The 72,089-nt window shown below is 34.8% G+C and overlaps 2 protein-coding genes across 2 annotated transcripts; both read right to left on the bottom strand.

Annotated features, from left to right (window-relative positions):
- Positions 1–30,501: 30,501 nt before the first annotated feature.
- LOC122600975 (probable serine/threonine protein kinase IREH1) lies at positions 30,502–43,784 on the bottom strand. The gene is made up of 18 exons (XM_043773757.1): positions 42,998–43,784; positions 41,350–41,417; positions 41,077–41,259; positions 39,300–40,628; positions 37,175–37,347; positions 35,956–36,202; positions 35,725–35,817; positions 35,257–35,397; positions 35,089–35,181; positions 34,397–34,598; positions 34,150–34,235; positions 33,858–33,946; positions 33,326–33,377; positions 33,189–33,245; positions 32,651–32,821; positions 32,465–32,542; positions 31,012–31,187; positions 30,502–30,924 (listed from the first exon to the last, which is right to left on the bottom strand). The coding sequence occupies exons 1-17, from the start codon at positions 43,632–43,634 to the stop codon at positions 31,104–31,106; spliced, it is 3,783 nt and encodes a 1,260-aa protein (XP_043629692.1). The 5' UTR covers positions 43,635–43,784; the 3' UTR covers positions 30,502–30,924; positions 31,012–31,103.
- Positions 43,785–47,265: 3,481 nt separating this feature from the next.
- On the bottom strand, positions 47,266–59,501 carry LOC122584844 (DNA topoisomerase 2-binding protein 1). Its single transcript, XM_043756909.1, has 18 exons — positions 59,122–59,501; positions 58,930–58,972; positions 58,215–58,336; positions 56,603–56,710; positions 56,169–56,313; positions 55,979–56,070; positions 55,442–55,535; positions 54,828–55,308; positions 53,842–53,984; positions 53,542–53,644; positions 53,297–53,414; positions 50,893–51,060; positions 49,460–49,750; positions 48,598–48,993; positions 48,465–48,518; positions 48,081–48,172; positions 47,915–48,005; positions 47,266–47,681 (listed from the first exon to the last, which is right to left on the bottom strand). Exons 1-18 carry the CDS (start codon positions 59,311–59,313, stop codon positions 47,586–47,588), a joined length of 2,829 nt encoding a protein of 942 aa, XP_043612844.1. The 5' UTR covers positions 59,314–59,501; the 3' UTR covers positions 47,266–47,585.
- Between the last annotated feature and the right edge of the window lie 12,588 nt (positions 59,502–72,089).

Raw genomic sequence — 72,089 nt, 5'->3', positions numbered from 1 at the left:
TTGGCTATCCACTAGTTTAAAGAGTATGCCTCGTTAAAACCTTACTAGGGAAAACCCAATGGGACAAAAACCTAGTGAAGGAAAAAGAGTACATAGTTCTTTCGATACGCTTGAGGATGCTGCCTCATTAAAAACCTTGCCAGGAAAACCCAATGGGACAAAACCATGGCCAAGGGAAAAAGAGTGCAGCGCGTATCTTCTCCCCCTGATGATCACATCACTTAAGCTTGAGTCAGTAATATCACGAACAAGCTTCCTTGGATATACAACTTCAGTAGTTAAAAACATTCATGCTGCATTATCTTTATATTGATCTGTCAATTCACTTGTAATATATGATAACATCGAATGTCAACACTTACAATACATATCCGTTTGTAATCGATCATCCTGCATAATCAAAACAAACTAAAGCTACTTTGATAGGTTAGTCTAATGTAAAATTATACATTTGATATCTTGAGGGTAAAAGCATATGTTTACCCATTTAATGCATTCTCAGCAAATTATAATATATCAGTGTGTACATTACTAATACCTTAATGTTACTCAAATATGGTATTTTAAACCAAGAACTTTATCTCCATTCTTGTAGAAGAAAAGTGTTCATTATCTATATCAAATGACCATATATACAAACCATTTAAGTACAATCCATGAAAATATATCTTTCTCAAGAATGTTTTCATACATCATATATCACCCTTAGTAACTATTTCATTGCTAAGATTTACATTTTAGAAAATTGTCTTTTCATAATCTTTCAAATATAAAAATTTCATAGAGATCTTTTATATTCACATATATTCAAGCTTTTATATCAATGATATCCTTAGGCAAATATAATAACATAATAGCATGAAGCTGAATATTAACCGAAGCGACTTTACCAAATGCACATTGTTATGTTGAAATATAACACTGCCCCTAATAATCACATTATTTGAACCATTGTCATTGGCACAAACCAATATCAAAACCATCCTTTGATTTAGCCGTAATTAGTGCATTGATATAATATACCTTTATTTTATTCTCGTGTTCAAAATATTATTATTTTGCATGTCGTTCATATATCACATTTAAGGATTAAACATATATCATACATCTCATTTAAATTTATCACATTACCTAAGTTAGGCCCAACCAACTTCATATTGAATGATGTATTATTTCATGTATCATTATTGACAAATACTAGTACTTCAATAACACTTATAAACCAACATTGTGATCATTATTTTGAACATTAAAGGGCATTTTCGGCATTAACTGACTTCATAAGCATGAGCGTCATTTATCCATACAAAATATATTATCTTATTAGCTTTCATGACGCACGATAACTTCATCCTTGAGATTTCTAATTTATAAACCAAGACAAACTTTGTCTTTAGTTTCGCATGTATATTTCTATCTATTTTATCACCAATGATATTCAAATCCAGATTTCTTTATAAAGTTTTATGGGAAAACATAATAACTTATATGTGGTACTTTTGATAAATATACTCTATGGTAATGGTTATCCATATGCCAGATATGATCAAATAATATTTACGATCTTTTAACACATCTTTTATGTTTTTCATATCACGAGACATGCGTCATGTATTTTATATGTCTCATGGAATCTCAATATCAAATGAGCCCTATTCATATATTCTTTAGACGCGAATCAAAATTTATCACATTGCCAGACTTTTAATTTATCAATAGTTGCTTCCACCATATATATATTTCTACACTTTCAAGTGTTTGGACTTCATATCCTAAACTACTAGCGTCTTTTCATCTTGGCCAATCATTTATATCATATCAATTAATGTGCATGCATGCTTTCAAGATCCTCACTATTAGTCATACACTTAACGCTATCATATTTAATCAAACTCGATGTCGTTTTTATTTATTTTCGATTCCACAAGTCTCCAGACATAGTCACAATTTATTGAGATCTCATTTGTTCCAGGTACCCGGGGTTTTATTTAAAACCTTTATGTCTAGTTACTCATCAATAATTATAATGAGGTCTTTCATACCTAGAATTTGACCATCTCAATTTCTTGCTCCTTTCTTTCGAGGATTTTTATTTGGAATCGACTTTTTTACCACTTTCAAATGTGCGTAGACTCATTACCGATAGGAGCATTAGCAGCTTTTTGGTCAGTTTACATTGCTGGCAGTTACTAAATCATGTGAATGAATTATCCCACAAATATATTTATATTCATTAATGTGCAGATCTTTGATAATTCATTTTTACTCATTTCAACAGCTGCTTTCCATTTTTTCCCCCTAATGTTGGGAACATCTCCCCCTAACGTTGAGAAAACTAAATCATATCAATGAGGAACATAAGCGATAAACAAATGTTCCAATGATGACTTTATTTAATACGTACACCTCTTTCATGTTTTAACTCATACCCAAAACAGCCATACTAGTGTCTAGTCTAATCAGACAGTTTCGAACTGAATCAAAGCATAAGCTTACACACTTCCAAGGCACGCTTATTTTTCCAACATTATTTCCAACATTTTTTTAAGTCTCATCTATGTGCGTTGTGGTGGAGCAATTTTAACAAAAACTGTACAACCAAATACTCTTATATGAGACATACTTGGTTTCTGATCATAAACCAAATTTAATGGGGAGGAAATACGATAAATAATTGGCATGATGCGAATTCATATTTTTACATGTTAAATAACATGGCCCCAAACTATTTTGCTCTCAAATGATCATTATAGAATTAATCATAATGACCAAATATGGAACATGCTCTCAATCTTATAAGATGAGCAATCAATCACGCAAACTTCACGTTGCGACTTTAATGACCCATTTAGACGATGCATCGATTTCAAACACTAAATGGTCTTTCGATGGAATCCCATTAAAACCCATTTAGACGATGTAATCTACATTCATCCCTTTAAAACCCATTCCATAATACTAAGGGATGCAATCCCTATTTTAGTTGGCAATAATACACTTCTTATTAGAGAGCAAATGCTTTAATATATCCGATAATCACTTTGAAAAACCTCTTCGTTCGCATCATTATTGATCCGTGATGGTCCATCCGGTCATGCCAATTAATTAAACAATCAATATTCATAAACCTTCGTCTAGACTCAATCAATACAAACCACATGTGTGATCACATCTCAAAACATTTGTTTCTCATTATAAATTTACATTAGTTATTCTAAACCTTCAAATAGTTTGATATACTCAAAATACAGTTCATAATAACGAATGATCAATATCGTAGGTCAGAAAGCTTCCTTTTAATACTATTGAAGTATTATATATATTTTCTCATTGATGAATTAAGGAAATTTCTCACCATAAGATAAAGAAAGCAACATTTACTTTATCAAATAGCAATGAATTTAAGACATCTCTCTCAATTTATCAAAATGTTTCAATAATGAAATCGCTATCCGTATTGCAAAGTATCCAAATATTTTGTTATATTTTTTCATTACATTCATACAAGAGTTTCTAAAACTGTTATACAAATAATTAAATCATAAAAGATTTTCACAACCATTATAACCGACAAGGTTATATGACAAATAAATCTTTCCACTATTTTAATTTATTCCCTTAACTTACTAAGATCAATATTGTATCAATAGTTGCGGTAATAACAACAATTAGCATAAAAACAAATATCACTTGCATATAACTAAATATAGGCTGTCAACAATATATCATCACTCTATGGACATATCATACGTCACACAAATTTGAACGTTGCCAATTAGCAATTAACATAGGAGGATTTTCATTAGTATTAATGTATAACTAACTCATATTAAATGATCATGGTTTGATCTCGAAGGGTTTCTTTTGACAAATGTTATACAGCTTCACAAAAGCATTCAAATAATTTGATATTTTAAATATAAAATTTAAGTTAGTCTATAGCGTTATTAGTGAGAAACATATTCGGTGTTTCCGAGTTGTGATAGATTTATGTTCAAAGACTTCCAGAAAATTATTCACGAACATATGTTATATATATACTGTAGATAATAATTCGAATACCAAGTTTAAATATAAAAATCTCTAAGTCATGGACTCATGGGCTTTCCATATCAATAATTGTTATGATCAAAATAAAATGGTAAAAGCAAAACTTATATCACAACTCACGAGATTACCATGAGTCATAAAAACAACAAATAAATAACTTAATAACACATAACTTAATTCATATGTGTATGTACTATTGTAAACCCATTAAAATTAATAGAAATAAGATACAAAATATTGTCTTTCATTGTATGCAAAAATTCTTACCCGTTTAAATTTATTATACATATCATATGTATGAAATCGAAACATGTCCATACAAGGTTTCTTGAGTCCTATAGTATTTACCAATATTATCATTGACCAATATCATGCTTTATCATATTTACTAAGATGGTAAACAAACCAAGATTAATTGTTTATTATTATTTTATTTTATATTTTTATTATTTTTTTTTATATAAAAAAAATCAGGAATATCTATCATAGGAAATCCAAATTAATATACATAACATTATAAATTTATATGCAGATATTTCTCTTCACAATAAGTCAATAAATTATGAAGCACATAAACAACAACTTTAAATAAATATACCTTTACCTTTATTAAGAGCCATCTCTTATCTTTTTGTTTTCCATCATCTCCATTCTATTTTTCAATATGTAACAATTACTACATATTATGTTTTAGATAAATGCAGGAATCAACCAAGAGATGTATTAAAATTTGGAAACGTTTTTAGAACCAGATATTGATATGAATAACCTTGAGAAACTCTCATACATGATATGTTACGCACAAACTTGAATTTACGTCATGATTATCGCTCCTGCCAAGAGTATCTTCTAGACTAAGACTACCAAGTATTACCATCATATAATAATAACTTGATAAAGAATAGATCGTATTAAAACTCATTATAACCAATACGACAATACCAGCTAATAATATATAAATTAAGATTAAGTTATTGCATCTGCCTACATAGTATCAAAACACATGGACCAAGTTAAATTTATGAACCCCGATAAAATAACAAAGTTTAAGAGGAAAAACAATAATATCAATCCTTCCCTTTTTCCAAAATAACCGAGCACATCTATAAATTTGTTTAGAGAAACACCGCATCTTCATTAATGTAATGGATGGATTTTAGATCGAATATTGAAATAAAACTGCAAATTTATTTAACGTAAAAGTCATTAAAAGTTATGTTGAACAGTCACCGTAGCAAATTGTAAAATCCGAATTAACAAAATAGGGGTGCTTTAAACAAACCTTTCATATAAAACTCCCATCAGATTTCATAGGAAAGGAAACTCAAATCAGATAGCCCAAATTTTAAAAAGCAAAAGATAATAAGATATATTATCATCGTATAATGATATAAAATATGATTAATGATATATGAAATTAAGTAAATTAATTAAATATATTACCTTCAACTATGTGAATCTCTTCTCGACCAACTCCATGCTAATGAGTATAAGAAAACCAGATTTTGATGATTGAGATCTAATGGAGTAATTGGTCGAAAATCAAATAACCATTCGTGTTGATAACGTGTTGTGAAACAACGACCTAGTAGCTAGCAAATGTATAATAACAATAGAGAATAGAAAGAATAAGGATAGAGAGAATAAGAGAACGCTTCTCATTCACATGATCATTCCACATACATGAGCCATTATATAGGCTTCATATTACTAATACAATTAATACATACATAATGATGAATATAAATATATCAGGAGTTGTAGAATGTGGATAGCCACATTAATGAATTCATAACAACAAAACAGTTGTTAGTTATAATTTTTTCAAATAATCAAAGATGTTTACGATGTGTTTCAATATCTTTTGAAGATACTAGAATATCATTGATATATAATATATAATAAAATCACCACAAGGGTTACAAATTTGCCTAAATGTCACACCCCAATCTCGCAGTGTGACTTCTTGAGATCACAACCACAATTTATAACAAACGACCTCTAAATGGGACGTTTTTATTTATAAAGCTTCTTTTATTCAATACAAAGTTATTACAATGAGTTCACAATTATAGCAAGAGATTTTCTAAACAAAGTAAATATGATACATGAAAATCTCCATATGTGCGAATGTGACCCTTAGAGTATGCTCATGTTGATGTACCTTAGTTTCCTGGTAATACATGCTAAAATACATCAACAATAATGTTGGTGAGTTCATAGGCTTACCATAAAAATTTATACGAGATTTTTAGTAGAAAAATAAAATAGATAATAGACTAATAGTTTTGCATGCTATGCCTTGAGTGCCGATGCCGTAACGTATTGTTACCCTTAAGTAGTGTTTCAGTCCAACACTAGTTCAAATATTATATGCCCGTTTCCCCAGCTGGCATGACTAGCCCGGGCAGGGGTGTCAACCTCGATAGTACTATCCATAATATTCATGCGATGGTTTGATGTCATGAGTGATTGTTACATAGCCATACAGAACTATTAAAGTACTTGTATCCGCAATTTGAGCAGTGTACTCTCATCCCAAATATAGTTTAAAAGGGATCTATGAACTCACCTTAACACCAGGAAGTATAGATAATTCAACCCTTCAGCTTCTTAATTCTATAATTTTTCAAGCGATTCCTCGTTAGAAAACTTAATATTGATTCCTTAAGAACATGCTTTTAGAACCGGAAGATGAGAAAGATTTGAGGGTCAGTTGGAATGAAGGGGAAATGGGAGCTATTTATAGGCCAAAGAAGGTGAGGGAAATGTGTTGAAGACGTAAACAAGAAGGAGAGCAGTCGTGATATTTTCTGCTCAGTTACACCTTGATATGTCGTATTTTATACCCATTTCCTACGGTTTATATAGTTAAGTTAGCATGTTTAATGAGTCGTTTTATATACATTTGTTGCGTTTATGGTATCTGTTAGTGTTTCAGGTTAGTAGCAGATACTTGAGCGTATTTTGGAAGAAAACGACATTCTTGGGGTGAAATAAGTGGTTACGGATGATTTCCGGGTCGTTTGGATGAAGTTTGGTAAAAGTCAACGAAAGTCAAATCTGGAGCTAGGAGAGCTGCGCAGCAGCTTAAAAGCTGCGCAGCAGCTACAAAACAGAAAGCTCAAGCTGCGCAGCAGCTTAAAAGCTGCGCAGCAGTTGTAGAACAGTGGACTCAAGCTGCGCAGCAGCTTAGTAAGCTGCGCAGCAGCTTGCCTAGTGAATTTCCAGCGAAGTCAATGAAAGTCAAACGGTCAACCGCGGTCAGAGGGGAGCTGCGCAGCAGCTTATAAGCTGCGCAGCAGTTTATGTCGACACCTGCACAACTATTTTTGGGAAACATATAAATAGCTTGTTTTTCACCCCAAAACCCTATGTTATGTTTTCCAGCCGTTTCAAGTACATTTTTAGGAGACTTTTGATCAGATTTCTCATTTTGGAAGATTGATATTACAATTGGATTATCCTCGTTATTTCCGTTCAATCCTTTGTACTAGGTAACGATGAATTCCTTCATTTTGTTTTGTTATTTGTATTTCAATATGAGTGGCTAATCACCTTTTCATTCATCTTGATGGAGTGAGACATTATGTGGGGATTGCACAATATTTATTAATTCAAGTGATTTGATTTAACATTTTGTCGTGAACTTAATCTATTAATTCTTTGTTATTCAATTATTGATTGCGGATAATTTGTGCTTGTTTCTTAGTGACGACTAGGATTTGGGTACAAGTTATTTTGATTGTTTTGCTAGAAGCAATTGGTTCTATGACGGGTACGGTAGGGGGCAGTGAATATTTGATAAGAATTGACGGATTGACGGTTGGGTACAATCGATTAGGCAAAATTGTTATCTGAAATGATCAAAACAATTGTTTAACTAGGGAAATTATAAAAAGGCGTCGTGGGGTACCGGTCTTAATAACGAACCTAGTTTATATAAGAGAGTCGAATAAGTAGTTAACTTAACGGGTACGGAGTTAACGATTAATTTGAGTCTCGGTCATTAAATCACTAAATTGAATTTGAACTTCATCAAATGTGCAATCCTAACATTCTGTTGAGCGAAATCAAGATGGGTGACTTTTAAATTTTGTTATAAACTATAAACTTTTTTTCGATTAATCCTGTGGGATTACTAATTTCCAACTGACTATTTGCATCGTGGCAATTCGGCCACGAAAACCCCCATTTTACTTGAATCATTGAACGTCTTTACAAATGCTTGTTTAAGTCCTTGCGAACGATCTCGGCTTACCAGTTATTCACTATACTGCATACGATCAGGTACACTGCCTGTGAGTGTGTAGTAATCAGAATTAATCGGTAAATCGTGTTATAAATTTAAAGCTAGATTTCGCACATCAAGTTTTTGGCGCCGCTGCCGGGGACTTAATTTAAGTAATTGTTAGTTTTGTGATTCGATCCTCCCTTGCAATTCAATTGTGAGGAAGTTAATTGTTTTTCATAGTTAGATTTTATTTTCTTTTTGTTTCAGTTTCATTTTGTTAGTTTCTGGTGCGGTTAACGTTTCCTTGTGGTGTTTGTGCAGATGCTTTGTAGTTGATGAACACAAGAACCTCTGGTAGACCTTTGCTTAGTCCTCAATCTAATCCAGGGAAAGCCAGACGACGCTTAATCAGATTAAACAACACGGAGCCTTCAAACACCGAAAACCGTGACCACCCGGACGTAGACTTGGATAAATATTACTCAAAGGAAGGCTCAACGTCCGGGGTGCACTTAAGTCCTAAATTCTCCGAAGGTAGTAGTTTGTTCAAAACTGGTGATAGTTCAAGGGAAGAAGATAATCAGGATAAAACTGAGCATCAGGATTTAACCGAGATTCTTAAAGAAAATCCTCAGCCAACTCAACCAGTCAGAGCCAGGAGAATGGGTGATAGAGAGCCGGAAAACCCCAATAACCGTCTTTACGGTGACCGTAGGAGAAATGTCCCCACAAATAGGGGCACCCCTATTCGCCTTCCAACCACCGGAGTAAACTTTTCTATTAAAGGAAGTCATTTGAAAAGTGTGGAGGAGGAGAAGTTCGATGGGGTGACGCATAATGATCCGTATGGGCATTTGGAAAGGTTCGAGAAGATTTGTAGGTTCTATCACTATGGCGCGAACCAAGATGACAATGTGAAGCTTGAGCTTTTTCCACTCACTTTATGTGGAGGAGCTAAAGCATGGTTAAAAGAGCAGCCAGATGATCTGTATACCACATGGGACGAGCTTCGTGTTGGGTTCATTGATGAGTTCTACTCTATAAGGACTCAGAGACAGTTGGAGAATAAGATCCGATCATTCACTCAAGATCCAGGGGAAGATGTAGTGGATGCCTGGAAACGATATAAGGAGATGATCAGGAATTGCCCAGGAAACAATTTGAACACGGAAGCAGTGGTTGAAATTTTCTATGATGGGTTATTAAAGAGAACTAGAAGGGAATTAGCCGGGGCATTTGGAGGTAGTTTGAACAATGTCACCCCAGCTGAAGGATACAAAATTTTAGATGATATGGCCAAAGAGTTCTCCGATCGTGATGAGGTTGTAAGTAAGAGAACTAGTGGAAAGACTGTAGCAAAGTTGGAGAGTAGTGAAGAATCAAGCTTGGTTGCTGAAGTCAAAGCCCTCACGAAGCAGATGAACGAGAGGTTTGACAACCAAGACGTGAGATTCAAAAGCATTGAAAGGGATGTCAAGGTGATTGCTGATGGGTGTGACTACTGTGGGGACATGCATTATTCAGAAGATTGTCCGGATAAGCCAGCTCAGGAAGTTAACTATGTCCAAAATCAGCAAGGGAACTTCAATCAGGGTACCGGTTACCAAAATCGGTCATCAGGTACTTCTTATCCTTCGTCCAATTTTAATGCTAATAATTCTGGTTTTGTTGGAAGCAGGTTTAGTAGGTTCAACAGTCAACAAAATGCGAATTCGGAATTGAGAGACATCATGAAAGATTTGGTAGGCGCTCAGAAAGCTACCAGTGAGAAGATGTCCTCTCAATGGGATGCTATGACTACTAGGTTGGATGGGTTGGCGAGTAAGCTTGAGCAAAGTTCGAAGAGTACTCAAGCAACGTTTCAGGATATTGAAGCTAGGTTGGAAAGGCTAGGAAACTCAAGCAGGCAGCCCGGTACCCTACCGAGCAACACTCAGCAGAACCCGAAACCTCAACAAAACAGCCAAGGATCTGGAGCTAAGTACAACCATCCGAATGCAAGAAATGAGCAAGTCAACGCAATCACGACGAGAGCAGGTAACTCTTATAACTCTGCAAATGTTTCACCTAATGTTGTTACTCCTCTCGTGCAGATTGAACCAGAAGTTGCAGTTGATGAAGAGATCGAGATGGAGCCAATCCCGGCCATTCCATCTAAGAAAGCCGAGAAACCTACTGATGAGGCACCTCCCGTGAAGCCTTACAAACCGAAGGTGCCTTATCCTCAACGGTTGAAGCAAGGGAAGATAAAGGCGAACTTCAAGAAGTTCGTTGATCTGATTCAGAATGTTAACATTACTGTTCCATTAGTTGATCTCCTTGCAGGTATGCCCAACTATGCAAAGTTTCTCAAAGATCTCATTTCGGATAGGAAGAAACTTCAAGAAGATAAGACGGCAGTCATGAGTGCCGAAGTTTCAGCAATAATAAAGAACGAGATACCTCCTAAGCTTGATGATCCAGGGAGTTTTCTTATTTCTTGTTCTTTTGGTCTTGAGTTATACAAGGCATTGGCCGATCTTGGGGCCAGCATAAATCTAATGCCTTATTCAGTTTATAAAAAGTTGTCTCTGGGTGCATTGACCCCAACCCGTATGAGCATTAGGCTCGCGGATAGATCTTTCCAATATCCCATGGGGATAGCGGAAAATTTGCAGATTAAGGTGGGTCATTTGATATTCCCGGTGGATTTTGTTATTTTGGAAATGGAGGCGGACATCAATGTGCCTCTAATTTTGGGCCGACCATTCCTCATGACCGCGGATGCCATCATCCGAGTCAAAGCTAAGGAAATTTCCTTAGGTGTCGGTAATGACCGGGTTATGTTTAATGTTGATAAAGCTCTTAGGCACCCTTACTCTTGTGATGAATCGTGTTTCAGGGTCGATGTGGTTGAAGAGAAAGATGCTTTGGAGAAGGAGCTTATGGACTACTTAGATATGGAAGATGGACAAGCAGTGTTAGCTTGTAGTGAAGAAGAGCATGAGTGGGTAGAAGAAATGATGCAGGAAATCATGGCTCTTGATGTTGATGAAACTCCACGGGAGGATGAACCTTTCGAAGAAATCAACAATGGTGAAAGTATCCGAGTTCCTACATCGGTTGAAAGTCCTCCCACCGATTTGGAACTTAAGCAACTTCCGGATCACTTGGAGTATGCATATTTGGAAGGTACGTCTCTTCTTCCGGTTGTTATCTCATCTTCTTTGATGGAGGATGAAAAATCTAGACTTATTACTGTGTTGAAGGCCCATAAAAAGGCCTTTGCATGGAAGATTTCCGACATCCCGGGTATAAGTCCAGAATTTTGTAAGCACACAATTAACTTTGTCGATGATGTTAAACCTGTTGTGCAAAGACAACGGAGATTGAATCCAAATATGAAGGATGTTGTTAAAAAAGAGGTTTTGAAATTGTTAGATGCGGGAATCATATTCCCCATTTCTGATAGTTCATGGGTAAGTCCGGTACACTGTGTACCGAAAAAGGGTGGGATGACTGTTGTTGTAAATGATAAAGATGAATTAATTCCCACAAGAACTGTTACGGGGTGGAGGGTATGCATCGATTATCGGAAATTGAATGAAGCGACCCGCAAAGATCATTTCCCTTTACCATTCATTGACCAAATGCTCGAACGGCTCGCCGGAAACGAGTATTTCTGTTTTTTAGACGGGTTTTCTGGGTATTTCCAAATACCCATAGACCCGAAAGACCAAGAAAAGACCACCTTTACTTGTCCCTATGGCACTTATGCCTATAGGAGGATGCCTTTCGGTCTTTGTAATGCACCCGGTACTTTCCAACGTTGCATGAATGCAATCTTTCAGGATATGCTAGAAACTTCCATGGAAGTCTTTATGGATGATTTTTCTGTGTTTGGTAGTTCATTTGAAAATTGTTTGAAGAGTCTTGACAAAATGTTGGAAAGGTGTGAGCGGGCACATTTGGTTTTGAATTGGGAGAAATGTCATTTCATGGTCAAGGAGGGTATTGTTTTGGGACATAAAGTTTCTAGAGAAGGGTTAGAGGTAGACAAAGCTAAAATTGATGTAATAAGCAAATTACCTCCACCTACAAATGTTAAGTCGGTTAGAAGCTTCCTTGGTCATGCCGGTTTTTACCGGAGGTTTATTAAAGATTTCTCCAAAATCACTAGACCCATGACTAAGTTGTTAGAGAAGGATGTCCCGTTTGTTTTTGATAAAGACTGTCTTGATGCATTCAACTTGCTTAAAGAAAGTTTGACCAATTCCCCCATTATGACTCCACCCGATTGGTCCTTACCATTCGAGTTGATGTGTGACGCTAGCGATTATGCCTTAGGGGCCGTTTTAGGCCAAAGGGGGGATAAGCACTTCCGCCCTATTTCGTATGCTAGCAAGACTTTGAACCCAGCTCAACAGAATTACACTGTCACTGAGAAAGAGTTGTTAGCTGTGGTGTATGCTTTTGATAAATTCCGTCCCTACTTGGTCCTTAACAAGACAATTGTCTACACTGACCACTCTGCCCTTAGGTACTTGTTCACGAAACAAGATGCTAAGCCTCGCTTGATTCGTTGGGTCTTGCTTTTGCAAGAATTCGACATTGAAATTAAAGACAAAAAGGGAGCAGAGAATGTGGCAGCTGACCATCTTAGTAGGCTCGAAAACCCTCACCGTGAGGAGTTACAAGAGCATGATATTAATGATGATTTTCCTGATGAGTTTTTGATGAAGATTGAAACAGGTCCTTGGTTCGCCGATATTGCTAACTATCTCAGTTCAGGTGTAATTCCGGAAGAAATGTCAAAGCAAGAACGGAGGAAACTTCATACCGAGGCCAAACATTACTTTTGGGAAAATCCTTTTTTGTTTAAAGTTTGTGCAGATGGGATGATCAGGAGATGTGTAGCCGATAATGAGACACGCCAGATTCTCGATGCTTGTCACCATGGGCCAACTGGGGGACACTATGGAGCATCCGTCACTGGTAAGAAAGTTTATGATGCTGGTTTCTTTTGGCCTACCGTGTTCAAGGAAGCACAAACCTTGGTAGAGGTTTGTGATGTGTGTCAACGGCAAGGTAATATTTCCAAACGAGATGAAATGCCGCAAAACTTTATTCAGGTATGTGAAGTTTTTGATGTTTGGGGCATAGACTTTATGGGACCTTTTCTCCCATCGAATAGGAATTTATATATCCTTGTTGCCGTTGATTATGTTTCAAAGTGGGCCGAGGCGAAAGCCTTGCCAACGAATGATGCACGTGTGGTCATTCATTTCTTGAAAAAGCTTTTCTGTAGGTTTGGTGTGCCTAAGGCCTTAATCAGTGACCGCGGAAGTCATTTCGCGAATCACCAACTCGCTAAGGTGCTTAAGAGGTACGGTGTAAATCACCGTTTTTCAACCTCATACCACCCGCAAACGAGTGGCCAAGTGGAAAACACGAATCGGGCACTAAAGAGAATTCTTGAGAAGACCGTAGGAGATAATCCGAAGTCTTGGTCCACCAAGCTTGATGATGCTCTATGGGCATTTAGGACCGCCTACAAGACACCAATTGGGACTACCCCATTTCGGTTGCTTTATGGCAAGACTTGTCATCTGCCTATCGAAATTGAGCATAAAGCCTTTTGGGCGCTCAAGAATTGTAACATGGACCTAGTCGAGGCTGGTGAGTTGAGATCTATGCAATTAAATGAACTAGATGAACTCAGGTTGTATGCTTATGATAACTCCTTGTTGTACAAGGAACGAACTAAAGTGTGGCATGACCGTAGGCTTAGAACGAAGGATTTTAAAGTAGGAGATAAGGTTTTGTTGTTCCTTTCTAAGTACAAGTTCAAGCAACCCAAGTTGACATCTAGGTGGACCGGCCCCTTTGTGATCAAACATGTCTATCCATCTGGTTATGTGGAATTGTTTAAATCGGATGGCACTTCTTTTATTGTCAATGGTCACAGGTTAAAGTTTTACCATGAGGAGGAAGAAATTGTGGGAGTCGTCGTTGACGAGCTTCCCTTTTTCGACATGAAGCAATGAAGAAGGACGTCGAGTCTAGCTAGCGACTCGTAAATAAATTAAGCGCTTCGCGGGAGGCAACCCGTGCTTCTCGTTCTCTTATTTGTGGTTATTTTGTTTATTTATCGTTGGTATTGTGTTTAATAAGAACTTACAGGTAGAGTCCGCTGACACTCCTTTCGGTAAGTCGTTTCAAGAATAAACGAAGGTAAGTGTGGGGGGTTCTTTGTCATCTGCTGTTCTTCTTTCCAAAGTTTTGTTAAGTTGTTCGACAGGTATGTTGTTGTCATACAACTTGTGTCGTTTTGAGAAAACCAGAAAATCTAAAAAAAAAAAAAAAAAAAAAAAAAAAAAAAAAAAAGAAAACTGCGCCGCAGTCCTCAAGCTGCGCCGCAGCTAAACCTTTCTGTTTGAAAACTGCGCCGCAGCCATCAAGCTGCGCCGCAGTTTAACCGTTCTGTTTGAAAACTGCGCAGCAGCTAGGAGAGCTGCGCCGCAGCCCGTCAGTCAAACACAGTCAATTTTTTTCTTTTTTTTAGTCAATAAATAAGATTGTGGGGATGTTTTTCTTCACACACATATTAATTCTCTGAGTTTCCTTTTTCTTTTCCCTCTCTCTCGATCGGCCATAGCCACCTCCCACCAACCTCCTACTTCAATTTCTTTTGTTCTTTTAATCTTGCAACATGACTAGAACAGGGAAGGTATGTTTTTGTTTCTCTCCTATTTTTAAAATTCTAAATCATTAAATCTATAATGTTCTGTGCATTATTAGTTTTATTAGATTCTTAAAAATAGCAAATTTACTGTTGAGAAGATTAAGAACAAAGAGTAATTAGTTGTACTTTGATGTTGAAACTTCATGGAGCTAGTTAATCTAGTTAGGGCTTGATTCAAAAGGTTGTTACTTTTAAGTGAAGATAAACCCTAAAATTTAAATTAGGATTTGAATGTGGAGAGGCTTTGTTGTTCTGGTGGAGAGGCTTTGTTGTTCACCTCAGCTGTTGCTTGCATCTAGTCGTTTCAGACTTCAAAACGGCCAAGCTGCGCCGCAGCTTAAAGCTGCGCCGCAACTCTCGAACAGAAACACGAAGCTGCGCAGCAGCTAAGAGCTGCGCCGCAGCTATCATCCAGAAACGCCAAGCTGCGCCGCAGCTAGTTTGGCTGCGCCGCAGCTGCTCTGTTTCATCACCTGACCTCATTTTACTTCATATACGTTTAAGTTATATTTGGGGTTGATTGTTTTGATGTTTTCTTGTTTGTGTAGGATGCCGCTACTTCTAGCCGCCCGGCCGAGGGGTTCTCGTGTTTCGCCCGCAACTGCAGCTCCCGCCACACCTACTGTTGAGCTTACCCCCGCGGCTGTCGCTATGGGCGTTCCAGCCCATCCGTGGCTTCGATTTCCACATCTAACTCCGGAGAACAAGAATAAATGTACCAATCGATTGGCTACCTTGTACAATAAGGACATTACTGAACCTAAGTTCATGGAAAGCAGTATGCTGAGAAGTTTAGACGTGAGGACTGAGATCAATAATTTCTTTACTCTTAAGCATGGGGGAACCGATTCTGATGGGAATCGAATCGATCGAGATTTTAGTATGTGGTTTGATATCTTTAGTATTAGGGAGAAAGTATATAAGGAATGGTGTTTGGAGTTCTATTCTACCATCTCTGTTGATGACATTGATTCCGTAAAGAGTGTGTTTGAAGGTGAGGTGATTCATTTTAGGTGTGGGGGTTTAAACAGGCATATGACCATCGCTGAATTTGGGGTGTGCACGGGGATGTATACTCAGGAAATGCTAGATGATCCTTTTTTCTGTAACCTTTTGAAGCATGCTGCTAGGACCACTACTGGGTTTCCTCAGGGATCGGGGGATTCGCGAGACTATTATACTCGCATCTCTGGCGGTAAGACTTGGAAATCAGTTTGTGGGGCAAACACGATTAAATCACCCCTGTTGAGATTGCTTCATAAGATGCTTGTTCACTTTTTTGTCCAGCGGACACACCACCCGGACAAACTGTATGTTGAGGATTTGTGGTTAATGAGGATTTTGCACGAGGGGAATCATGTGATGACAGCTTGTCCTCCGTATGTGCTTGCTAAGCACATGGGAACCAAGGGGGTGAAGGACTCGGGGTTGGTTTGTGGCCACTTTGTCACAAAAATTGTTCAACATTTTCAGCTGGAAGATGATCGGGCAAATGTAGGTTTTAATCTGAATTGGAAACTGATGAAAGCTTTTACCTTCACTGAACTGGCTCGTTTTGGTTTGCTTCGGCCGAGAAAGAACCGGAATGAGCGTTACCAATTGATTGCTTATGATGAAGGTGACCAGGGGGACGATGACGAGGATGATCAAGAGGCCAGTGATGATGATGAGGAGATGGCTGATGCACCTGAGCAGCAGCCCGAGGCTACGCGACGCCCTAAGCGTCGGGCCACCTCTTCTACTGCAGGAGCATCTTCTTCATTTGTAGCTCCGGAAGGCTCGTTCGATCTTTCTCCTTTACAGGGTCTAGTTAATCAGATGTTGACATCCCAGCAACAGTTCCAGAATGACATGGCTGGATTCCAGACAAGGATGGATGACTTTCGACATCAAGTGGGCGATGATTTGACCTATATTGGTTCTAGTTTGGGGAGAGTGGTTTATGACTCTCGACGTTATCAGCCTATGCTAGAAGCACAGTTCACCGGACAAGAGTATCATCCGCCTACAGTCATTCCAGCATATGATCCGCCGAGTATTTTTATTCCTCAGCAGCGGGTTGGTGGCGGTTTTTACTTTCCACCAGAACGCCAGTTCGAGATGCCTCCTCACCACGATCCTGGTGCTTTAGGGCCGGATATGCCGGTCCGTTTTGGTCATTATGCAGGTACCTACGCCGGGACGGATGCGGGCGAGACAGGCGCTGCGGAACCTTCTTTTGCTGAGCAAGTTGTTGGATCTTTATTTGATGTTGGTAACATTCCTGGTTACCGTCCGTACCCACCTCATCCACCCCAGTGAGCTACTTTTGCGCTGACGATGCTTGTAACCATGATCCGTTCAAGGTTTTGATATGTATATGCTGGCAGTAAGTTCAGCGCCATATGTGATTGGTATTTTTTGTTGCACACAAAACTCTCGCACCTTTCATTTTGTTATTCCGGTATGTGTTCTTATTCTTGCTTTGTCGCTTACCCTATTTTCCTGTTGTTTGACCGATCTGGACATTGAGGGCATTGTCCATCTTAAGTGTGGGGGGGTGGCAAATAGGTTTAAGCTACCGGGTATATAACGTTTGTTGTTTTGTCATTTTGATTTCTATCGGTTTTGTTGATATGTCCCTCTCGTAGGCCTTTGGATTTTATCTAGGGGTATGAGTTTCTATTTTGAACTCTTAACTGTGATGTGCATGTTTGAAACTGGTGCTATCAATTTGGCGGAATAATAGAAGTTAATATGATTTTAAACTTGACTTGAACTTGTCCTCGTGGTGAATTGCTTTTGACACTTAAGTTCATTATTTATTAAGCAATTTTACTACCAAATTTTCCTTGACAAAAGAAATGTTTAACTGGCGAAGTGTGTCTTGAACGGTTATTTGGCTATCCTTCGGGATTGATAACATTACTTGCATACTTATATACATCCAAAACACCAAATTGTGAGATTTCATCCTGTCACATATAGTTGTCAAGTAGCGGTTTTGGTTTGTTTGCCTCGTAAATACGTCCCTCTCTTAGGCTCTTGGATTTATTCAGGAGTAAGGGTATTCATTTTTTTGATGCCTTGCACTAGGATGTGCGTGTTTGAGGTATTTCTAAGCCATTTCCGGGTTCTCTTCTCGATAAGAGTGTGCTGGTGATGTGTTGATTCTAGAACTTGGCCTGGTGATCGTGACAAGTACATTGGAGAATGATTGGGCATTTAGGTTTGACCTTACTTTTTCTTTCTTTCGTTTCTTTTTCTTTTCTTTTGTATCTCTATAATCACCTATACAACCTTATACACTTACCTATACTTGCATATATACACATTTTCCTTTTTCTTTGAATCTTCAGATAATCTTATACACATATTCATTCCTTGTAATTTAGCTTTTCACCCTTGTCATGTAAACTTCACCTAATTACACTTTACTATACCGTTAGTCTAATCTGGGGGCCATTGATTGTCATGGTTGTTTGAATGGTTTGGGAGATTCTTATTGGGTTGATTTGTGGAATGTTCTTATCTTTGAGAATACAAAAACGGGTTAAGTTATTGAAGATTGTCTTGAATTGTTCAAATAAAGAAAGTGAAGAGTTATAGACATGTTAATTGTTGGAAGAAAGTATTTACTAGTAGAGTAAAAATTGGTTCAATATAATAAAATAAAATAAAAAAAGAGGAAGAACTTGGGCTACTAGTATGCTATTTATCAATCTCAAATGTCTAGAAAGTTTGTGTATCATTATCTATGGAAGATTTAGTTGATAATAAGTTGTTTGAGGTTGATACACCACTATGGTGTCAGGATTTGCGTGATACTTAAAGGTGTGTTCGCGGGATAGCATCTTATAGGTTGGTGGTGTGTTGGCAATCAATGGTTTGGGTTTGATTAGACTAATCTGTACATCTCCAACATATACCTTATACTTTTGTTTTCTTTTCATTTACTTGTAACCTATAACTTCCCATTTCCATTGTAAATACCCGTAAATATATAGCCTTAGTTCGAATATACAATCACCCTTTATGCCTATTTCGACAATGTACTTGATCCTTGCGCCTCAATGGTGAAGTGACGATCCGAGATCAAGCCTATGGAAAAAAGTATACATCACAACTGAGCTATGAGTGATTCTTCATATATTCAACCCCGAAAGTAAGTTATTGGAGTAGAATGATATTGGTAGGATCGTTTATTTCGTGTATGCTTAGTTGGTTATCGTGGCTTACGGATTGTTCAGGTATTGTCAAACATTTCGAGTTTTCATTTAAGATTAAAAACTGCTTCACCCGCCCTCTGTCAATTGACATGCTTGGTGTTGTTGCTTTTTGATTACTTGTCACTTGGTTGATAATGTGATTGTCAAGGAATGTTTCATTTAAAATTGGGATTTGCTTGAGGACAAGCAAAGCTTAAGTATGGGGGGATTTGATATGTCGTATTTTATACCCATTTCCTACGGTTTATATAGTTAAGTTAGCATGTTTAATGAGTCGTTTTATATACATTTGTTGCGTTTATGGTATCTGTTAGTGTTTCAGGTTAGTAGCAGATACTTGAGCGTATTTTGGAAGAAAACGACATTCTTGGGGTGAAATAAGTGGTTACGGATGATTTCCGGGTCGTTTGGATGAAGTTTGGTAAAAGTCAACGAAAGTCAAATCTGGAGCTAGGAGAGCTGCGCAGCAGCTTAAAAGCTGCGCAGCAGCTACAAAACAGAAAGCTCAAGCTGCGCAGCAGCTTAAAAGCTGCGCAGCAGTTGTAGAACAGTGGACTCAAGCTGCGCAGCAGCTTAGTAAGCTGCGCAGCAGCTTGCCTAGTGAATTTCCAGCGAAGTCAATGAAAGTCAAACGGTCAACCGCGGTCAGAGGGGAGCTGCGCAGCAGCTTATAAGCTGCGCAGCAGCTTATGTCGACACCTGCACAACTATTTTTGGGAAACATATAAATAGCTTGTTTTTCACCCCAAAACCCTATGTTATGTTTTCCAGCCGTTTCAAGTACATTTTTAGGAGACTTTTGATCAGATTTCTCATTTTGGAAGATTGATATTACAATTGGATTATCCTCGTTATTTCCGTTCAATCCTTTGTACTAGGTAACGATGAATTCCTTCATTTTGTTTTGTTATTTGTATTTCAATATGAGTGGCTAATCACCTTTTCATTCATCTTGATGGAGTGAGACATTATGTGGGGATTGCACAATATTTATTAATTCAAGTGATTTGATTTAACATTTTGTCGTGAACTTAATCTATTAATTCTTTGTTATTCAATTATTGATTGCGGATAATTTGTGCTTGTTTCTTAGTGACGACTAGGATTTGGGTACAAGTTATTTTGATTGTTTTGCTAGAAGCAATTGGTTCTATGACGGGTACGGTAGGGGGCAGTGAATATTTGATAAGAATTGACGGATTGACGGTTGGGTACAATCGATTAGGCAAAATTGTTATCTGAAATGATCAAAACAATTGTTTAACTAGGGAAATTATAAAAAGGCGTCGTGGGGTACCGGTCTTAATAACGAACCTAGTTTATATAAGAGAGTCGAATAAGTAGTTAACTTAACGGGTACGGAGTTAACGATTAATTTGAGTCTCGGTCATTAAATCACTAAATTGAATTTGAACTTCATCAAATGTGCAATCCTAACATTCTGTTGAGCGAAATCAAGATGGGTGACTTTTAAATTTTTGTTATAAACTATAAACTTTTTTTCGATTAATCCTGTGGGATTACTAATTTCCAACTGACTATTTGCATCGTGGCAATTCGGCCACGAAAACCCCCATTTTACTTGAATCATTGAACGTCTTTACAAATGCTTGTTTAAGTCCTTGCGAACGATCTCGGCTTACCAGTTATTCACTATACTGCATACGATCAGGTACACTGCCTGTGAGTGTGTAGTAATCAGAATTAATCGGTAAATCGTGTTATAAATTTAAAGCTAGATTTCGCACATCACACCTCAGGATGGTTATGTATTAGAGACATGGCTAAAGGGGGAGACGTTTATTTTCTTATGAAGATGATACTGATGATCATATATAGACGTGTTTAAATTCCGGTGAAGAAGAATGGCAACTCTAGTTGTAGGTTTCAAATATTTTCAAACATAGCTATATAGGGTGATGATAAGTAGGTGATTAAGCTACTTGGTGTTTCTATTTTTCCTGATGAAATCGAAGTGTACAAAGATAAAAGAAGGGTGCTTTTGTCCATCTACTTATGTCAACCTTTGTCATGCTTAATTAATTTCTAGTGTGTTTCAATTTATATAAAAGTTTATTAATTTGATGTTTCAAACATATTTATTTATAATCTTGATTTAGCATGTTGATCGAGTTTATTTTAGAGATAAAATTCCAAGTAGCTTAATTTTAAAATGTTACATTGTAATATACATTATACACTATATGCATTGAAATCATTTTTGATAAGATATAATATAACAAGTAAACTTTTATTCAATTTGAAAGCATATAATACATATATCTTAGCTCAAATAGACTAAGCTAATGATAATAGCATTGTATCTTATCTGAAGGTTGTTATAGTAGGTACCCGTTGAAAGGAATTTCGTCCCGAAATTCAGATAGAAACCTCTGGTGGTGAATTTGAGAATAGATGAGGGTACTTTTCTTTAAATTGGTCTTCACGTTCTCATGTGAACTCGGGACCCCTATGAGAGTTCCACCGAACTTTGACTAGCAGGATTCGGTTATATCTTAACCTTTTGACCTCTCGATCCATGACCTCAACGGGTTGCTCGATAAAACGAAGTTGATCATCAACTTGGATTTCTTCCAATGGAATGCTTGCATTTTCATCAGATAAACATTTCTTCACGTTAGAGACGTGAAAGACATCGTTAATTCCGCTCACTTCTTGAGGTAATTTTAAGCGATAAGCAACGGGACCAACTCGTTCGAGTATCTCAAATGGTCCCACGTACATGGGGCTTAACTTTCTCTGCTTCTCAAAGCGTGCAATGCCTTTCCATGGTGATACTTTTAGCATGACCTTATCACCAGTCTGGAACTCCAACGACTTCTAATATTTGCATAACTCTTTTGACAATCTTGGGCAGCTTTTAACAGGCGTTGGATTTGGGCAATCTTCTCAGTTGTTTCATGAATGATCTCTGGACCAGTGAGATGATTATCTTTAAGCTCAGTCCAGGATATCGGAGATCTACACTTTCTTCCATAGAGTGTTTTAAATGGAGCAACCTTAATGCTCGTATGGTAGCTGTTGTTATAAGAAAACTCTACTAAAGATAAGTGTTTATCCCATCCTTTGCCAAAATCAATAATACATTCTCTCAGCATATCTTCCAGAGTTTGGATAGTTCTTTCACTCTGATCAGAGATTGCCAGAATCTGGATGTAAATCTGTTGTCTCGGTCAGAGATGATAGATATAGGTACGCCGTGTCTAAAGACAATTTCCATTAAGTACACTTGACTCGACTTCTCTGTCTGGTCTGTTTCTTTAATTGGTAAGAAATGTGCAGATTTTGTGAGTCGGTCAACGATTACCCAAATCATATGGTAACCACTCAAGGTTCTTGGAAGTTTAGATATAAAATCCATAGTTATGTTTTCTCATTTCCATTGGGGAATTTTTGGCTGCTGCAGCAATCCCGACGGTTTTTGGTACTCGGCCTTAACCTTTGAGCATGTTAGGCATTTGCTGACATAAGTGGCTATGTTTGCCTTCAAGTTAGGCCACCAATATAGTTCATTTAAATCGTGATACATCTTATTTGCTCCAGGATGTATTGAATATCTCGTCTTATGTGCTTCACTTATTACCAATTCCCTTAATCCTTCATGATTAGGTACCTATATTCTTTTCCCATATTTTCTTCCTTGACTGTTGAGCATCTTTTATTTGAGAAACAAGATTCGTTCGAATAATCATATTTAATGCTCGAACTCGAATCGGTTCTGCTTTCTCCTTTCTACTTAGAGCATCAGCGACTACATTTGCCTTCCCTGGATGGTAGCGAATTTCACAGTTATAGTCATTTAATAACTCTACCCAACATCTCTGCCTCATGTTCAGCTCCTTTTGATTGAAGATGTGCTGGAGACTTTTGTGATCCATGTATACGGTACACTTTGTGCCATATAAGTAATGTCTCCACATTTTCAATGCAAACACCACAACTCCTAGCTAGCTCCAAATCATGAGTTGTACAATTTCTTTCGTGGGAATTTAATTGGCGTGATGCATAAGCAATGAATTTTTTTCTTTGCATAAGAACACAACCTAAACCTTGATAGGAGCCATCACAATATACCACCAAATCATCATTCCCTTCGGGCAGTGCTAGAATTGGTGCACTACAAAGCTTTTCCTTTAATGCTTGGAAAGCTGACTATTGTTTATCAGTCCAATCAAACTTCTTATTCTTTTGAGTCAATGAGGTCAATGGCTGAGCTATCTTACAAAAACCTTCGATAAATAGTCTATAATAGCCAGCAAGACCTAAAAATTGACGAAATTCCGTTGGGGTTTTTGGTGCTTCCCAACAGCGTCTATCTTCGCTGGATCTACATGAATGCCTTGATTGTCAACTACGTGTCCCAAAAATTGCACGTTCTCCAACTAGAAGTCATATTTAGAGAATTTTGCATATAACTACTCCTTCTTAAGCATATCTAAGATTATTCTTAGATGTTGCTCGTGCTCTTCTTTATTTTGAGAGTAAATTAGGATATCGTCTATAAATACGATGACGAATTTATCCAAATATGGCTTACACACCTGGTTCATAAGATCCATGAATACCGCTGGTGCATTTGTTAAGCCAAAGGGCATTACCAGGAATTCGTAGTGACCATAACGTGTCCTAAATGCCGTTTTAGGAACATCTTCTTCTCGAACTCTGAGTTGATGATACCCAGATCTTAGATCGATCCTAGAATAGAATTTAGAACCTTGTAGTTGATCAAACAAGTCATCTATTCTAGGAAGAGGGTATCGATTCTTTATCGTCAGTTTGTTCAACTCTCTATAGTCGATACACATTCGGAAAGATCCATCCTTTTTCTTGACGAATAAGACTGGAGCTCCCCAAGGTAAAGAACTTGGTCGGATGAAACCTTTATCAAGAAGTTCTTGCAACTAACTGGATAACTCGCATCTTAGAAGGGGCTAATCGGTAAGGTGCACGAGCTACTGGCTTTGCTTCAGGTACTAAATCAATACGAAATTCCACTTGCGTAGAGGGTGGAAGTCCTGGCAAGTCTTCTGGAAATACTTCAGGAAATTCTTGTGCAACTGGCACATCTTCTAATCTCTTTTCATTCGATTTATTTTCCTTTACATGGGCTAAGACAACATAGTACCCTTTTCTCAAACATTTCTGAGCCTCTATGAATGATATGATGCTTAGCTTGATGCCATTTTTTTCTCCTTGTATGGTGATCATTTTGTCGTTTGGAAGGGGGATTCGAATGATCTTTTCGTAACATACAATTTCAGCATGGTGTTTTGACAACCAATCCATGCCAACTACGACGTCAAAACTTCCTAGTTCAACGGGCATTAGATCGATGTTGAATAATTGATCGGCTAAGTTTAAGGTACAATTCTTAAAATTTTTATCGGTTCTTATCAACTTACCGTCGGCTATCTAAGGCAGTGAGGGAAATATCAATTGTTAAGCTAAACTCCTTAGATACAAAACTTTTGTCGGCACCAGTATCAAATAAAACATATGCGTACGAGTTGTTGACGAGGAACGTACCAGTTACAAGATTAGGGTGATCACGGGCTTCTTCAGCTTGGATAACAAACGCTCTTCCACGTATTGGCCCAACATTTAAATTCATTAGTTTTGGGCAATTCCTTTTGAAGTGTCCCATGCCTCCACAATTGTAATAGCCTCCTGGTGGAATCACTTTTGGACTTGGAGTTGTCGCCCTACAATCTTTGGCCAAATGGCCTGTCATCTTGCATTTTCCACAAGCCTTACAGAGTCCTTGATGATGACGTCCACATTTGTTACAAAGTGGTAGATTTCCAGCATATGACCTGTCGGTAGAGGGCCCAACATTGAACATCTTGACAACATTGGGTTTCTTGAATGATGTTTGCCCAACACTTCTCCTTTGATTATCTTCCCATTTTCTTTTGTTATCACTGGTTCGTAGATCTGCATTCTTAGTAGTGTGACGGATAACTTGATCCATAAGATTGTGTGATAGACGAATTGTATCTTGGATGGTTGTTGGCTTTGATGAGGTTACATTTCCTTGTATCGAGGGTGGAAGGCCCCAGATGTACCTTTCGATCTTTTTGTACTCAGGGGTAACCATCCTGGGCACAATGCTGCTAGCTCATTGAACCGATTTGTATATGAGGGCATGTCCGTTCCTTTGACCACAAGATGCCAAAATTCTATTTCAAGCTTATGGATTTCACTCCTTAGCCTCGTTTCTCATCATCTCTTTTAAGTCTTCCCAAGGTAATGCATACGCGACATCAATTCCTATAGGTTGCACATAGGCATTCCACCACGTGAGAGCACCATTTAGAAGTGTGCAGGTGGCATATTTTACTTTATCACCTTCTGCACAGTTGCTAATACGAAAAACCGATTCAATTTTCTCAAACCAACGAATTAGCTCAATAGCTCCTTTGATTTACTTCATAGTTTAAGGGTTTGCACTTTATAAAATCTGTGTAAGTACACCCTTGTCCACCAGCTCTTTGTATATTAGCTCCTGGTCTGGTAGCTCCTGGTCTAATAATTCCTAGCCCGGGGTCTCCTTGCTCAGCAGCTCCTAGTCCGGTGGCTCCTTGCCCAACACAACTTCTGGTCTGGTGGCTCCTTGTGCATTAACTCTTTGTCCTCCGGTTCCTTCTTGTTCAGTACTTCTATTAGCTGCAAGCGCTGCAGCTACTTCTTGAGCCACTAGTTGGGCTATTTCAACGAGAGTCATTGGTGGCGGTGGTTGATTAGGCTCAGGATCGGGATTTGCTTGAGTCGTTCTTCTCGGTGTTCTTGATTGTCGTGCATGATTTGGTTTAGAATTTGGAGTACCCGAGTAGTCCTTTTTTGCCGTGATGGGTTTCTTTTAGGTGCCATGTTACTATATGTATAAAGAGAGTAAATCTTAATTAGATGCAAAGATAAAATATTAACAATGAGATATTACCAACATACCATTTATATTATACAAGGAAAATTTGGTACATGGTTAACTATTACATAAAATATTACATTGTTGCACAATTATTTTACATTCTACTACACAATCCTTCTTTCTGATGAGACTTATTTATTTACACAACTATTACATATTTAGCCGTTAAAATCTTTCTGTTTGGTGAGACTTGTCCGTCCACGGGAAAAATTGAAGGACTTACGATTACTTATTTACACTAACGATTATTATTATTATTATTATTATTATTATTATTATTATTATTATTATTATTATTATTATTATTATTATTATTATCATCATCATCATCATCATCATCATCATCATCATCATCATCATCATCATCATCATCATCATCATCATCATCATCATCATCATCATTATTATTATTATTATTTGGGTTTCATTTAGCTTAAGCTTGATGACGACGATTACTTGAAACGCTTTTTGGGTGTGCTCCTTGAGTGTCCATCCTTCCTCCGAGCTCTCTAACTCTACTTTGTAGTTCATCCCTTAAATTACCAATAGTCTGCGTAGTCTGGTTGTGGGAGCCCATTAACGAGTTAACATGTTCCCTTAATCGATACATACTCCTCCTAGTGGCTGCTAGTGCGTTTCGAGGAGCCAAATTTTCTAGTCCTTGCGATAAAGACCCAAGACATTCTTGCATTTCTAACACACGTGCGATTAAGACTGGAAGCGTATGATGAGGGCTTCATAGATGTAGGGGAAATCTCTTGCATCGAATGGAGGCCCGTTGATTTGTGGAAAATTTAGTTCCTCCCTCCACGTTTGAACAACTTGGCGGATATATGAGTTGTTGGAGTTTTCGTAAGGATTGATGACATCAGGAATTTCAGGGATTTCTGGATCTCCGTTTACTATTAGGTTGCCTAGATTATCTCCATTTATTATTAGGTTTCCTTGATGATCTATGAACATGGGTTCATTATTATTATTATTGTAGATATTATCATTATTATAGTTGTAGTTATTATTATTTTTATTGTAATAGTTATTATTTTTATTTAAGAGCTCCTCTTCATTATCAAAAGGTATGTCTAGAAACGGGACTACAACATCGTCGTTGATGTTGTAAACATCAGGAGGCATATTTGGATGTTGGGTCGCCATTTTTGTTTATAATATTTAAAGCACAATTATAGGCCATTAAAACATTTAAGCAGTATAGAACATAAATTATAGCCTAAGTTCATTCTGTAGTCTAAAATTACCTAGTAGACCCCACTAATGCAACCTATTTCGCTATAATTTGTGGCTCTGATACCAGTCTGTCACACCCCAATCTCGCGGTGCGACTTCATGAGATCACAATAACAATTTATAACAAACGACCTCTAAATGAGACGTTTTTATATATAAAGCTTCTTTTATTCAATACAAAGTTATTACAATGAGTTCACAATTATTGCAAAAGATTTTCTAAACAAAGTAAATATGATTCATGAAAATCTCCATATATGCTCATGTGACCCTTAGAGTATGCTCATGTTGATGTACCTTAGTTTCCTGGGAATACACGCTAAAATACGTCAACAATAATGTTGGTGAGTTCATAGGTTTACCATAAAAATTTATACGAGATTTTTAGTAGAAAAATATAATAGATAATAGACCAATAGTTTTGCATGCTATGCCCTATGTGTCGATGCCTTAACGTATTGTTACCCCTTATGTAGTGTTTGAGTTCAACACTAGTTCAAATATTATATGCCCATTTCCCCAGCTAGCATGACTAGCAGGGCAGGGGTGTCAACCACGATAGTACTATCCATAATATTCGCACGATGGTTTCACGACATCTAGTTACTAAGGGGATTTCATAAGTGATTGTTACATAGCCATACAGAACTATTAAAGTACTTGTATCCGCAATTTGAGGAGTGTATTCTCATCCCAAAAATAGTTTTAAAGGGATCTATGAACTCACCTTAACACCAGGAAGTGTAGATAATAACGATCAAAACTAGCCTTGTAAAGTGTTTCTAGCACATCCTAAATCAAGTAAAAATGATTTAAAATTTAATAGTAATATGATAAATTTGTGATGCTGCTTGTATTAATTATGACACAACATGACTTTCTACATGATTTCAAACATATAGTAGTACATAATAGAATTTTATTAGATTATTTCTAACATGCTAGTATCATTTTATTTTTTTTCTTAAAGTCAAAGCAACTGCTATCTCGAATATATACATAGCTATGTTCTTGTATATTTAAAAATAACAACTAGATAGGATCATTTATTTATATATGTAGTCTACTGCAGTAAAAAAAATAGTTTTAAAATAATAGAAGTTTTTATTCCATGTTCTTTTTATATGTGTATGCCAAAACATGGTTTTAAAAGATTTCTTCTTTCAAAGCTCTATTTTTACGCAGGCAGCCAAAACCAATATATTTAAAGTTGATAAAACACATTCACCATTACTCTTTTAAGATTGACCAGGTTCTTTAAGCATGATTCTAACAAATAACAACTCATGGCAATTATATGAATTTTATCACATATACTTTTCCAGGAGCATGTCTAAGATAGCAGCTTGTTTTCCAACGCATGCATTTCTAGTTATAAATCTAGTTTTATACTAAACATGGCAACTAGACACAAAATATAAGATAGTAGGGTCGATCAGATATACCTCCAACGGATGATTACGATTTTGTAACGAAACTTGAAACGACACGAAGAAACCTTGAAACAGCCCAGAATAAACCCAAATGATTCCTCGTACAGACTTGAAATAGACCCCGAAATAAACCCGAATGATTCTGCTATAGACTCGAAATGAAACCCCGAAATAAACCCTTAAGCTTGTTGATTCTATAATTTTTCCAGCAATTCCTCCTTAGAAAACTTAACATTGATTCCTTAAGAACATGCTTTTAGAGTCGGAAGATGAGAAAGATTTGAGGGTCAGTTGGAATGAAGGGGAAATGAGAGCTATTTATAGGCCAAAGAAGGTGAGGGAAATGTGTTGAAGACGTAAACAAGAAAGAGAGCAGTCGTGATATTTTCTGCTTAGTTACACCTGAGGATGGTGTGATGTATTAGAGACATGGCTAGGGGGAGACACTTTTTTTCTTATGAAGATGATTGATGATCATATATAGACGTGTTTAAGTTCTGGTGAAGAAGAATGGCAACTCTAGTTGTAGGTTCAAATATTTTCAAATATAGCTATATAAGGTGATGATAAGCAGGCGATTAAGCTACTTGGTGTTTGTATTTTTCCTGATGAAATCGAAGTGTACAAAGATAAAAGAAGGGTGCTTTTTATACATCTACTTATGTCAACCTTTGTCATGCTTAATTAATTTCTAGTGTGTTTTAATTTATATAAAAGTTTATTAATTTGATGTTTCAAACATATAAATTATAATCTTGATTTAGCATGCTGATCGAGTTTATTTTAGAGATAAAATTACAAGTAGCTTAATTTTAAAATGTTACATTGTAATATACACTATACACTATATGCATTGAAATCATTTTTGACAAGATATAATATAACAAATAAACTTTTATTCAATTTGAAAGCATATATTACATATATCTTAGCTCAACTAAGACTAAGCTGATGGTAGTAGCATTGCATCTTATTTGAGGGTTGTTATATGACATAGCATCATAGTTTGCCGGTAAAAAAATGGCATTCAAACACTCGTAGTAGTCTGAAAAGACCAACGTGAACACGAGTCTAGTATCCCTTTACTATTTATCCTTTTGTAGAATAGAAGTTGCATACAAAAAATTCATCATGCACCCAAGCGATCGCTAAGAATACTGGTCATCAATCTTTTGGTCCAACGTCAAGATTGGATTCATGGTTCTCACTTTTGCTTTCTCTCCGAAAAGAACTCACACACAAACACGTGTTTTTTGTGTGAATGGGTAATGGGTTACATAAAATAAAACCAAGTATATCATAAAAAAATGAAAGAAAAAATCATTGGGGTGACAGAAATGTTAGGCTTTAATGTTTGAGCTGAGTGAACATCAAAATTGGAGTAAACACGTGCTTAAATTGATGCGTTAAAGCAGATGATAATCCATATAACAAGAATATATGTTAGCAAGTCCACCAAACAAACATGATGTATTGTCCACTCTTAAAAGTTCATTTTATACCACAAACCATCCTACTACACAGTATTTGCTAAATGAGCCAAGCGCGAATATGTGCTTTCATGAAAGGCAGTTGAACCTCTCAATTCAAACCAGCCTCTTAGAAATTATCTCGCGAAATCATTTAAGACGACCAAATAGGATTTAATGGACAGAGGATTCAAGTCAGAAACAATTGTCAAAAAGATATAAATTATAAATGTACCATTTACAAGCAATTTTGCTGTTGGAACAATGGCTAGAAATACAGGGAAGTTCACCAACAAAACATTAGGCAGGGGAAAACAAGGCAAGAACACCTCAGAATCTTGATAAAACTTGTTCCAATGCTAGTGACAGAAGACAACTTGATAAGTTATCTTTCATTAAGTTCAACCTATTGGACTCGTTAACTTTAACACTAGGTCATACCCCTAGAGATTAGCCAAACACGATAAATATTACAATCGAGCCCTGTGGCATAAGTTGACAAGAAACGGAGTCATACTTTGAGACTGGATCAATAAACCTGCCCCCCAGAGTAGAACATGCATGAAAAGATAGATCTATCCCGTTGTATTTCCATCTAGGCTACTTCTACATCTGAAATACAGATAAGAAACATCTGTTCACTTCAAGAAAATGTGATAGTAAGTGCAAATAATGCCAGAAATAGATAAAGATGCATACATTTACAGGATATACAATCAGCAAAGCTGATAAGCCCACATGATATTCATCAGCATACAAACATCTGTCTTCGAAAGTGAGCTCCAAGTAATCTATGCAGTAGGATTTGTAGGTGGATCTTCCTTCAAGCCTTTAGTGAGCAAATCATAGTTGATTGATGCGAGTTGCGATAGATTCTAGAGTAAACACAATGTAATACCATGTTAAGATATATATAATTACAATATACATGGATGAAAATGTAGCCAAAACTAGTACTAGAACAGAAATATATTGATTAAGAGAAACATTCTGTACTATAACAAGTAAATAAAACATATGTTAATACTTGATAAATAGGTGAAGCTTCTAGATAACATTCTACTTTCAAAGTGGTAAAACAACTCTCCATAACTTATTTATGGAACTACTCTCATTATTCATTACGTTTCTGATTCTGAAAGTACAATCGTTCCTTACTAACAAATCCTAAATAAAGAAATCTAACAGTTATTAACTTGCCACATTTGTTACTAACATCGGCAGGAAAAAAAATGTTATGAGCTGCGCTTGAGGCTGTTAATGTTTTTAGTATAGTTTGATGAACCCCTTCTAACCCACATAAAGCAAGCTCAAAGGCAAAAAGCCAATAGTGAAAATCGGAAAACATGCCTGGCAAAAAAATTAAGAGAATTGGCTGCTTTGTTTGGTTGAGTAGAGAGGAATAAGGTAAATGAACCATCCATTACCATTTATTTGCCTGTTCGGTTTTGCTCTTGCTATATTTGGATTGGTAGAACTAATTGACTATATCCATATAGCTTAACATAAATTACTTCACTCATCCCTCAAAAATCAAGATAGAATTTTAGTGTGAAATGAATTTGTCACTGGGAAGTTTAGACTATAAACATTATTGTATATTAAAAACTGTTCTAAAGAGGTCACTTTAAATTAGTTGTGTTCCACATTAATGATTCTGAAGAGGTCACCAAATTTAAAGTTTTTGTCATATTTGAGTCATCAACAACCTGACCGGCCATCAGGTAAGCAGGACAATAAACAAGTTTTCAGTGACGTATTATTCAGAACGTTCAAAAGTAGAATGATCAATGTGGGACAAATGGTAGAGTACGTATATTTTCTATGGAATTCGCCCAATTTTATTGTCTATTTTAACAATGCAATTGAACAAAAATAATCTAAAAATGTTGACAGACCATTCAAATATGCTAATCTTCATGGACGCATGTCAAATTTGGTTATAAGAGCACAACTTTGGGTCCATTTTTAATTATCCTTTCATTATCAAGTGTCATTGGGATTTCTCAAGAGCAACCCAAATTTAGTATTTAGAAAGCATTTCTCTTATTTTAAATAAAATACTATTTGGGTGTTTTTAGAGTAGAGGAAAACAACTATCCATGCACATACTATGAAGGTACTGACAGTTGATAATAAACAAATAGTATACCTTGAAGGAGAAATTACTAAACGAGTAGTTGACAGCATATCCGGAATCAAGTTCAGTTAGACCCTCAAACTCATCAGCCTGTTTGCGATCACATACCAAGGAAAGTTAAAACAGAAAGAAAAAGAAGACGAAGGTCAAGTGTGAGCATTAAATTATGCATGTGAACAGATGTATAGAGGTACTGACCCCTTCATCATTGTGATGGCTTACGCAACTACTGCTACCACTCATGCTTCCATCGTCACTAGAATTTTCTGTTTCACTGGCTGCATATACCTGCTCTGAGTTACTCCACGTGTAGCGACTTGTGAAATAACTGGTGTCCAGAGCACTCTCTGATGATGGAATGAATGCAGCCTGGCACAATTGTGGCTACATCAGTTCAAGATATTTGTTGCATATAGGTGGCAACATGAGTAGATCTGGTTGGGTTAAATGGCAAACATGTTTCTTTGTTCCATTTTCTTGATATTTCATATATAGCTATAGCATTATTTATTTTATCACAAAAACAACAATAGTACGATTATGAACTAGATCTTTCAAGAAAAACGATTTAAAGGTTTCATCCACTATATAAATTTGAGTGACTTCCAACCCATTTGATGTGTTTGCCCGTTGACCTAGATTAGATAAATCACAACCCGGATTATCCATCGACTTGTAAATACGCCTGACACCACTACACATGTAACTATGTACAGTAAACAAAAGTATGACGCACTTTCTGCCTTGCAAGTGTATCCCAGTTAATATCCCTAAAATATGGGTGCTGTTTCACCTGCATACATCAAATGATTAAGGTTGAGGGTCACATTCAAAGGTATGTGAGGAATATTGGAAAAAAAGAACCATATAAACCTCGGTTGCTCCCCTAGCTCCTAGTCTCTGGTTAGGATCTTCTGTCAAAAATCTGCACCAGGATTGCACAATCAATGCTTAATTACTACACTGTTTGATAATATGATATCTAATACATGTATTAAATTAAATTGATAGTAACAAAATTTGTAATGAAGAAGACAATCATGACATTCTAGTACCAAAATTTAAAAACAAGTAGCATATCTCACTTCTAGCATACAACTATACAAGTAAGAATTTTTTATTTCGATGTCATAGAGGGGTAAAACGGAAACCTACAAGTGTACTAGAAGAGTGAAATGAAACCATTATTAATCAAAATGAAGAAAATAATACAATATTATCTCCTGTAATCTTATTCTATATACAATCAACTAATACAATATTTGGCTTTGACTTCATGTGACCCATTGTTCTAAGAAATGATCAATAGTCATCAAAACAAATACTTATACTAAAGACAAGTTAAATATCTCATATGGAAATAGTTCAGCAGATAAAATGAATTAAGTTAAGAAGTGTCTCTTACTGATCAATGAGATCCTGGGCTTCAGGGCTCATTTCCTCAGGTACCGCAGGCCAGGGTATGTTACGATTAAGAATGTTATCAAATATCATCTGTAAATATAGACAAAAGGCACTAGAAAGATAAGATTACAACTGTAGGAGGCCTGTCAACAAAGACATACATCAAGAATCATAATTTCATGTAAACACATATAAATAAGTTGGATAGAGTTTTTAACACAAATGCAAGAAGTACTTCTTACAGTGGTGGATATAATATAGCTATTAAAAATGAAAGAGCAATGGGCTCTTACCTGAGGGTGCTCTGCATTGAAAGGGGGGATGCCAACAATCAGCTCAAAGAGTATTACACCAACAGACCACCAATCCGCCGATGTACCTGTAAGATGTTGGATAACATTTTGTAGTTAATAGAGATGTTTAAAAATTTTTTTTGATAGAAATATTTTACAGAAGTTAAAAAAACAAAAATTATGGGATGCTATCAGTGGCAAGTCTGCTACACCAATCTATGTATTACTAATCAAGTTGTCAACAAACCATGTCCAGTTCCAAGAAGAATCTCGGGAGCCAAATAGTCAGGTGTACCAACAGCAGAGCGGTTTTTACGTCTTTCTTGCTGACTCTCAGATAATGATTGAGATTCATTTTCTCCCAATAATGCTGTACCACTCACTGCAGGACCAGACAAAGGGTCTGTACTGTTAATTAGACCAACCTTTGAAAGCCCAAAATCTGTTAACTGCTCAAACCACAAATGAACTATGTATGGTTAGTGTTTAAGATAAGATAACATACCAAATTTATAGAATAATTCATGTAAAAAGTGATGCGTGTCAAAAATAAGCATAATAGATAGTGGTAAAATAAGGGTCAAGGCCATCAGGCAGGTTAATAACTAAAAAGTCAGCCAAATGCAATTAGAAATATTACATATATTTCCATAATAATCCAGCTTATTGAATAAAATGATCCGGGCATGCATCTAATGAGCATGGTGGCTGACTTTTAACTCATTTGACCCATTCAACATGTTTCCTTTTAACCTATGCTTATCTGTTTTACCCATTGACCCATTGGAGATTTAATTTAAATGGAAGCCAGCAGAAGCTCTCTTTTTCACATTTTTTGATCTGATATTTCCAAAACAAAAATGTTCTACAACCTTTTCTTATATATGATAACTATCTATCTACAAATGAACAGAAAACCGGCAAGTCAAAAGTATATACCTTAATATGACCGTCATGTGCAATTAATAAATTATCTGGTTTTAAATCACGGTGAACCACACGTAGAGAATGTAGATATTCCAACGCAAGAACCTGCGCAAAACATGACATCATATTAGATACAACCAATATATCAGCATTCATACTTCCACAGCAACAAACACATACCACTTCTGCAATGTATATACGAGCAACATCTTCATCCAAGCACCCCAGGTTTCTCAATAAAGAATATAAATCCCCGCCATTCAAGTATTCCATGACAAGGTACAAATTTTCACGACAAGTGAACGAATAGAAGAAACGAACCTGGCACAAGAGATGCTCAAGTAAGATAGATATACTATCTTATTCTGAAAAGGCGACAACTTCAACCCATTATGGTGTTGGGTGAGTTCAAGTAATGTTTCATAATCAATTCATTTAAGATACTAGAGATTGTTACGATATTATTTGATAAATGAATCATAATTGACAGACTACTTATTTAAAAAGATATATGAACTAAAATTGGGGTAAGTGTTTTGGGACAACCCAACCAGGCATAGCCTGTTCCGTTACCCAACTCGCCAAACCCAACCATTTAGTCAACTATATATTTTGCAGGAAAGCAAAATAGAAGCTAAACATCATTACCACAAAAGGATTGCGGACTGAGATCAAGATATCACGCTCCGCCAATATACTCTCAACAGCGTTCTTGCGGATCATATCAGCCTTCTTAAGGACCTGGAAACGAATCAAATTCATATAATAAATGCAATGATACAATAAATACTTCAAGAGTTTCAAAAAAAGGAAACAAGTTTCTATACTCGAGGCATTACAAAAGAAAGATCAAGAAAAGAGATCCATGTTTCAAGTCACCTTTATAGCAAAAAGATCCCCTGTTGTTCTCTTTTTCGCTAAGAAAACCCGACCAAATGCTCCACGACTAATTGGTTTTATAATCTCAAAGTCATCTATTGAAGTCCGGTCCTTCCCTGAATGAATAGGACTTGTTCTCAGGCTCCGGACAACATCATCCTCCAATGGAGCATCTTCATCAATAACAGTACTCGAGATATCAACTTTTTCATCATCAACCATCTCACAAAGCTGCAAATACTTCTCCCTGGTAGCACATAGCTCATCAGGTTATGAACAATAAACATATGCAGATTAAATCTCTGGAGTACAGAAGACATAGATTAAAATATATTTGTATATCTATATCATATTCTGGCTTATAGAAACTTTACATGTGTTAGAAGAGCTAGATGATTAGTGTACATGCATGGTTACATAATGATGATGTCAAGCACATACCCTGGGTTAATTGATTCTAGTTGTCAGTACTCAGTAGGGGAAGTATACATAAAATTGGCAGGTGGTCATAGGTAAGAATGACTATCGGTCAAAACAGGTTCCTTTCAAGGAATTTAGCATTTTTTAACTGCTTATACATTTAAATAGAATCGGATATACACAGTGCAGAAGATGGTTTCTTGATTCGCTTCTGCTGTAGCACAACGTAATAATCAGATAACGCGATGAATGAGTGTTCGAAATTCTGGTTATTTAAGAACTTTAGGGGTTATTATTATTAGACTTTGATAATCAGTTTTAAATCTAATGGTTTGACACTCAAATAATTACATAATAACTGTTAGCTAGCATCTGTGGTATTAAAAAAAGGACTAATCAAATGTAATAAGCAATCTACAATACACCCATAATGCCAATCCACTTGAGTTGGGCCATCCTGACAATACTTATTTCCATTTATTAATTCTAAAAATAATTTGAGGAATTAGATCTGAACTATAAAACCATATTGCTAACATATAAATGCGTCTTTGAAAATGCAATTTCGGACATGTTTGTGCGACTTGCAACCCATTTGACCTGGTCAACTTATTGCACACAAATCCCTTTCTAGCCAGGTTATAACTTCAATTTATTTGATCCACTGAAGATGATATTCATCACAAACTTATATATATAAATGTGGGTGTGTCTGTGTGTGTGTATGTATGTGTGTCACATTCACCAACTCTAGCTCTCATTAATGGTACACTAATCAACGTAATGGCAAGAAAATCACCTAATAAGCTTCTCTATGCGATCTCCAAATGTCTGAACGGTGAGAGCATCGAACTTTCTGCGGTCAATGACAACCCTTAGGTCATCAAGACAAGTTAACAGATATGCCAAAGAGCGATCATCATCTAAGGGCGTGTTTCCAGCACATCGAGCAATATCAGCCAGTTCATTCATCTACACATAAAAGAAATTACAGCATGAAAATGATAATTGTATAATACAGCAAAAGAAAACACACAGATATCGTTTAAATTTTGAAGTAAAAATACATCTATATGCTATGCCAAATTCAACACATGAAAGGAAAAAATCGGAGGAGAAACTCATCCACACATACAGTAGACCTATCAAAAAATTTGCACACAGCTGCTATATTGAACATTTGGACGTATATAAATCTATTAATTATTCTAGCAACTTGAAGATAAAAAAATAATCCCTAATTTATAGATATTTACATATCAGGATGAAGTGATGAACAGTTCACCCATTAACGAAGGGAAATGTGGCTTGCATATATTAAGGATTGAAAACTTGTATGGGAAGAAACACCTATCATTATTTATTGTATTAAGCCGACAATACTTTATCACCATAGACAAACTTGATACTGCGCATTGACAAATATTTGGGACAGGATAAGCCCATACTTTTACAATAAGCTAATGTGATGTTCTGCCCTGGAAATAGAAGTATGTGCTTGCGTGCACTGCCTGATGGCAAACGATTAACTGGAAATCTATCTTAAACAGATTGATAATATATATTAATTTCATTTAAAAAAGTTCCATGCTAAAAGGGGATAAATCTGCAAGTATATCGGTCATTTTCTAAATAATTGGACTTATGTAAGATTCCATAGAGTAAAGTGAACTTTGTGTGCTTGGGACATAGGTGTTAGTGTGTTACAACATACACTCACCTTAGGGCAAACAGAATAGTGCACTGCAACGAACTTTTATATGGACAGATCAGTATGGCAATATGTGTCAGCTAACATGTAAAAAAATAGGGGATACAAGTTACGTCAATCATCATATACAATAAAATTTGGCATTCCAGTATGGTTGGCAAATTATTTTTGTTTTGACTTTCACATCATAGTGTTATAAGCATGTTATATAAAGATGTGAGGTATGTGCTTTTGATATATGTGAAAAAAAAATTCTAGACAAGTCATGGATAAACAACATTCTTAATTGTTAGTGCCCATCTGCAATTTCTAATTGTGATGTCGGGTGTTCAAGTCTTGCTAAAGAGATTTGGCTTTGTGACTGCTAACAAAAGAAGGATTGTCATACGAGCATCTCCAATGTTAGCACCAATTGAACCTTTTACACTAACTCTAGTATAACAGTAAGGGGGAAAAAAAGAAAAGAAGAAAAGATCTTCTCCAATCCTAACACTAAAGAATACATTAAACTGAGTTTTATATTATTATATTTAATGAAACACTATACATTACATTAAAGCCTCAATTTCTTTTATTTCTAACACTTTGAGTTAGTATAGTTTTACTTTACACCCTTACTAAAATTAAGTAAAGCAATAAAATTACAACATATCTAACACAAAATAAATAATACATAAAATCATATAATTTTCTTTAAAATCTTCAAAAGAAACCAAAAATTAATGAATATGATATATAATATTTGTATATGTTGATTCCAACAAGTATTTAAATTATAAAACAATTAAATGATTAAAATATATTCTTTTATCATGTATATTAAGGTAATTTGAAGTTTTTAGTGTGAACTTTGGGGCAAACTTTTTTTAGTAAAAGGATATGCCAGAAAGATTTGTTCTTTACACTAAACTAAGTGTCTACTTTGAAAAATAGTTAGGCATATGAGCATATCCAATCTTAATTCTTGATTTTCTAAACTGTTTGGGCCAAAGTCATCAGGTTTTCAAAGCTACCCATCTATCCATAACCTTTAATCAGTTTATTGCAGCTCTTACCTGATTCTGGTATGAATATCTTAACACCCCTTAAAAAAAAAAATAGTTAATACAGTAAACAGATGAACACAATACACAAAATTTATGCTTCATAGACAAAACATGGGTGTCATTAATGCATGATTATAATCAGTTAGTTTGGAAATGCTTGGAACTACCTGCGGAAGGTCATCATGTTCAGAGTAAGCACCCTTTCCGGCCAATAGCAAGTCTATCTGGCTGGTCCTAGGTGTCATCAATGGTGACCTAGGAGTCATGCTACCAGCAGATGACGTTGTCATTCCTTGATCAGACTTGGGACCAAAACGGGTCCTACATGACATGGATGTCAGACCTTTAAGATCCTCCATGGAAACAGAATTATCTGATTCAGGTACACAGTCAAGCATATCCTCAGAACCTCTTCGAGACAAATCACTTAGCTTTGGAGACATGGGATCACCCTCTTCAGTAACGCTCGAATTCGATACTTTAGCACCATCTGGGCTTCTAGCAACATGCTGATAATCCTTTTGTGAAATTGATTCCATTAATTTCTCCAAGGTCTCAGCAACTCTTACAAGCCGTTCATCTACACGTAAACCTGTTTGATCACATCGATCAGCAATTGCACAAACTCTAGAATGGTCTTCCACATGTAATGTAGGAACTTCCTCCTCACAAATCCTACAAATTATCGAACTTTCATCGGTGATATTTGGTTGATCCCCCCATCCCCATGAGACTCGATGTTGATGCCTAATAGGAGTGCTAGATTGTGCAAGCGGGTCCTTGACTGGTTCAGGAGGTTTCATAGTAGTCAAATCCACTTCATGAGCTACTGTTTGTAAATTAACACTTGATTGTTTCACCATAACTTCTTCTTTTGGACTTTTTCCTCCCGGAGATGGAAATGGCTTCCAAGATGCCATTCGGTCTCTTCCAGAGGGGGAAACGGAGTTTTTTATCGTTTCTAAGGGAGGTGGAGTTAAAAGATTTTCAGGTTTTAAGGCCTTTTCTATCTTCAGATCCACAGGGGGTATTCCGTGCTGTTCCTCACTGAAGAATTTCCTTGTTGATGTTACTTTTGATCCTTTGGAAGCACCGGGAATATGCTTATCTGCAGAATGCAGTGATTGGCGAAGTTGAAGGACAAGTTCATCTTCGGCTAACCCGCTTTCTTTATGGAATTGTAGGAGTCGAGTACATCTGGTGAGTATAAAAAGCATACGGGTATGAAGCTGCTTTAAAATGCCCATTGGAAGTTCTTGACGTTTGTCATCAAGTTCTTGAACAATGCCTTCACATTGCAACCAAAACTCTCCAGGTGAAGTCATCGCACATCTCTGAGCTAATACCAGTAAGTCCTCTAAATTCTCTTGCCATTGTGGCTGACTTTCTGCATTCTTCTCCAGAATGCCAAGCAGATCTCCAGCAAATATATGGAGATCAGCATCTACTTCTTCTTTTGCTTTGTCAAACTTACCCCGTATCATTGACAAAACCTCCTGCTCAGCTATAATAATATTAGAGTAAAGAAAAAAAAAATAGTCGGGTGAAACAAACATATTAGGTAGATGTGGCAATTTGGATCCATTTACATATGAAAGGGTCTATTGGTTTTGCTTAATCTATAAATGGTCAAACAAGTAAAATCAAGATAACTAGCTCAAAACAAAATGGGTCAAAAGGTTCGAACGGGTAAAATGTAGCGGAAACCGTACTTTCATCCTATATGATATTATGATTATTTAAAAAATCAACGTTGTCACACTTATCTATACAAAAATCCAGATTATCTATTCAAAAATCCAAATTATTACAAATGAAGTTTTGAAATATCCTGGCCCGAACTGAGTGATATGACCCGTGCCACAAAGTTGCCCCTTTTTCTAAACCCATGCTGACCCAGTGACCCGTCACAGATCTGTAAAAACAGTAAAAGGATATGTGTACCTCGACATTATTCAAACCACGGGGCTTCCAAAGTGGGTAAGGCCGTACGCCTTTTGAATTCAACTCATGGGAGAAACTTTTGATGTCTGTGGGATATCTCTTTCTGGGTGCACTTGTAACTCGAAGTATAGCTTGAAAGCGGGGTGATTCGGATTCCTTGGGATTCTCACAGTCATATGATGTCTAGAGAGACAGAAACTGATGTTTTTCAGTTACAGATCATAGAGATAAAAGTAATAGAACTGTGTATCTAGAGTCCAAAAGAAAAAATACCTTCGTCTCTGGAGTACAAATATCTGAACTCCTCAAGTTTCCAGAATATCCCCTTGACTTAAGACGCCCTATCAAGGTAATTGTTTAGCCAATATGTCAACAGGTTGACAAAATATAAGACCACTTTGTCCCAAATACTAGCGAAAAAGAAAAGATTTCATATTTATTTAACCTACATCAAATAACATGCAATTGAAATCAAAGATACCAAGAATTCTTTTGTAACCGTTAAGAGATTAGTATAAACACTGATTGTTGTGGCCTAAGCATCTATTCTTGTCCTAACAAAAAACAAAAGAACAAAAGAAAAAAGTGTTGGAATTGATAGTTCCGGTCTTTTATATCAAGTAATCAATAAAACAGCAAAAGTATTCTGGATATGTATGAAAACCACACATATCAAAATCAAAACTTTCATAGTGTTTACATAATCCAGATGGTTACTACTGAATACCCTTTAACTCTTTAATCAAAAAAATAGTTATGTTCGTTGAGGCCTTTGAAAACATCTATATAAACACATCAACGGGTATATAACAAGGAAGACTTCAAAGCAACTGTGACGAAACTACTATTGTTAGTTTACATTAACTCTGAAAACGTCTTAGAACAAAAGGTTCCGCCAATTAATTATAGTTTTTTCTAGAGATTCGACAGCAATATCAAATCAACTCTTTTATTGGTGCCTTTGCTACTATATTCTTAAACAGTAACTAGATGAGCAATATGAATTTCATGGAATTTCATACATAAACAACATGATGCATTTAAAATCATGCAGATTCTCTATCTTCAATTACACATGCAATACATTATATATTAAAAGTGGCTACTGCTTACCACCTTGACTATTATTTAGATAACTCAAATCCTTGGTTTTAATGACGATAGGCGCACAAAAGTAATAGGTGTCCATTTCCGAAACGCAAAGCGCAAAAGCGGTAGAATTCTCGTACGTGGGTGTGCACTTTTGAGACAAAATTTAGGTATAAATAATATTGTATTGATAAGTTACTGTATAAGACATAAAATACTGAAACACTATCATATATATGTGTGTGTGTGTGTGTGTGTGTATAACACCCTTTTAAGTAGCAAACCAAACTAGTCCTCAAGCTTTTTGGCAAAAATCATGAGCACAACACCTGACTGTACAAAAAGCGCCAGTATTTTCACACAAAGCAACAGCAGCTTCACCTTAGGTTGTCTTGCACTTAAGCGCGCCTAAGGCGTGCTTGTTGAAACCAAGCTCAAATTAAGGTTAGAATATACTCTTACACAATTTCACTACACACAGACGTTTATTACTGTCAAATACTTGCACACATATGTCCACATTAGGAGTTGAACCCACAACCTATGGTTAGTGAGATGCCCTCGCCACATTTAGTACAGTTCACACAACAGCCTATTGGTGATTTCAGTACATTCCTGAAAAGCCATATACCATTGCACAATTACTTAAGTGTTGTCACTAGGGTTGTTTGGCACTACTACCTCTATTTAACATTTACTCGGCGAGCAGAATCAAACGGTTTTTTTTTTAACAATGCCTTAAAAAGACACACCTACATTCCAAACTCTAAACCTAACATTACAAATATACTAAAAAAACAAAAACCATGGTATAAAAAAATCGGAAATTTACCAGCTTCAGATGAAGACTCTCCATTTCGTAAAGGAGACCGTCCTAACGGCAACCCTTTATTCGCGAAATCCGAACTAGCACTACTACTACTACCACTAGTACTAGTGCCAACATTATCAGCCCAAGAAGAAGCAGCCTTATCACTCAAAGATTCAATCTTTTTCTTATCACCAACAAGACCCATCTTTTTTATCCCAACCCCATCACTATTTTTCGATTTCGAAAGATTACTAGCCCCAATTGAAGAAGACCCCCCTTTCCCATTACTATCTTTATTAAACCCAAGAAAACTTTCTTGGGGCAGTGGCCCGGATCTAGTCTTGATCCTATTCAAACCCAATGAAGATGCCAAGATGGGTGAAACAGCAACAACCTCGGGTTTTCGAGTAGTCGAACCGGGTGGTTTCGAGGTAATCGGAACTTGGGTTGTTGTTGTAACATCTTTTTTGATTTGGGTTTTTGAAGATGGAGTTGAAGTTGAAGATTTTGGGGGTTGTTGTTGTTTCTTTCTAAAATGATGATGATCAGATCTAATTGGGGAATTAGAATTGGAAGTTGGACTATTGGATCCTTCAGGGCTTGAAGTACCTGATGATGATGATTTCTTTGATGAAAAGAATCTGCCTTTGAATACCATTTTTACTGTTTGTTGTTGGTGTTATTAAGTTATGTGGGGTTTGTTTATCAGAGGTCAAAGATCTAGCAATAAATATATAGATATAGTTATGCGTATGTATTAATATCTTATGAAACTGCTGGTGTTATTCTAGTTTGAATAAGAAGGAAGAAGACAGGATTGGATTAAGATTAATAATACTTAATAAATACAACACTTGTTTGGAAAGTGATGGGCGCCTCCCCAAGAAATATATGATACTCGTTTTGACAAAATTATACTTTTACGACCCAAAAATATATCTTTATCTATATCAAATTTACTTACCCAAATTATCCAATCCTGAATTTTTCCAAAGCCCACATATTACCTCCATAACTATAAAATAAAGAAAAATATTAAATAAAGTACTTTAAGGTTTCACTTAACGTGAATATGTTTCCATTTTAAAAGTTCACCCCTTAAACTTTATGTCTTTATGGTAAATGTACAACTATTTAATGTTTATCGTTAAATAGCATCACCTGTCGAGGGGTGAAGTTTGACACTGTTAATCACCCATCACCGCATGAGAGTAACCATTGGAACAATTGGGTCTCAAATAAAGTAAATATTAGAATATGGAGAGCGATGAGTGATAAAATTCCAGCGTTAATTCAGATCCAGAAGAGAGGGATTGTGCCTTCATCGTTATTATGTATGTGGTGCCTATCACATGAGGAGTCTATCGATTACGTGATTACAGCCTGCCCGATCGCTATGAAAGTTTGGAATCTACTTGGATCTTGGTATATGATAAACTTGATATATGTTTTTCAGGTTGTGGACTTTGTTAACCGGTACAAGAACTTATCTGGAGATAAAAATCAGAGGAAAATGATTGATGCTATTATCTGTATTGACATTTGCAATTTATGGAGAGCAAGTAATGAAACAACTCATGATCAAATCTATCTTTCTCCTGATATAATCTTTGAAGAAGTTCACTCATTGACGTATTGTGGATCTTGAATAGAGCTAATAAAGTGGGGTATGAGTGGGTAACGTATTAGGCCTAGTGTTGCCTAATTCGTTTCTTGCTTACTGTAATACTGATGTTACTAGCTCATTGTCAGTATCCTTTTATTAATAGGATTTAGCCCAATTGGACATTTAATGTCCCTTATGTCTTTCAGCCAAATGTTGGTCACGAGTTCAAAACCTTTGAAAGGCATATTGGGAAATCTTTGCTAATTAGATGGAGCATGAGATTTTTTTTCTAGCATTTAGCTAGTTTCCTCCAGAACGGTAGTGAGACTTCCACCGCCAGTCATGCCCTTGGATTGACTATGCTGGTGACATGGTCGATCTCTACCGGACGATAAAGAGACATGCCACTGAGTCCAATCACCACTGCTGTTCAAAATGAATAAATAAAAAAATTTCATCTTTGCCGTTAAAAAAAAAAGTTCCTTGGACGTGAGGTATAAAACATGCAATATTATATAAATTACAGGTATCATCTGTGTAATCTACACTATTATTTATCAAAAATTTGTAACCTACAAAAATTTAATACTATTTTAAAATAATTTTTTATGATGCTTTATAAAATTCTTTATTTCTTAATAAAATACTTTAAATTTGCAAAATATATATCAGTACCCTATAAAAACATAGTTAATATTTTAAATCAATAGCAACAATTGATATTTAATTTTATTTTTACAAAAATCACATTGTATAATAATAAAGATTATAAAAATATTTAAAGAAAAAGTATTTTAATATAATATTAAAAAATGTAACTCAACTTTAACTAATCTTTATTAAACGTTTAATGTGAATTATATAAAAAATTTTTTTTGCATAATAATAATTAAATAGTGTTACCCCTGCATTGTGCTCATGTAATAAAGCTAGTAATCATTTGTAAGAGATCAAACTTAAATCCTGAAATACCCTAAATTCAAAGTCTTTATCAAAACTCCACCAATAACAATAATTCATTAAAAATAACAAATTTAGAATTTTAATACAAATTTTTTATAACAAATTTATATAATTTTAATTATCTTTTATAATTTATATAAGTTTATATTCCATTAGTTTTGGACTAGTGATTAACTCAAATCGCTTAGTAAGAGATTTAGCTAAACCGTTTAATTTATGGGCATGAGAAACATTGGGATTGTGAATTCTCCTCCATTGTCAATATTCAGATATTATTAAGGAAAATGATAATGACAGCCCTAAGGGCTGTCACTAACAACTTATTACATGCTTAAAAACTTGTATATTATATATTAAAAACTACCCCCTGATTTTCCTAACAGCAAGGTACAAATTTTTATGCACCCAATTAATTGTTAATGGCTAAAAGCTGTCATTAACAAAACCCTATTTTTAAATAGGTTTTCTGGAATATTTCCTCAATTGATTGATACTAAGAAATAGCGAAATGGTCGAGGAGTATTTATAGGGCCACAATATCCCTTAAATCCCTTTTAAGAGGAAAATTTAGATCTACAAGGGAATATATTGCTAGTCCTTCTATACTGCAACATAAACTTATAGTCTCAATACACATTGCGTACATTTACAAGCCTGAGATTGAATACTGAAGGCTTCACGAAGGCAAGGTTTTGAAAAAAGAACATGATCTTACAGCAGAAAACAAGTAAAGTAAGTAAGTAACGCCCAATGCCGTCTTCCATGGGTTTTGGAAGCATTTAAATATACTTCAGGTCACTTTCTACAGGTCACCTTAGGCCCATCTAAGTAACAACAGCTCAAATATAATCTAAATACTTTTATGTAAATGGATTGAAATTAACACCTCTAGACTTACGACAGAAAGCACAAACTCAATTTCTGATAGCTCAATTTGGATCACTCACACTGGTGCATGTACAAATGTATCCAAGTTTTTAGTATAAAGATCTCAACACGGACCTATGGGTGTTACCTCAGATACATATAAGAAAAACCCTGAAGTTAACCATGCAATCCACTTCTTATATATACCAAGAAAAATACAAACACAATCATCTCCAAATGATTCAGTATGAATTTTGGGGAGTATCCGATGATAAAATTTCCCAAAGAAACTTGAATTTTGGTTCTTTGACCATTCTTCCAAGGCATTGTGGTGAAGAGCATTCATTCGAATATAAGGTTGCTTTTATCGGATCAATTTCTCAGCATATTTTCAGTCATCAATCATGCCAAGAGTCACCAACAAAGCACACATGATTGCCACGCTTCTTCCATGACCCAAGTAAATCATATAATGTGCATAAGATATGTAAGTCCAGTTCCAGTAACAATACTACCACAAGATGATGTACAATGAAACAAAGAAATTTCATGTAAATTCTAAACAATTTGCTTAATTGATTCAAATTTGAAAGACTACACCCACAATTAAGACAAAACAAAAAAAAGAAAGAACCAATGAATTAACAAAATTAACTCCGCGCACAAAATTCACACAGTTTACAGGCATTTAAGACGTTAAGGTTATTAGTTCAACATTTATCGAGTATATGTCTGCTCAACGTTTCATATCTTATGGAACAAACAAGTACTAGAAATGAGGTCATGCAAGAAGCATAGAGCTAAATGCAGGATATAAGCATAACCACTTAATACCAAAATTAGTGTTTCACAATTTCTAGCAAAGTTCTAGACTTCAATCCTATTATATTTAATAGTATAGATTAGTGATAGTTACAAAATGGTGATAGTATACATTATACTCCCTATGTTTATACTAGTTATTAAACAAACCTTCAAAATTGAATAACTCAAATACATGATACGGTCTTAATAGCAAAATCTAACCGAAACTGATCGACTAGAGAAGCATGGATTTACATATTTGGTCCCATTTTTATCTTTTCTTCCATTAGACATACATACATACCTTCACCTGGTGTCCTTGATTCTGTACTGTCATGGCATGTTAACTTAATCTCCATCTGGATACAGTCATGGTAAGGACGGGCTGGGAGTGAGGCCGCTTCGTGTCCTAACTCTGTCTATGATCATCTGCCTTCCAGATAAATCTTCTTCATAACTCACAACCTGTCATTATATCATCCCATGTTTAAGAGGTGACCATTGCAGTACATTTATATAAAAACACTTTCAGAACTTTAACACTTACATCAACAACCTTAAATCTTGCAATTGAAAAAAAGCATCCACTTTGTGGTTTATAAATGTAAAGGAAAATTCTCTCCATGTAGTGATTTAATTGAAAAGCATGGAAGTTGAGTAACTAAATGAACAAAGTTTCCAGTCAGCAAGAGATATACCTGGGATTCCGTTTGTGTTTCACTGAAACCTCCATTAAGGCCGTTATTTTCCTGTCCACCATAGTTGGTAATGTCTGCCGTTTCACTAGACCTGCGAAAACAGCATACAAAACCCAGTCTGAGGAAGATGATCTAATGCCAATCTACAGAGAAAGCAAGATGTTACCTCCTTGTCCAGTGTTTAGACAACCCAAAAGTAGAATGAGGATCCTCTATCTGAACATCGTTGCCAAGCCTTAAACTATCAGATGCGAATATCTGATTTATAGCATAAAAATAAGGATTAGCCAAAAGTAGATATTACAAAGGTGGAAAACAGGCAGGTAGATGGATTGGGTTGGGTAATGGATCAAACACAAGTGAACTTTTATGATTGAATATATAACTTGTGAGTCTTAACACATTTAAGTTACTTCCATGTACTCCACCCATTCAAACACACGCGACTCGTTAGAGAAGGAACCTAACCCCTAGGCAAATAGAAAAAAATTTCCATCTCTGGCACATAAAAGTTTTCAAAGAAATAAACGATCAACGCATCAGGAAATACCTCAGATACATAGTTATCAGTGGCAGTTCTCTCCGGTGCCTTCTGGTCATGAATCTAAAATCAAGAAAGAATATTAACAGGCCATTTCACAATCAGCAAATGCAAAGAACCATTAAAAAATGATTTTTTTTACTTTGCTTGTCTGTTCTAACAAGTCCTCAATAGCAGCAGCAACATCAGGGACTGATTTAGAAACTTCCACACTATTTTCAGTAAAAGTACTCCCGTAAACAGGATCTATGCGACTTGATCCAGAAGATAGTAGATCTTTCCTGCAGCCATCTTCAGAAAGCCTTGGCTTTTTACTGCACGTGGCAGTATTCTTTAACTCCTCTCTTACTCGGATATCATTAATCTGGCCATCAATCATTTTAGGGTCCTGAGATTGACTTGTTAGTTGAGATGCACCAGTTTCTGAAATCATTCGAACTGCTTGAGTTGGATACTGGCTCATGGTGCACATCCCTGCCTCTCTGTCACTAACAGTAGCTTCTTTTGGTAAAAATCGACTAGAAGCAACAACTTTGTTCTGCCAATAAGAAAAACATGGATTTTTTTGTGAGCATATCCAGAAGATAAGCAGGTCAGGTAAAGGTTAAAAAGACTTTGGGTTAAATTGGGATATTTTGGTACAAGAGAATTACGAAGCAGGTGAGTTTGAACCGTCCACTGCACACACTATTTTGTCCACTTTCTTTACAGATAATTAATCTCAATGCATTATATTTGGTTTAAAGCTTTTAACATTTGAATAGAAACAATTCAGGAGGTTGTATGCACTAAGCTAGGCTTTGGGTGACTTTCAAGTTTCAACCCCTTTGACGAGTACCTGTTTTAAGTGAACTTTTTGAGATAAAATACAACCCAAATCTACTATTCATAAGAAAATGGATTGATATAACCACTAATAATGAGTGGTGAAGATAAATGACAAAAACTCAGGTCAGAATATTCATTTATGTACAGCAAGAAAAAAAAGGATTTGAGTGGCAAACCTGCTTAACACAATCCAAAATCCATTCAAATGTAACTGTTTGTATCCCCCATTGATAAGCAGCCTCATACTTTGGACCTTCAGTGAACTGACATATTAAATAGTTGACCTTTTTGGTCAACTTGTTAACTAATTTTGCTCCAAGAACATGGCATAAGTTTCTCAGTAGCTCTTTATGCTTCTCCTCATACTGAGATACGCAAAACTGAAGCCCTTCAAATCCAGGTAAAGGAACTTTGCATTGAAGTGGAGAAAAGAGAATGTGACTGTGAACATCAAGTAAGTGGCCATCCTTCACCAAAAACATTCACCTTCTATCAGACGCTCTCAACAAGTGATACATGCAAACTTGACTAATACGTACAAAGAGAGAAATAAATGTGATCATGCAGCAATAAAAGACAGGAAAATAAGCAAACAAATATTCACCCAGATTACCATGTCGGCATGTCCTTGTTAAAATAACTGTTTGGAAGACTTGAGAGAGAAATAATCAGTTTATACGGTTTTAGCATGTGACTTTTCTCAACTAAGAGCAACTATACTATAAAAACAGTTATTTGGAAAAGCAGTTGCAACAAACAAACTAATAATAACAATAGAAGAACGAATAGATACTAGTGTTGAGTTAATTACCCTAAGCGCGCATCTTATAAAGCATTAAATGCTAATTAACAATCTCTTATTTTTATCGTTTCCCATATTGACCTTGCTTTAATTACTCCATTATTCTCCGAAAAAATCCTTTTAATCTAAATAAAGATTAAATACTCAAACTATAGATAAGATAATTCAGATGAAGTACAATTATATATAAAAATTGGACGTTAATAGAAAACTTCTTAACTTGTGCACTTAGAAAATCCAAATTTTAATACTTTCAAAGGCATACATAATTGAATAATATTAATTGATATCTATATGAACTGCTAATTTGTCTACTTAATCCCTGCAGACATATAAAGCATATGGTTATGGCCTACAGATATTGCAAATTTATGAACTTTGATGCTTTCCATCCGGTGACTCAAAAATACGAGTACAATGATTATATTCTACACTTTCTTAAATATCTGTTTTTATGTAATGCATAATAATTATCATTTAATATATAATATAATTTGCAATACTATAACATCTTATCGGTAGAAATGGGATGATATTAAGCAACACTTACATTATTATTCTTAAAACATAAATTCTATGGGTTTATTCACCAAAGCAAAAGCATAGTGAAATGTGGACCGATGCATGCATGCTATTGGTGAAACCCTATTGACGTGGTTAAACAGAAAACATAAGACAAATATATTCGAACAATAACATTTTAAACTTGTTAAAAAATTGTCTAATATATATTTATGTAAACACAATGCTTTATTAGGGTACATGTTTATATAATACCAGAAGATTTATTGATTTAGATTTACTTACTTGTAGACATGACCTAATCCAGTGAGAGGATACATTTGTAACACCATTAAACTGGCTTTGACCACATAGAACACCATGGGATTCGACAATGTAATTAACACTTTTCTCCTCCTGAATTTCCACCACCTCACCGCCCCCTTCATGAATCCAATCCACAATTTCACCTCTCTGAACAAATAACCTAATAAGTTACAAGCATCAATATATTCAAAAAGAAAATAACATTTGTAGAAGGAAAACGATTCTAATTTTTTGTTAACATGAAGTAATAAAACAGAAGCAGCAAAGCTGTTATATATAAAAGGGCTAATTACTTTGAAAGTCCCTCAACTTGTCACTAAAACCTTTTCTGGGGCTCGAACAAAAAAAAGTTCTATTTGAATCAAGGAAAACTGCTAAAATAACTATTGTGGGGATTTGAGTAAGTAACCGATAAAAACTTATTTTGAAAGTTATTTTTATTTATTTTTATTTCAGTTTTTGATGACATGTTATTTCCATGTCATTTTCATTTAAAAACAATTACACAAATAGTAAACAAAAATCAAATAAAAAACATTAATTTGCCAAAATTTACATTCCCTATAATCCATTGAAAAATTTACTCAAAAAAAAGAAGAAGAAAATAGGAAAGTTGATTTGTGATTCAACGAATATTTTCAAGAGTTGCAAGACCTCATATACTACTCTTGTAGTCTTTTTGATGGATTCCACATGCTTGAACCGACCAAGAGCGCTTTTACTAATTGCAAATTCACATATCTAATCCTTACAAAAATCAGGTACAAGACAAGTTGACAAACAATGTCTATCTATCCACCAAACCCTCTTCTCCAAACTACCCAACAGCCGCCCCCTTCATCCCAAAAACAGATCAAAATACATACAAACAACTAGATCTGATAACATCCCTCTTGAAATCCAAACAGAATTCGATGATCGATAGCACCGACCCAGATCCTATTGTTGGTGGGTTTTGCTAGAAACAGAAAATAACCAAGAAAGACTGTGGCAGATATCGTTGCGGCGGCGCCGTGGTGACCTTCAGGTGGTGCGGCGGCGACGGCGCGATGTGAGGGTAGCAGCTGAAGTGGTGTCAGATGATTGCTTTTTATTGCTTACATGAGGGTGGAGGTTATTTTTGTAGCGTTTTCCAGTTTTTCCGGCAAGTTGGGTGGCGGCTCGTCTATGGATTTGGCCGGAATCTGAATGGAAAAATTGGGGGTAAAGATTGGAATAACATTAATTTATTAGTGATTTGGATCTTGATATGCAACTGGGTTACTGTAAGTGATCTGGATTTCAAGTTGGGATTTGGATTTTGAAATGGGATTTGGATTTCAAGATCAAGAGCAAGTTGGGATTTGGATTTTAAAATGGGATTTTGATTTGTTTTTTTTTACCAATCCTTTCAATTCCATTTTGAAAACAGTAGCAGTACATTATTTTGCATTTTGAGTAAACCAAAAAAATAATAAACAAAATCCACATGGCAAAGGACGTGACAAACAAGGTGTAAAAAGAAAGCTATGACCGGCTAATTAGAGTCCACATCAGCATATGCAGGTCACAACCCCATAATAGTTATTTTAGCCGTTTTCCTTGATTCAAATAGAACTTTTTTTTGTTCGAGCCCCAGAAAAGGTTTAGGTGATAAGTTTAGAGACTTTTCAAGCAATTAGCCCTATATAAAACAGCAAGGTCACACGAATAGCTTAAAGATAATAGAGTGCCAACAACCTACCAACTAACTTATTCAGTAGCTTACATAAACCACAAGTTACTGTATTTTATATCCAGATGCTTTCAACTGACTTTCTAGATCTTCCAAAACATTATACTGCAATATCATAGATATAACCTAAGTAGTCAAGGACATAAATTTCGGTGGTTCGGTCACGGACTGGTATACGAAATATCGTTTTTTTCGGTGGTATTTCGGTAATTCTAATATTATATATGTATTTATATATATATAACATAAATAAGAGTAAAAGATAAAACCTGGAAGTGCTGAAACAGAATTCACCGAAATTTCAGAAATTTCGGTGGTATTTCGGTCAAATTTCGGTCAAAACCACCGAAAATTTCGGAAACGATATATAAACCGAAATTCAATACTGAAATTATGTCCCACCACCGAAGGTGAAATTTCACCGAAATTGATAACATAGGATATAACTACACGCATATGTACTAAGCATACATTAGTTACCAAGGAAAATGTAATGAACATTCTAGAAGATCATCCTGCACACTTTCTAATACTTATATATGCCCAGCTACTATCCATCATGTTACAACTTACAAAGCATTAATATTCTAGCCCATATGCTCTATAACTATAAGTCTATAGCTGATGTATATGTTGCAAAGATACAAAGAGTGAAGAGGATAAGCTTACTTGAACATCAGGGAAGGAACTGGAAAAGCGAAAAGATCTCCCTTTAAAGACACTTGATTTAATATCCTGGCTTTTGTTGCCGACGCGATGTTGTACTTTCTGTTGACCCTCAGTCCAACTGCCAAAACAAAAAAACTTCTTATTATTAAATTCATAACCGAAAGCTTTAAAAAATAGCTTTTGTGTTCATGGTGACTTTTAGGTCCCTTCTCATCTCCAGACACATGAAACTGTAATATTTATACCTCTGAGACCGATAAGTTGGCAAAATTGGTTGAATGGTTGACAGGCTTGCTTGTTTCAGACTAGGCATTGCACTTACAGATCCCTTGCTAAAGGATACAGAATCTTCAAATAGTGAAATGCAATTAGTCAACAACAGACAATTGAGGGGAAAAAACAATGAAACATATCGTTTATAGAAATAATATAATGGTGTAAACAAGAAGATAGTATTACACCTTTAATCCTTTATACATGATTATTAAGTATGTTGACAAATTTAAGTAACATGACGAGCCGATAGATATTATTAGATACCATACCTTTTGGGAGGAGCAAATCAAAAGCAACATGTCTCCGAACTACGGGAACTTCTTTCTTTTCACGTTCACAATCCTCAAGCCATACTGTTTTCACCACACTGATGACACCCATAGCGGAGAGACTTCTCACTTCTTTCTTCTCACTGCATAAGTCACAGTAAGTTAATAGATTTACCCTTTTATTCTCATTCGACATTGAAATTCAGCAATAGATGAATTTAAAAATTCTAAGATTATCCTTCTTTCTTAAGGATATCAAGAAGAGTTATTTTGTTAACTTGTATGTAATCATGTGCTGCAGGCTCCTCCCATTACTTGGGAGCATATGATTACGTATCAGATTGCACTCTAAAACAAGGGCTCTCTCACCCTTGCTTCCAAGTCCAATTGCTGTTGCCTGCCTATCCTATTGCTTATTTGCTTCCCAATAAATTGTTCCCGGAACTATAATGCTAGAGTCTAACTCAATGTACCCTGTTACTCAGTAACTCGATATTCGTGTCTCACCCAAAATTATCCCCTAAATGTAATGATAATAATGCAAGGAATATGTGAGACAGCGGAAATAACTTGATAGTATATATGGTTTGTACCATTACTACAATAGTACAATGCACGATCAGAATTAGCAATCATAATTTTAAGCTCTGAACATAATCACATGCTGACAGCCTTCATCCAAAAGAATCTACGTACGGAAAGGAATGCGAAAGAACAATACCTTGTTCTCTCACAACATCAACCTTCGTTTATGTGATTATTTCCATTAGTAATATAAACAACCTACTAACTTATTGTATTTAAGGAATAAGCGATGTAGCATCAATATGGATGTGTAATATAAACAACCTACTAACTTATTGTATTTAAGGCTTAAACGATGTAGCATCAATATGGATGTCAATAGTGCACCTGGATTTCGTACATTAATATATAAACAATTTATTAAAACTATAAGTTATGTAATTATCATAAATAATACTTACGTTTCCGAGGGAGTCCCAACAACAATGTGTGTTAATTGTTCATTGAGAGACATATAACGTGATCCAGCCCCTCTGCGAACCATGTTGACCAGTCTACGCATTTCAGAGGCATCAAAACCAACAAGATGAATTTTGCAATTTAACAAATATAAATCATTGTCATCGGATTGAGAGTCCTTGGCAATACAACTCTCCGGGTTCACAGTACTTTTTGACTGAATGCAAGGTGGTGCATACTCCTCGTTGACATGACTAGGAACATCTGGGATAGTAGAAGCCATGTTCTGTGAAAGAGTTGCTTCCATTTCAGCATCTGAAAACCTATCACAGGGAATCTCTTGATGGGTCATAGAACACGGACCAGAGTGTGAGTTGGTGATAGCATTATTCTTGATTGGCTGCACCTTTATAGAACTTTTCTGTCTATTCGTAGATGTGGCAGGGGTTCTTTGGACAGGATATGACTCTTCATTTAGGCATGCTATTTTTTAGGGACAGGGAAATAAATAAAAGTAATAAGTATGTGACCACTACTCATATAAGCTTCATTAAATCATGATATCAAACTGTAAGAATGTAAATACAATTCAAGTGGCCATTAAGTAAAGTATTACCTCTTCTAGCGACAGACTGATGGAACCATGCTCTACTGACAATATGAATGTGGCCCCATCTGTTGGCAGCCTTATATTTGTCACTTTCAGTAGCGTGTTTGTAGTTAAGGATACTCTAGTTTTGAGACAATCTAAATGAAGGTAATGCAACATAAACACAGAAAATGGCATCTAAAAAGATGATGAACCTACAGCTGATAAGCCAACTATAATGGAAAAGGCATAGAGTGATCAGAAATGCATAAAATTTCATCAAGTAATCGCTAGTGGACAATTATTTATTTATTATGGGTAAAACTAAAACACTAATGTGGACCTCTATTTTAGGAACAAGGGAGTAACATAAATATAAATTTGCCATAAAACACACATACAATGACACTAATCGTAATAAGATAAATATGGCATATTCAACATATGAGGGAAGTCACAGCTACAGTATATATAACCAGAGATAAGCCTAAGAGCCTTTAAAAAGCATTAATGACAAAATGATGTTTATCATTAAAACTACTTGCGTGTTAAAATGAAGGATATATCACAAACTAAATGAGTGATCTTTTTTGTCAGTTCAGCAGAGTATTTGCCTCCATTATGGAGAACAAGCTTTTCCATCTCCTTTCGTTCATCTATGAATAATTAATTAAACATGTAAGTCAAACATGAGAGGAAAAGCATACGTTATTACGTATGTCCCAATGCTCAAGTATATTTCAGGCTAGTCAACCTAACGGAATTTGGGAGACACTAATAGTCAACCCAGAAAATGGAAGAACTCTGTATGACTCATGAGGAACAACACGATGCTCTTTCCAACACTGGTGCAGCCAACTCTCTGAGACAATTGGTTTCTTCAAAGTGTTCAATGCCCACTGAAAAACATGTACAAAAGAAACATAGATGACTCAACATGGTTGATAATTTTTGGCATTAAAATGGCAAAAAAATTGCACTAACAAAAACGCATACACACGTGTGTACTTCTGTGCTCAGAGAAAGAGATATGTGCATGTCAATGTATGCATGTGTATTGGTAAGTATAATTACAAAGGCATACATGATGCACATTGAATATAATTACAAAGTACAGACTTGAAAAGCTTAAAAGGCCAAAAAGGAAAAACTATAGGTATTTATTTATGTGCAAAATAGAACACATACCTTGTACTTCGCAGCTAGTACATTCTTCACAATCACAAAGCTAACATCCGATGATACTTTCGTTTGGTACACACCCCCCATAGCAGTCACTAACTTCTCAATCTCAATCTATGAAAAATTTAAAAGAAATTATTATACACTTACATGGGCAAGACATCAAATTCCAATAATAAATGGAACATGACCTCAAAGACTGTAGCATTCGACCTTTTTGAATTAAAAGATCATATAAAATAAAAAAGATCTAGACAAAAACAGAAAAGACACCTAATCTTAACACTTAACACTTGTATATCTATTCAATTTAAAAATCTGGTCTATATACAATGGCTATATATATCTGTCAAGCTAATTAAAACCTAGGCATCAGATAATATTTCAGGTTTCATTTGTGCCCAAAGGTATTTCTACAAGCGAAGAATTTCGAAGAAACCTGGCCCCAATCAGGCTGAGCAGGAATCACAAAACAACAATGCAGGCCTCCAAAATGGACCACCAACTAAACAAACTGAAAGCTTGTGGTAGGGTAACAAGAACAAAATGATAGAAGTCAACCGAGAGGGCTTTGTCCAAATCCAGGAAATTACGGTTAAATGATAACCAAGAACAATTTGTGGCTTGATGGTTTCAAGTTTACTTATGAGTAATGACATTTAAGTTCATGAGTCCAAGGGTGCATGTGAGGAAGGAAAACAATAGAAAAGTAGAACTTACCCAGGTGAAAAACAAAAAATATCTATCATGAACTTCAATACTACCTCATTTGTGTTAAATTCATGGCCTCGCGTAGCTTCACATACTGATATCATTTAATTATCAAACTAAAGTAAATAATTATCAGCATACTAATTTCAAAAGTCAAACTTGTAACATCCAACAACTACACATGCAACTTTCATTTTTTAAGTTACAGAATAAGGTGCAAAGGTTTAGTCAGACTATTATTCCTCAAGCTTGGCCTCAAATTTTCAAATAGGGTGTACTATGGATGTGAAGCATTTGAGTTTATCATAAAGCTATTGATGTGTCCATCATGTAAAAGTTATTCTTTGTTTATATTTTTTAAGTTATTTAGATATGTTTTGCATATATAGTTAGGCTATTTGAAAATTGATATTGAGCTATTTACCAATTAGTATATCAGGTTTCCAAGTCATTCCAGTATCGCCAAAATCAAAATGGACTAGTTGTCTCTAACTTTAGAATAGAGGGAGTACTGATATGCTATGATCAAAAATATATCTAGTTAATTAGTCGCATCATATAATATTACGTTAGCTAAATTAGATATTACTTCAATGACAAATGGTGGAGAATTAAGGTAGTAGAAAAAATCAGTTAACTGTGTATATACCATTATAATATGTCTCAAGCTATTTGCAAGCTATAGATACCAATATCGCTCATGCTCAAGAGAGAAGTAAGGAGAATTAATAGGACCCTAAAAATATCAGAAAGCACAACACATGATATACATATATGTGTATGTGTGTGTCCCCTTTCCACAAATAAAAGAACAGAGTTAACAGATATTACTAGAAGAGCCACAAAAAATCCTATATAATTCCCACGCAGTAATTCTAAAAGGAAGTAGGGACTGGGAGAATATAACCTTTGTCTCCAGTTCAAAGCCAGAAGCCAGTATTTTGACTCCATCCATCGCAAGACAACAAGTGAATCCTTGTTTTGGCAGCTCTCTGTGCTCTTTTGCACAGAAAAACACACATTGAGGACCTGCCAAAGGTAGAAGTAGCATATTGTAACACATCATCATATCTTACAAACTAACACAAGTTCTTCCGACATGTCAAATGCACCTCTGAGTTAATACACGTTGCTATGATGCCGTAAAATTTAATCCATTAGCATTTTCCAAAAAAAAAAAAACCTATATTCACATATCACTAAAATAACCTAGATGAAAATATTCTAATTACTCCACTCACACCCTACAAAAAATGTTGCAGCTCAAAAAGTCATATACTGTCATTTTGTCACGTTTTACTTTACTACTTATGTTCAAGTTTATCTCGGCCTGCACCTACTTCTCATGTGTTTCTTTTAGCATACTTCACTAGAGGATATACTTCAGGGGAATCGAACCACTTCAAGTAACAACGCTAGCTATATAGTAATACAATATAATAATATCATATATAAGCGGATGTAGGAGTATCATCTACCTAATAGGTACTCTCATGATTCCTAATCAAAGAAAATATTCTAAAATTTCAAAATAACTAAACCATTCCGTATGCTTCAAGTACGCAAAACTAAATGAACAAACAAAGACCAAGAAACCTGAGAGAGTAAGGTGACAACCATACCAAGCAAATTACAACCTTTCTGATGCAAATCGTCGAACTTTTCCTGCCAAAGAAAACAAATTACTTTTATAACCACTAGCTCACTGTTTCAATATATTAGAAAAAAACATTTTTATATAAATATGTCATTTGCCCTAAAAAAGGATATATATATATATATATATATATATATATATATATATAGCGGCATACATGATCACGAGAGGAGATAATGTGATAATCGTTAGGACCGTTACGAGAGGGATCACAACATAAGTAGACAGAAGCAGAGTTATGTTTAAGGATGTCGTGAAGAGAATCGAAAATCTCGGGGGGAACTAACTTCCTAGACATGAATACATTCGCTCCATTGAACGTCGTCGTCTTCGTAGTAGTATTCCTCATATCTAATTAACTAACTAATAATTCAATCAGATCGAGTAATTCAGAAGGTGGAGGTGGTGGTGGTTTCTCTGAAGGCGGCCGCCGCCTTCATCTGACGGAGGATTGGTGGTCGGAAAAGATGGTGGTGGTTACTACTGGTGAACAAGATGGAAATGCTATTCAGCAAGTAACACCTGGGTTTTGGGTTTTTTAAATTTGTAGGTTTTATCTTTGGGGTTAAGTATTTTCTGAAAATGGTTTATGTTGTGTATATTGTTTAAATAATACCTTACCTTGTGTTACATTTTTTTTTCAAAAATGTTTAATATATTTTTTTTTATAATAGCCATATGTTCGGACGATACAACGTTATAATAACGACAGTGATGATAAGTATGACAGGCGGCGACAATAGTGATAATTTCTTAATGATAATTTCTTAAGTTTGATAATTACTGTTGGATCATAATAGAATAAACATTATAAAGACATCTTCTTCATTAAACATCAAATCACATATAATGAATCAAAATCATTTTAATTAATTAGATATATCAAATTTATGTAAGTACAGTTGATAGATTAGATATACCAAAATAAAATTTGATTTAAGGTGTCATTAATTATCATTATTTGGGTCCATGTAAATAAGATCTGACTAAACAAATAAGAAGAAAGAGAGAAAAGAACATACTAGTTTTCGATTTAAGGTGGAGGAGAGTGGTGGCGGACGTGGGTGGTGATGGTGGCAGGCGTCAGTGGTGATCGACGGACAAGGCCGTAGCGAGTTGGTGTGGAAGAAAGAAAGACTGTTGGCTTGCGATTTGCGTTTTAGGGTTTTGAACAAAACCGGGTTTGAATTAATATGCGAACGGGTCAGTCAATCGCAAAGATATATTGCGATCCGCAAGGGTTCCTTGTGATCCGCATCTCCTCCGTGCGGTCTTACGATTTTGTGAGTATTTTTTGGTAAATTCAAAAAAAGTTGGGTATTTTTATATATTGAAGATGGTTTTTAGTTATTTAAGCTATTTTCTTTAATATATAATAGGTCATATATAAAATATTATTAAAATCATTAAACACCTTTTTGATATTTGTGAACTTGCAACCGTTGTACGTGTCCTCGTATCCCATCCTTGCAGCCTTGTTCCATCTTTTTAGTTAATAGGTAAATTTTTCATTCCTAACTATTTATAATTTATTATTTAACTATTTATTGATTTAATTTAACCTATAGCTTAAGGGATATACTATTTAAACACCCCACATTCTATTTAGACTAACCCTAGATGGAGCGTTTACTTCAATACGCTGCGTATAGCACACTTCAATGCATTTAATGGTCTAATGGAATTACTCGTGCTTTTTGGCTGCTTTTGAAAAAGTATAGAAATAATTAAAAATAAAGTGTCATCGTTGAGATTCGAACACAAGATGTGCGGTTTCTCAATTTACCCTTATGCCAATTAGGCTATAAAATGCTTTCCCGATTAATATATCCGTATTACAGGTGCTAAGTATCACAAATAAAACATTTTACGATATGATCTAGCTGCCTTCTCACTTATAGTGAAAGTTGTTTCTATAATTACAAACTATATATATTTAATAAACAAAATCTTGTACACATTTTTAAGAAATGATATGAATAAAAATATACAAATTGTAAATATTTTATAAAAATTTGGGTCCTTTTACGACTGAGACGATTTTGACTAAATAGCAAGTCAACTTTGGATAGCTCGATAACCGCGTCGTCTTGTTAATAGACATTGTCACACTGATGATATAACGTCCGTATTTTTAGTATGAGCATCTAAAATTTGATAATAATAGATTTTTAATATGAGCATATAAAATTTGGTATGGATTATGAAGAGACTTTTCAATATTTTGGTATTTACTAGTCTTAATATGCGTACGATGTACGGTAATTATATAGATTATATTATAAAGAAATTTTAATATGCCTCATACATGATTTGTGAATATTAAATAATTTTTGGTTAAAGTGACAGATGATCAAAACTAAGTTATAATAAACAGTAATGTTAAATATAATATATGTTTAGTTAAAATTTTGAATTACCTTAAATTTTTTTATCATTTACCCGACATCAAAGTTTTTATTTTCATTTTCTGACACTAAACTTTTAGTTTCGCATGTTTTTATCAAACAATTTTTACATAGTTACATTTTACTTTTAAACATTTGGTTTATGATTATTTTCATTAGTATTTTGTATGTATAACGTTTTTAATATATAATAACTTTTTATCATTGTGACCTATTACATTCATTTAACCTTTAAAATATTAATATAGGTAATATTCTATGTTTTTACTTATCTTATTATTCCTTTAAATTTTTTTTATGTTAATGTTAATGTTTAGTTGTTTTTTCTTAGAAAGGTTATATCTTTTAACTTTTACCTCACATCAAAGTTTTCATTTTCACATTCTTAACAATAAATTTTGCGGATCTCATGTTATCATTAAACAATTTTCACACAGTTACAGTTTAATTTTAAAAATTTGATTTTTGACTATTTTCACTCATCTTTTTATATATATACATAACGTTTTTAATATATAATAACTTTCATTATCGTTATGTCAAACATTTAAAGCATTAATATATTATTACTTATGCTTTTATACATCTTATTATTCTTTTCATATGTTTCTTATTGTTATTGTTATATATTAGTTGTCTTTTTTAAAGTTTGGGTTCAAATATTTGACATAAATTTGAGTCTAAAACTTTATTGTGTAAAAAACATATTCCGTGACAACACGCGGGTACACTAACTAGTACTAATACTATACTAATTTTATATATAACGTGTGTTGGTCGACGACAAGGGGAACGCAACATATACTTATCCTAAAGTGATTTATTTGTGATACTTTATATATTTAATCTGGAAAGTATGCAAGCAATAAATGAGTCTTAGCCCAGTTGGTATGAAGGGTGCATTGTGAGATAGTGCGCTCTGAGTTTGAATCTCGGTGTTGGCACTTTTTTTTTTATAGTCTATATGGATATGGATGTTTTCAAAACCATTTAAACAAGCATACTTATATTGGAAGACACGTGGCGATCCATAAGGGACTAGGTTAGATTTTCATTGTTCATTTAGAATTTTGCAGTGTGTAAATAGAACCTCCCTAGCTTAATTAGATTTTATTGATTCATATCTGCAGAGCTTATTGTTATTGTTATACATTTTATTTATATTTTAATAAATATTATAAATATTAATTTCTAATTTTCCCAAGATAAGATGTGAAATTCGAATTCTGATAGATTTTCTCTAGGTCTAAGACCTTACCAATAAGCCAGCAGCCCATTGACAGATTAAAGCTAACTTACTTTCTATTCAAGTTTACAAATCAAACTAGAAACTAAGATGTGTTCTTTAATTTGTTGTTGTATTCAGTTTAATCTTTTTAGGTTTTTTAAGTGGAATGTTGTAATTTGAGATTACTACTTATCTATAGAACTAAAAAATGAATAATAAATTAAGATGCATCGTATTTTAGATTTTATTTTTTTGCGTTGCTCGGTTATCACTACATCATAAAATATTGATATATATTTCTACGATAAGTTCTTAAGTATTGGATAAAATATTCAAATTTGATAAACTTAATATATATATATATATATATATATATATATGAGATGGGTACCCACGCAATGCAGCGGCGGTGGCGACAACGGGTGGTGCTAGTGGCAGTGGTAATAACGATGTGATTATTAATCTAAAAGTAATTTACGTAAATGGTAGGGTAGTTATTTTATGGTTAAGAGATGTATCTTTTGTAAATAACTTTATTAAGAATATTATAGAGATATTAGGTGGAAATATTTAAATTAATTAATAAATAAGATAGATAGCTTGGAAAAATATGGGTGTAAAATATTTTAGGGATATATTGGATAGATTTAGTGTGTGAGTTAGAAATATGTTAAAAATTAAGGGTATTTTGAGTATTTTAAAGGTAGAGAGTTGAAAATAGAAAATGTAGTTTGTTTATTAATATAGTATATAGATATAGATATACCGGATGTTTAGTTACATAGATAATAGAGACATGGATAAATAAATCGATATATTCAACAATCAATCTCTTACTTTCTAGCCGTAAACTAGTTTGGTCAACAACTAATTTAACTCCTAAATTCCAGCCATGGAGTTAGTTCGATGATACTGATTTTAGGTTCAATATAATCCTTTCATTTTGTAAATTTGGAAATTAATTTGTTTCTAAATTTATACCACCAACAACTGCTTTTGAAGTCATTGAACACTCATGTAAGCTCAACATAATACACTATAGCATACATTATTTCCTGTCAGCAGATGCAAGAAACATATTATAGCTATGGTTAGATATACACACGTAACACATTGATTTGTTATATTCTAGGTAGAACTGATTATCCCAAGTTATTATTCCCTCATGTACGTTGTTTATTCTTTCTCCGGTCATTATTATGTTCGTTGAGCTATTTAATTTGTACATAAACATGTTGCCATATAAGTTACTTGTCGTGTGTTTCAGTACGAATCCAATGCGGGGTACTGAAAAAGCTATATATAGAGCTTACAAGAGCGAGCAATGTTGGTGAAATTAATTAGAGTGTGAATGAAGTGCAGGTTAGCCACATAAATTTCCCTTAAATTGGCCACAGATTAACTTAGGTTTTATCTTATTATACACACTGCTTGCATATGTTATATAAAAGATTCTCGATTTTGACGATGAAATCTGAATTCAAAGGATTAAAGGAAGCCAAGAAAGATCAAATCTTTGTCAAAACTAAAACTGGATAAACCGTCTCTCTGTTGAAGATAATGGAAATGACGAATACATGTGTAGATGTCATTTATTTCATTTTAATTTCTTTAATTACTTTTTCGGTTTACTTATTCTACTATCTACGTTTTGAATTTTAGTTTTATATAGGTGGTCATTTACTTCGAATTACTTCGTATTAAGTTGACTTCTTGTCATCTTTTACGGATTTAATCAACTTTTTTCTTAATTCATTATGTTATATTATTGCATGTTAATATCGAAACATGATGCATGTGATATTGTTTTTATAGCAAATATGTACGATCGTTTATTATACTAGTTTGATGTATGATATATTGGATAGAATGTTTAACGTACATTTTATATGTTTTTGTTCATCCACTACACATCAGCTCATCACATAATCATTAAATGTAAAAAGTTTGTATAATGAGAATTTAAACCGTATACATCACACATAATCATAATCTCACTTTATTTATCATTCTAAATTTCATATTTACACTAATTTTGTTTATAATGAGCGTAGGAATTTAGAAGACGAAAATGTGGTGTTTACAAAACAGGACATTCAAAAAACAAGTAACACTTTAAAGAGGATAGAGATGAACTTAAATAGTACAAGTTATTTAATACGTTTGTATGCTTGATGATAGCTTGATGAATATTAGCAAGAATCGGTTAATTGCTGCCGAAAGAATCACGAGGGTGGCTGATAAATGGGAACAGTTCACCAATTTGTATGCTGGTTTAAATCACTAAATACTACAATGATCATCCCGATTCTTTATAGAACTACAATTATGTTTAAATTCTAAATTTTGTTTGACTTTCTGGATTCGTTTTTCACTTTTTTTCCTTTGACTATTATAATTAGTTTCATGTTTATTTTCTTTTTTTTTTCTTCTCAAATTTAAGTTGTCCAATGTGACGTATAGATTTACTTTTATAACCATGACCCGAGAATTCTAAACGTGTATGGGAGTTTGATGACAGTGGGAGTAGCTCAATAAGTTACCGTTAATGGAGAGTGTTCCTGTAAGACTCCTTGAATATGATGGTTCGAGTTTATTGGATTCAGTTGGGATGGAGGATGTAAAGTCGGGGTCTATTGAGACCGTGTTAGAGTCACCTGAGGCTCCAAGAACCCTCTGTGTACTAACGAGTAGGGATCCATTGCAACTAGGTGTATATGGTTTGAAGTTTTGTTTGTTCACTAAGCTAGTCATGTACTTCTGTTCCATGTTTTGGGATTACTGATTGTTGAAGACTTGGATTAATTGTTGTGAAACGACTAAACTCAACTCGACCATTTTTTTTTACAAGTTGACTTTGTTTGACCAATGTATACTTAGAAAAATTTTAGGCAAAATAATGCGAAAAACTCAAAATGTTCAAATTCGAAATCTAACAAATTAGAACACCTTAATATGTTAAAATAGACATATTATATATCTATATTGCTACCGGTTAGAATTAAACTTTCAATAGTGATCGTAAGATGTTAATCTTATCAAATCTTAGCCATGTAAATTACTCCATTTAAGGCGGGTTGTTTGTTATCATTTTATTAACCATGTAACATTATCTATAAGATAAGGTTAGCTTTTAAAGGAACCTGTTTAAATACCTCCATTTAAAATGGAGATATTGTTACACTGATAATAGGAAGGTGATAACTTATTTATGGGTAGAATGGGTCTAAGTGTCTAAGCCACTTTCCACATCAATACCGTAAATTACTCTTTCAATCCTCTGAATTACTCTTCCAGTTACATGCATATATCTGTAACTGGTGTATTATATATACGTATCAATGCCTTGAATATGAACGTAGCAACATACACGTATATTCAGATATACAATACAAACACATATTTCTGCCCTCTATCTTGTGTATTCTTCTTTATACGAGTATATATATATATCATTGATTGAAAATGTTGATTCTTGTATTATTGATCCAAAGATCAACGTATATAACCCTTGAAGTATTTTACAAATAAAGAATATGTGATAAAGCAAATAAAGCAATCAAACCCTCCGAGCTGTCGGAATGTTGAAATTGTGCTTTAAATCTGATCAAAATGTCGCAATCTTGCTTTGAATCTGGTCTGAAGGTAGCAGTCGTGAATGATCGAAAATCTCATTTTCGTCGTGTATGTGATCTGAAACCGCCGCCTTGTATAAGGTTTATGAAAGTAGATTTAGAAGTCATGAGATAGAGTATTGAGATAGAATCATACAACTTACAGTTTTAGATCGAGTGATGAAAATTAACAAAGATGGTGCAGTGGTATTCTTAAAACAAGTATTATACTAATTTGTCGTAGGGTTAGGATAGTTGGGCTTTGCAACAAATGGTGATGTGTATTGAATTAACCCATTCTTTTTTACTTCCACTTTTAATTAATTTTATTAGTTTTTATTTGTTACTGCAATATATAGATTAAAAATATGTTAGATAGCAAAACATCTAAATAATACATATATTATTTTATTATTTTATATTAATATAAACTTTATTTATAGTTTTATTCTCATAAATTTCTTATGTTCTAATTTCAACACTTACAAGTTATGTGAGGTACACTATGCGATTTAAGCGATAAATGTACTTATATTTGGTGTGACACGAACAACACACGAGGACTGTTTTAATAGTAACTTAAAATTATTATTTTTTTATAATAAAAGAGTTATTCTATATTTTAAATATTAAGTAATTAATTTATTAATTTCACTGATATTAGTGACTTAGCACCTATTTAAAGTTTTTTTTAAGGTGAGTTTTGTTCGAAACTTCGTTTCATGATTCGACAAGCATACGTTGTCTTAACTGGGATCGCCCTAAAAAACTCTCTCGAAGTAGAAATACCTATTTCAAATACCCAATGGGTAGGATGACACGACAATTAATAGGGGTAAACCCTACCCTCATATTTGAATCTGGGTATATCCAAGTCAAGCCCTTATAAAGGAAATTACTATATCTATCCCAAAACTTGAACCCAACACCTTATAAATGGGAGATATCATTTCAACCAATGAACTAATGTTCAAGAACTTGTAAAAAACTTAGATACTCTTCATTCACTTTATATTTGTATTATATACATATATATTTCCACCGTTTAACGATATTTTTATTCAATCTTGATCAATGTAATTGTCATTTAACCTCACCGTATAAATTGCTCCATTTCAAACAGAATGGTAGCTAACTTGATAACATAAACATTGGATTAACACTAAATTAAAAATAAGTAACTCCCTTTTAACAGAGTAAAAGTTTTAATAAATAGAAAAAAAGTCAACCTTCCTCTTTTATCTATCAAAACCATCTCCTGTATCCATCAGTCTTTAAGTTTAAACTAGAAATCAAAATCAATCGAAAAAATATTTTTGAGTAGAATAAGAAAATATATAGATATGATATTGATTATGCAAAGTTCAAACCACTACCAATGACATCATCACAACACCACCACACCACCACCATTATCAATGAATATGTAAGTTATTAAAAAAATTATTTGTGTTTTTACCTTCTATTTGAGTTTTTATTTAGTTGTGTTCAATTCATATGTAAATTATATACAAAAAAGTTATTAAGTTTAACCCGAGCTACGCATGGGTATTGTTCTAGTCTTATAAGTTTCAGACTTTGAAAACGTCGGTTGACACTCGAAAAAATTCTTGCTCGAGGTCAGAGAAACTGCGGCCGCAAGCACGGTCGACCGTGCTCCCAGAAACTGGACACCAAAACAAAAAATACTACAGACGCTGAGCATGGTAAGCCGTGCTTGCATCTGTACTCTTACTGCACACTTTTAATCACCATTTCACAATCATTTGACCTGAAACACATGAACCAAAACACCAAAATGGTTGAAAACACATAACTGAACATATGGTGACTTTTACTTCATCAAACACTTTGATTTTATATTCAAACGATCAAACGGGTCATTTTACCCAAGTTGACAACGACTAGGGTTTACATTGCATCAAGACACCAAAGACCATGACTCTAAATCAACTTTTTGCAGAAATGTACATAACGAAACTTTACTAAAAACACTTTATATGTACCAAGAGCCAATACTTTAAAGGGGTCTCTACATGTCCTATCAACATTACCAATTTTCCCGCATTTAGCTAAAACATTCAAATCCATAAATTAGCTTCGAACTTCAAATACTTGTCTTTGTTTCTACATTCGGGATAACCTATAAAAAGGGTAAACTAAAGAGTAAGCAAAGCTTAGTGAATAATCTTGTATACGTTTATACATACAAAGGAGGGCAATGCACAAAGGTTTATTGCATATAGCCTATGGCACCGTCGTACCATACCTATATACTCACCTTTGTACTAACGCATTACATGGATCCATATAAGCAAATGATTACAATATCAATAAACAATATCAATGCTCTACATGAGCTATATCTCAAATGTCCCACATGGACTATGACCACTACTTAGGCCCGTAATCAAAGACGGCCACTACTTAGGCTCAACGCCAAATCAATTACCACACACGGAATCCACCATCATATGGTAATTGACCCAAGGCATATATAAAAGTATGCAAGAAAACTCACCTCCTCCGCGACAAATAACATTAATCAAGATCACCGCATAACAACATATCGCTTTCACCTAGCAATAAACACAAATGCATATTCGGTTATCTAACACAATCGCACATACACAAGGCCAACAAATCATAAGTTACTACATCTCAATGTCCAACCCAACTTTTACATACTTACATTGACATTAGGTTGATTTATACCAAAATCACCAATTCATCTTATTTTCAATTCTATCAAATATGGCCATATCAAAATTTCAAGACTACACAGGTTAATGTCAATGTCAATGTCATTTCATTATCTTATCAATATGTCTATTTTATTTTTACCCAAGAATCACAATTACCATCGTTTCATAATTACTACCATATGGCCACACAATATTATTACTCAAAATCTTCATTTTCTTGTTTTGACCACAAAAGCCATTAAAGACCTTTTTTATTACAATATTCGTGCATTCCATATCAATATACACCATTATAAGTAAAAATTTAGAAAAACATTACAACATGATCTCATTTAAAAATCCACAACTTATCAATTTTTCATGAAACCTAGCTTGAATTTAAGCAAATAACTCATTTCACCAAAACCCCCAAATTTATTTCATAATAAGACCCCTAAATTGAAATTACTCCATACTAATTGCATGAACCCTAATCTTTGAAGATAATCAAAATTAAGTTATAGAAATTCTTACCTTTAGGAAATAAGATTTAAGAGTAAGAATTTGAATCATACTTTTCTTCCTCATTCACCATGTATGTTGACATACACATTACACACACAAATTCTCCCAATTTGAAATTCCTTACTTGAAGATTATTGTTATTATTATTCACTTGAAAGATTGGATGATTGAATTGAAGGTAAGAAATTAATAGAATTAGTTTGAGAGGAGAATTTGATAAAAAAAAAATAAGAAGGAGAAATTAGTAGAAGAAAGAAAAGAAACATGGCTGGCATCTCCAAAGGATGCCACGCCCCATATCTATTTTTAGTGGATAAAATATACGCTAACCACTAAAGTTTCAACTAAATTAATTCGGTAACCAAAAATAAAATACTAGGAAATTATTTTGATGTCAAAACTATAATAAAGGTTAATTTTTCATTGGCTTAAAAATTTAGGATGTTACACTCTGTACTTGTTGGTGAATTGTTTTCCCTCAAGGCATTCTAGTGGGAGGTTGTTGGGTTCTGAAATCCTTATGAGCTGTTTTGGCCTTAGGGCTGTTTTTTTTTTATGGTTTCTTTGTTCAACAAGCAAAAAACCCTAAACAGTTCTCTATATATATCCTAGCTTATGCACAAAGGGGGGATCTATGTGGTTACCACATAGGTCAATGGACCTAGGTTACATTAGAATTTTTTTTTTATTATTTATAAACATATGAAAAATTAGGTATAGACACATTGTAACACCCCGCATTACCACAACATAATACGCCCATCCGCTTTTCTTGTAGACTCACGACTTTGTTTCTGGTTGCTCGGACAAACTTCCCAGAAGGGCACCCATTTGCCATTGCTGCCGCCTGAGCACGCTTAACTATGGAGTCCTCCTCTCATCCACATTATCTACGCCCAAAACGCGTTGTGTTATCTACGACCATTTGCCATTAATGTACTAACATTAATAATATATATTTATGTACACTAGTAGATGTGTACTAACTGAACATATAAGTTTAATTACGCTATGTGGATGAATCAATAATTAACTTAGTAGACTTATGTTTAGCAAATGTATTTTTCTTGCTAACTTAGTAAATCCCACTGTTATAACTAGTCATGTATTAGACTATGTCATATTAAAACTACATATGAAAAACTATTATACAAATTACGTACACAACCATGCACTTTTCAATTCAACATGACCAACTACCCCGCTACATGGAGAAACTCTTGTTTTCGGCATTTTACATCATCTATATATAACAAATTGAAACGTCAAACTAAATTCTGCTTAACATAATTGAATCTCCGTAACTCATGTTAACTAGTGCAATAAGCATCATGTACGTGCTATCAAAACTTGAATTATTCGATCATGTTCGAAACGCGCTAACGTTAAACCATTTACACATGACTATAATTCGACTATAGCAAAAGGGTGTAGTATAACGAGTTCGAACCTAGCTGTTAGAATAACTATGACTTTTATTGTGGTTACACTTGATATGAAAATTACGAATAAATAACCAAGGAGTCAAACGCATCACTTGGTCAATAATATGTTTTAATACATCAAAATACAGCTGATGCATCACCTTTTGCATAAATCTAAACCTCCATTACAAACTATAAGTATTTGCCTTCATATATAATTTTGAATGTACCGTTAAGACGTTTCGGTATGGTCACTAGCAATCAGGCCTAAATATACGTTTTTTTTTATTCAATCTATTATCTATAAATCCTCGATCCATGAAAAGACTAAGACTCGACTTCATATTAATGATGTGAATTCTGCAAACAACTCTTGTTAACACATTGCTAGACATCCCAATCAATATTGACTAATATATATTCATACGTAAACTTATATTAGGATGTTAAAACACGAAACTTGGAGGTACCTTATGTTGTAACCAAGAACAAAACACGATAACTACAATATTGATTGAACTGATCATGGGTGTCGAATATGCTGCTTCCTATTCCCGCTCGTTCGCTTTTGTCTTGCGGCCGTAGGGTTTTGTTTTGTTTCGTGTCTTATGTTTTTTTCTTTCCAACAATTCGATATGGAAGGACGATAAAAGCCATTATCTCCTAGTTGGATATGATTTTAATTCGTATTAATCTTTGTTTCTTCATTATACAATTCTGCCCCTCCATCCTCTTACTTCTATCGTTTATAGCCCTCAACTTTAACCAATGAAATTATACACTACTACTACAAGCATTATGGTAGACCTTTTCATCTAAAAGGCCAAAACATCTAATTAAGCAGCCATATTAATATTACCGGAAAACAATTAACTAACAAACGACAAAATAAGAATGTAAAAAAAAGATTTAGGATGTTACAAGATTTAGGATGTTACAATTTTTCCCTCCGTCCCCAGATCACGTATAAAGTTTCAATTTCTATCTTTACATTCAAATATAGAACCTAACAAAGCTCACAGGTTATGATGTAATTTTGATCATAGCTTAACGATTCAATTAAAACTACATCGCTTATAGTAGTATTATATATATAATCGTCAATCAAGGTCATTATACGTATAACTTACTTTTGTTAACCGACTACTAAGCTACATTTATGGGATGTACGTGCTAAATCCATCCATTCTCATATACTTCTTGCTACTTTTATTCGTCCACACCATAGAATATAAGTACTCA

This window comes from Erigeron canadensis, chromosome 1 (genome assembly GCF_010389155.1).
Source record: "Erigeron canadensis isolate Cc75 chromosome 1, C_canadensis_v1, whole genome shotgun sequence".
Taxonomy (NCBI): domain Eukaryota; kingdom Viridiplantae; phylum Streptophyta; class Magnoliopsida; order Asterales; family Asteraceae; genus Erigeron; species Erigeron canadensis.
Note: the sequence above shows the minus strand (reverse complement) of the source record. Positions and strands in the feature narration are given on the sequence as shown.

Bases quoted from the DNA above. Each gene is read 5' to 3' on its own strand.
- LOC122584844 (XM_043756909.1), bottom strand. From the start codon at position 59,313: ATGAGGAATACTACTACGAAGACGACGACGTTCAATGGAGCGAATGTA. The intron at 48,994-49,459 runs GTTTGCCACTCA...TCTTATTGGCAG, and splicing joins TTTTGGATTGTGTTAAGCAG to AACAAAGTTGTTGCTTCTAG. The intron at 48,173-48,464 runs GTATTTCCTGAT...GCTATAAATCAG, and splicing joins CTGATAACTATGTATCTGAG to ATATTCGCATCTGATAGTTT.
- LOC122600975 (XM_043773757.1), bottom strand. From the start codon at position 43,634: ATGGTATTCAAAGGCAGATTCTTTTCATCAAAGAAATCATCATCATCA. The intron at 41,418-42,997 runs GTAAATTTCCGA...TTACCTTGATAG, and splicing joins AGAGTCTTCATCTGAAGCTG to GGCGTCTTAAGTCAAGGGGA. The intron at 33,947-34,149 runs GTAAGAGCCCAT...CTATATTTACAG, and splicing joins TCAATGCAGAGCACCCTCAG to ATGATATTTGATAACATTCT.